We start from the raw sequence: 60,948 nt of genomic DNA, 5'->3' as shown, positions 1-60,948 counted from the left end.
TCACTTTTATGTGCTGGGACTAGACACCTTTAGTGATTCAAATTTGAAGCAACATGTTTCCATGCATGAATTATTGTATTTTCTCTAAACCAAAGACAGACTATAGTGTCTTGCTCTTTCCCTCCTGTAGCTAATAATAACTGAACTGATTTACTTCATTTGTTCATAAGACATCGGTCCCACTCTATTTTTAATTAAATATTGCCTTTTTTCAAGATCATCAATCTAGGACTTATTAATACTCTGGAATAAACATGGATTTAAATTAAACTATTTAGCAGTCATTGTGTAGTAGTGTCATAGGAACAAACAATAAACAATTTACATCCCCCAGCAAGCTTCATGCGTCATTTTATTTAATTTAGAATAAATACATGTGAATTAAATTTCAATGAACATAATTAGTATTTGTCACACAGTGATCACTCCCTGAATATTTTGCTAAATAAAGAAATGAGGGAACATGAACTCGTAGACACTCAAGGTCAACAAAAGCCTTTGGGGACCATACCGTCAAACTTTCTTTTTGCAAAAATGGAAAAATCAAAGCAGAAATTTTGGAATGACTTATCCAAGTCAAGCTCAAAGCTATTTAGACTCCATTCTGTCTCAGGTGGATCTGGACCACAGTTGTCTCTAGGACATGGCACACGCAACCTCATATGAAAGCTGGGGGCTTGCAGAGCAACAAATCTGCTGTGTTGTGTTGTGTTTGAACACATTCTTCTGAGTGTTCTGCTGAATGTTGCATTTGGGAAGCGTCTCTGTGAATGAGTCAATAAGAAACATTTTGGGAAACTTAAAAATAAATTTATTGATGCTTATGTTTGAAAGAATTATGTAAGCTAGACTTAACTAGAATAACTTGAAGGAAATCAGCAAGAGTAAGGCCTGAGTGAGGGTTAATTGAGGGCTGGGAAAAGTAGCTTAGGGGTGGTGAGCGTCAAAATGGTGTTCTAAACATAATTTTGATATTTGTTCTACCTTCACACAATTATACAAAGAATATACAAAGACTGATGGATGTCAATCAAATTTCGCCCAAGCCAAGGTATAAACCAGGGTACTTTATTCACTAATAAGGAGAAAAATCCCTACTAGATCAGGTATGATAGTTGGTCAGCCAACTTCCAGAAAATTCAATGCAGATGGTCTAATTATTACCAATGAAGTTGTTTGGTGAGCACAGAACCAGAAAAGAGGGAGTTGGTTGAGTCATTGGAATGACTCATTTCTGGGAACTGAGTACCACTTCCCTGCTGTTGGGGATGCACCAGTTTAGGAGACACAATGCTCATGTTCTTTAGGCTGGGAAATATGTTCCTCATCAATAGACAGTTCTAGGTTAATTCTTCCCTGAACGATATACTAGTTATAGGTAGCAAAGTAAATATTGTCTTCTTACTTTTAAAATCATTTCAGACAGGGGCTATAGTCCTGGGTTAATGTGTGCTTTCTAGTCACAGTGACTTAGTAGCTTCCATGGGCACCCCTCTGGTCACTGTGCTGTAACAACAAAAACACTGTAAGGAAACTATTTCAATGGTTCAGTCCTTCCAAGGTGTATGCATTGTACATAATGATGTAACTCTTCCAACCCACATTCTTCAGGCACTGCTCCTCTTTCCTGTGCTCTGAAATCAAGCCCAATCCTGAACCAAGACCACGGTAGGGTATACTACACATGTATGTATATAGCATTTCAACAGTATTTTATTTTTAAAAGTAGTTTAAAATGAATTAATTTATTTTTAACTGAATCACAGTGAGAGACATAGTTTCAAATGCAGTTCAACAGTATGAGGCCACTTTTCCCTGCTTTGATACTTGTGCTGCAAAATAGAGAAAGGGAGGGAGGCAGAAAGAGAGAAATGGATTTGGGGATAGAGACAAAAAAAAAGCTAAAGGATCTGGGAATGAGGTTAGAGCAAAAGGAATTAGTGTCTCTGATGAGTTCTGATCTGTCAGCTACTCATGTTCTTTTTTTTTTAGCCTAGTGCTGGTCTTACAAAGGACTAGGTCCAATACCTTGGATACAGATGATGTTTTGGTGGTAGAGCCAAGAAATATATGAAGCCAAGGATTTTTTGTAGGGGAGTAGAATTAGGGAATTGACACGTGGAGCAGACACATCACTCTGATGGGTAGAACAAAGAACTTCGTGGTTTTGTCAAGAACCAGACCAATAAGAACAGTTGTGGTTTTCTATCATACGGTCTACTAATGATTGCATTTCTTATTCTACTTATCCTACTATAGAAGGATTCTAGATAGACTTTTCCCTGTAAAGAGAAGAAGCAGTAGTCACAGAATGTCTGAATTCAATTCTAAAGGGATCTCAATGTCATTAGTTAGGGATCTTATCTGTTTTCTATGTCAAATATGTCTACCATAGAAATACATTCTTCTTTAAGTGAGCTTTGTTTTTTCCTTAATCCAGTTAACATACCGGGATACCTTGGTATATATACCATATTTCCCTTTCACTGCACACTCTTCACCCCAGCTAATAATTCCCGTTAAGAAATTGACACCTTCCACTTCAGTAACATGGGGTCCCCCACTATCTCCTTGGCAAGAATCTTTCCCTCCCTCATGGTAGCCAGCACAGAACATGTTATTATAGATGGTGAACTTGGTAGAGCGAAGGCATGTGGCACGTTCTACAAGAGGGACTTTAAGATACTGAAGAATGGTAGCTGATCTCCCTCTGTGGAAGACTTTTCCCCAGCCACTCACAAAGCCAGATCCAAACTTGAGGAAGATGTTTGTATACTCTTTGTCAGCAATGCAAATAGGTGTTACATAGTTGTTCAGTATTAAAGGTTTGTCCAATTCCAGAAGAGCAATGTCATTGCTGTACTTATTAAATGATGCATTGTAGTTGTGGTGAGGAATAGCTCGAATCACTTTTCGTGTTTGCTCGGTATGCTCTATCTTATCAATGTTGTGTTCACCTGTTGAAAGTAAATGTCTTTTCAAGTCACAGTTTTTCCCCATAAACACATTTTCGTTATGTCTACCCAGCCTCATCCACTTAGCTAGCTGCTTAGTTTTTGCCTATTGAAAGTAAATATCTCATTAGCTACAAATAGTATTGCACATAAAGTTAGATATTTTTCCCCAAAGATCCACTCAGAGTCACTGAAGTAATTGTCAGTCTAGTATCAAGTACCTTAATGTGATATTGTCATGAGAGGCCATGCACATTTTTTAGATCAAGAAAACATTTCAGATACATCCTGGAAATTATGGCCCTGGTCACCCGTGCTGTTAAAAATTTTATATAATGATAATGAGTCTACCTGTCATGGATGATCTAGACTTTCCTAATTTCAGGGATTTTGACTCTCTTTTGGTACACAGATAATAAACACTTTCATACAAATGTCATACAACTAGCTGATGCATACAGATAATACACTCTTTCATACCAATGTTAGCTGAGGTATTCCTGCAGATGGTGCCAGGCTCCAGAGATACAAATTATATTCATAGGACACAACGTTTGGGAACATAAAGTCTTGTGGAGAAATGAAAACATCAATGAATAATTGTACCCCACTGAGGTGAGTGCAAATAAAGGACCACCAAAAGAGCATGGGAAATTAGAGAATGGAACAAGTTGGTTTTGAAAATCTAGCCTTCCGCAGGGCCAGAGAGATAGTACAGGGGTTAAGTTGCTTTCCTTGTATCCTGTAGAGCTCACTTTGAATCTTGGCACCACTTATGGTTCCCTGAGCACTGGCAGAGGACACTCCTGAGCACCACCAGGTATGGCACAAACCCTTCCCCCCCCCCAAAGAAAAGCAAATATGGCCCTTCTGCCACTTGTCCTACTTGTTTAACAATGATTCTATAATATTCTATCGGTAAAATATGATATACTAAATATCTAGCAGATCTAGTGATGCTGCAGATCAATATTCTTTTTTTATTTACCTGCCACCACAGTAATTTTAACATCAGGTTCGATGCAATGTGCTGCAGTCACGACCCATTTTTCATTAATGATGGAACCTCCACAGAATGCAGCAACTTTACCATTCAAGAGAACCTATGGAAACAAAATTGTGAAACTTACTATATAATATACTTGATCTAGATTGAAATCAGTATGTGTGCTGTTTATAGGAATGAGCCCAAAGTTGGCTTCTAGGTGCTGTAAGAATTGGAATGTTTCTGGAAAGTGTCAGTTTTACAGATGAATTAGTGTTGCTGGAGCACAATCAAAAAAGCCATTTACGTAACTATCTTGAAAAGAAGATGCAACGAGAGCCAGAAGCTCTAGATGAGGCAAATATGAGGAGTGACTTCTTTTGGGTGATCTGGGGCCTTTGGATTTCTTTTTCAGTTGAGTCAGAGTCTACCATGGGATGAATAGTTCATGGGGAAATGGCAGTTACCTTCAGAAATATACTCACGTGACAACTTGAAAACAATAATTACTTAGTCTTAGTTTCTGCGTGCAGAAATATTGCTACAGGTTATATGAGAGAAGAAAACAAAACCTCGGATGTTTTTAAGAGATCTTTCCAAGCTCTTTTGAAACTGACAAATTATTAAATGAGACCAATCTTCTTTAAAGGTTGTACTTAGGATACTCAGTTGTTGAGTGCATTCTTTCATTTCTTGCATGCTCCTATAACTAGATTACACTCCCCCTGGCTGGGCTACCTTTGGTTTTTTTTTTTAATTTTATTGAATCACCTTTGTTTTAAAGAGTTTCACTTAGTAGGTCCTGGTTTGGGGACAAAGTGGGTAAAAATGTTTGAGTGCCACTTTGAACGTTGGCATTGAAAAACTGGCCAGTCAACGATTTCATTAATTGTTCACTGCTCACAGTGGATATAAATATTTTTACCCTTTCACGGGTCCATCAACTTGGAGAATTTCACATCTAGAAAGAGTAAGGGTCTAGAAAGAGTAAGGGTCTTGATCCCGAGCTTCAGGGAGAAAGCTGAGAAGTGCAAACGCTAGAGGGTGCAGTCATCATTTGATAAACCCTTTGTGGGAACCTACTAGAGAGATCCTTTAAAGCACACAGACCTCCAGGCTAATACCTATTCAGAAACCAGGGGAGGGTGGGGGGAAAGGTTAAAATCTTTTAAGTGTAAATGTGAGAAGTCCTTTACAGCTTATTCAAAAGAACTAGGCTGGGGTGGGGGGTGGGAAACAAGGCAACTACGTTGGAGAACTGTGGGGGAAACCCTACCCTTAACAGTATTGTAAATCAAGGTGCCTAAAATAAAAAAGGCAGTATGTTCTTTCTTTGGCATTAATTTACTGAGCACCTACTAAGTTCTAGACAGGAATGCATAGGCCTCCAATAGATCTATGGGGCTGTCTCATTGTGAGCCTTTCTATATTATTCTGTATGCCTATACCCAAAGCTTTTATTTTTCCATACACAAGCTTCTTTCATTCTGGCTGTCATTTCATTTTGAAAAGTTGTCACTGTCACTATCCTTCGGTTGTTCATTGATTTGCTCGAGCGGGCTCAGTAACGTCTCCATTGTGAGAATTGTTACTGTGTTTGGCATATCGAATAAGTTACGGGGAGCTTGTCAGGCTTTGCCTTGTGGGTGAGGTACTCTCGGTAGCTTGCCAGGCTCTGTCTCCAGAGGAATCGAACTCTGGTTGGCCAGGCCAGCCTGCGTGCAAGGCAAATAAAGATACAGTTAATATCAGTGCACTCACCACAATTTACAAAATGAGACTAAAGCATAGTTTTGGATAAACTGAGGTTTAGATATGCACATTATTTCTCCCAAGGTGATTTAGAGTTCAGAAGCAAACCCCAATCTGTCCTCTTTCAGAATTTATGTTCCTAAGCACTTCCTCTAAGTCTGGAAACAATGACAGTAGAATCATCTGAGATACTAGTAAAATGCAGATGTGGGATTTCACCCAGGCTTAATCTAAATGTTTGGTAAGGGTGGGAATGAGAAAAACAATGAAGATCTCTGGAATGTTCCTAGGACATAACCAAGTTTGAAAAATTCTGTTACAGAATCTGTAAAGCTCAGTAATCTTTATATTTTCAAAGTGCTAATTCCAGGCAGATCTGGCTATATAGTCAATGAGATTTGGTTCAAAATGAAAATGAGAGTCCTTTCTCAAAAGCTAGTTTGTGGTGGGGGTGATGGGGGAGGAGAATGGTATGCTCTTGAAGCTACTAAAATACAAAACCTTTCCTGTTCTTCGGTGGCCTCTAGCAAACTGTTGTGGTATTTTTAATTATCTTTTTAATATTTTGCTCCCTGAGACATGTGTATATTTGTGGGACGAGTATAGATTTTCACAGGTGCCCAGGACCTGCACACTACAATTTAGTACGCAAGCATTCTTCAGCTTCCAGAACCACCTCCTACCTATACTGGACAGATGTCTTTTGCCCTAGCGGCAGGGAGGATAAAGCAGTCTCTTTAGATTTGACTTCTGAGGCCATACCCAGTGGTGCTCAGGGATTACTCCTGGTGAGCTTAGGGAACCGTATGTGGTGCAGGGGACGGAAACCAACTTGGCTACATGCAAAGAAAAGACCCTACCCACTCTCCTATCACTCCGACTCCAGGTAAAGCAATCTTAACCTTCCTTTTGGTCTTCAGTTATAGTGGACAATGGAGGGGTGATTCTCAATAGACTGTCAATTGCACACCTTTCGGTGTCGGAAAAGGGTGGAGAAAGAAACCTACTTTCCCCCCCACCCTTTCGCAGTCACCCTACAAATGTGCTAGGACACATTTCTGCTCCTGAAATATTATGTGGCCTTTCTCCTCCAAGATGGCATAGACTGTGTGAACCCAGCTTCAACCATTCCTGTACTTGTACAGGAGGAGGACAGCCATGGTAGTTGGGTGGGGATGAGGAGGGAAATATACTGGGGGGAGGCAAGTTTGGAGATGGTGGTGGTGATTGGGTTGGTGAGGGGGGAAGCAGGGGGGAGTAGAGGAATGGGAGGTCAAGAACCCAGTCCTGGAGAGAGTGAGAGGTAAGATTGTACTGATTTGTGGTTCCATGAACCCCGTGCATGCTCCATTGTCTCATGAAATTGAGTTCAAAAACACAAACGCGAGATATTAAACTTCAAAAGTAAGCTACTCCTGAGTGCAGGGTCTAGTTTGAGTCAGAAGCTCATGAACCTAAGGCTCACCCACAGTGATTCCTATCATCTAGCAACGTGGGCAACATTATTCTCTCCTGATTTCTGTATGGGATGAAGAGATAGCACAGCGTGTAGGGCGTTTGCCTTGCATGCGGCCAACCCGGCTGACCCAGGTTCAATTCCTCTGCCCCTCTTGGAGAGCCCAGCAAGCTACTGAGAGTATCTCACCCGCACGGCAAAGCCTGGCAAGCTCCCCTTGACGTATTCGATATGCCAAACACAGTAACAAGTGTCACAATGGAGATGTTACTGGGCCCAATAGAGCAAATTGATGAACAACGGGAGGACAGTGACAGTGACAGTGACAGTGATTTCCATATATGCAGCTGAATGCAAGTAACAGTTTAAGGAATAACATGCAATAGATAACGATGGTTCTCTTTATATTAAAGGATGGGATTGGTGGAGGGATGGGTGTTCGATCATTGTATGACTGAAACTCAAACATGAATGCTTTGTATCTCAGAGTGATTCAGTTAAAAAAAAAAGGAGGGGATTAGACATGTCTTAACTTAATGGGCTTGTTAGGCCAGACCATATGTTTTCCACAGCCTCTTGCACAGAAACTGGGACACAGCAAGACTGCCAGCGAGTTGCTATGTGATGCTTCTACATTTTTTTTGGTTTTTGTTTTTTTGTTGGATGGCTGAAAAGCATAGTTGTGTTCTTTTAAGACTGAAACGCATTCTTTGCCAAAGCATAACTGCTTTTAGAAATTTTAGCAAACATCTTTGCCAAGAAAAAAAAACAGCCCTAAAACATATTTGCATTTAAAGGTATTACAAAGGACTCGGTTTGGGAATGTTTGCTTGGCTAGTTCAGGATCACAGCTATCTAAATATTAACTGTTTGAAGATGAGCTGTCTGCTTGGCCAAGGCTAAGTTCGTTAGTTCGTTTAAGATATCATTTTGAAGAATGATGGGGGAAATGGGAAAGCATCTGCTCTGATCAAGGCATCTGAGTTCTCATCTACCCAACATGTTCATGTTCTTCATATCCTTACAAGGGCCTGTTTTCTTTTTCCAACACACACTTGTACACGTGATGTGCAAACTACAGGTCCACATATCTGCTCAGTTATCTCTTCAGCCAGACTTAATAGCTGTTTTAATCTTTCTAATCGTATAACTTGAACATGGCCCTTTTTCTTATTTCCCCTCCCTGTCCACCTCCAACTTCAGAGCAATACTCCCCCCTCCCCCACTAAGCTTAGGTACTTGTTCTAGCTCAGATAAAAGCAAAACTATTTTTTGCTTTTTTGTGGGGGTGGGGGTGGGGGTAGGGTGAGGAGAGGGGCGTCACACCTCCTGTTGCTCAGGACATATTCCTGACTCTGCACCTAGGGAATACTCCTAGCAGGGTTTGGGGATAATTCGGGATGCCGGGCATTGAATCCAGTTGACCTCATACAAGGCAAGCCCATTCCCTGTTGTACTATGTTCCTGACCCTAAAGCAAAACAATGTCTGCATGATGTAGGGCTTTTAGGCCATTAGGTGGGATTTTCCATGCTCTTGCCCCTAATTTACTGTTTTTGAGCACAGAGGGGATGCTCATTTTTTTTTTTTGTAAAAGGGTCATTCGGCTGGTTTTGAAACAGATTGCTACTATCACCATCGAGCATCTTAGAGAATAGTAGGTTAAATGTCCTATCCAAAAAAGTCAGGTGAGATCACATATACACTGGAACTGTATCACCGGAGTTAAAAAAAATAGGGGCTAACTTTCTCCAGATGAAGATGTTTCTAAAGTCTTAGAAACTTCAAATAAAAATCCCCCATCCTCAAAAGAGTGAGTTTTGGTTTGTATATCCTAGTGGGAAGGAAAGGACTGGAACTCTGTAGGTAGCTATACAGGTCAAGGGCTCAGGTAGAGCTGAAAAATACTTAAAGATTTAAATGATTGTTTAGGTCAACACTGAATAAAGATTAACAAGCTTAAAGATCGGCCTTGAGGGGCTGGAGCAATAGCACAGGGGGTAGGGCATTTTCCTTGCACGTGGCTGACCTGGGTTTGATTTCCAGCATCCCTTATCGTCCCCCGAGCACTGCCAGGAGTAATTCCTGAGGCCAGAGCCTGAAGTAACCCCTGTGCATCACCGGGTGTAACACAAAAGAAAAAAAAAAGAAAAAAATTGAAAATTGGTCTTGAACGTGATAATGCCTAATAGAAAGAACAAGGAATGCTTACTTGCTTTCTATTTAATTCTCTCTTTTATTAATTGAGGATATGATATTTGAATAATTAAGTGTAAAACACCGAATTGATGCTCACAATAAAGAAGAAAATAGAAAGAACTCAGGTATTTCTTATTCAGTCTGATCAGATCCTAATCCAAAATGGAAAAGGTGGAAGGAGTCTCGGGGGTTATAGTGCTCATACGCAGAACGGTTGGTCCACAGGATCAAGGGGTATGTGACCCCAAACCAAATGAAAACGTTAGAGCCACACCAGGAGCCAAGCAAGAGGGATGCAAGTAGAGCATTTGCCTTGCATGCAGCTCTGAATTTGATCCCCAGCATCTCATATGGTCTCTGACACCAGCCAGGAGTGAACCCTGAGCTCAGATCCAGGAACAAGTCCTGAGCACAGCAGTCTGTGGCCCCAAACCGGCCAACTAAACAAAAATCAAAGCGAATTAAAATAAATGTATTACTCTCTGAAATCTCTTAGTTTTAAGCTGCTGATGAGGTGGTCTATTAGTATATACTTTGTGGTTTATCCCTTTTCTGCCACAGATGTTGGGAGGAGTTGAGGGATGGGGGTGGTGGCTGGAGGGAAACTGGGGTCATTGGTGGTGGGAAGTGTACACTGGTGAAAGGATGAGTGTTGGAACATTATATGACTGAAACCCAATCAGGAACACATGAACAACCTTGTAACTGTATCTCGCTGTGATTTAAAAAAAATTCTCATTCCCTTCCACCCCCGCCCCTCAGTTATGTGGAACTGGAGTTTTGCATCAGTTTCTCTGACACAGTGGGTGTATTCTGTCCCTGTATCATGCCCCTCGTGTCCCCTCTGCCCTCTTGAGGAGTTCTTGCTTCTAGTTTCCCAGTGTTCTAGGGGCTCTGGGTCCATCTCAGGCAAACTGAGGGAAAATAAAGGAGACTCTTTTCCCTGCCTGCACCATTCACAGTCCTTCCTGAAGTCACTCTTGAGAGGGGCTCAGGGCAACAGGAGGGCAAACATCCCGCTATTGCCTTTTGCCTTTGGGAGGGCTGGGAATTGGCAAGCGGAATCATAGCAACTTCTAGGAAGCATCAGTGAGCACCGAGCGAACACCAACCCAGGAATCAGGCTTGGTCCCGCTGCAGTGTGAACGAGATTTATGACAGGTAAACATCTTGCTGGAGCTCAAAACTGGACTGGAGGGCAGTGGATGTCCTACCCTGCTCCAATCTTTCATGGGTGACGTGAGTCAGGACCCCCACTCCCCCCAAGGCATCACTCTCAGGATGGGACTTTGTTCAACTTCCACTGTTGGCACTTAACAGAAAAAGCCCTTGAAGCCTACCGAGTTGCAAATAGCTGTTGGAAGGAAATTATTGCTATTACCAATTCGAAGTTGCAGGGTCTGATTGACCCATCCTTCTAGAAAGCACTTTCTTAAGCAGGGCCAGATTCTATCCACCTCATCTTCCACCCCTAAACTCCCAATGAAAAATCCTCTTTCCCTGTGGCCTTCAGCTCCACAACTCACCTAAACCACTTCAGTGGACTTGGCTTGTCGGGTTTGTACACAGTATTCTTAAGTCCAGAGGAAAATAAAACATCATGGCTTTTCCACGCCCAAGTAATCAATTTACTTGCAGATCCCTTTTTAGAAAGTATTGGCATTTCAAAGTCCTTCTTGGGGGTGGGGATTTTGGACCACACCCTGGGTGATAAGGGTTTATTTAATCTTAGCTCTGCACTAGGCTCAACTGAATGCAAGAAAAATGCTCGACCCGCTGTATGGTATCTCTGGCCCCTAAAAACACATTTGTAAAGGGGCATACATGGCTAAATAGTATTTCGTTAGCCATCAACTTAATATCTGAACTGGCTGCTGCTTGCTTTTTTCTTGATACCTTGCATGTAACAGGTGTGTCTGCAGTCAAATCATGGATTTCCCCCTGCAGATTAACTCCCTTGTGGTAGAGCTGACTCATCCCCGAATAAGAGAGAGTCACATGAAGTTTTCTTGAAGTCTAAAAGTGACTTTTGGTGTATGAGGCATCATAATTGAGAGCCTCCTGCTTTGGAAGCCTATGCACATGAGTTCAAATCCCTGGTGTCCCACATGCACTGAGCACAATCTCGGCAGTTTTCCTCTTTGAACCTGGCAAAGCCCCTTACTTTCTGGGATGCTTCCAGCACTGGAAGTGATTTCCACCTGCATTACAGTCAGGTGTGTGTGTGAGCACCGCAGCAACGGGGCTGCAATTCCACTTCCCCACACAACACCAGAGCAGCAATCAGAAAGATATGCAGGCAATATGGCCAGGAAACATGGTCCCTGACAAACATATGTGGGAGAGCTGCACTGATCCTCAGTGAGCACTACCACTATAACTCTTGTTCCCACCCTCCCACACACACACACACACTGAGTGTGTTCACAGAGCAGTATGTGGGCCAGCACAACTGAGTGCAAAGCTCAGTGAACACTGTGGCTGAGCATGTGAACACCACTAACTGATTTGTGACTGCCACCAAGCATCACAACCAGGTGTGTGTGTGTGTGTTTGGTGACCCTTTCTCACCAAAACAAACCCCCAACATCACCATCAACAGCAATAAAGGGATAGGAAAAGATTTAACTTAAAAAAATTGGAGCTTTGTAAATCTAGTGTGACTTGCAGTTTTAAACGGAAGTAGCCTTTCCTAAGACACTGGATAGAGGTGGCATGGAGAGTTTTTTGGTGAGGAAAGAAACTGTGCAGAAGTATGGCAGGGTCTAAAGTATCCTAGATAGCATCTCAGGTCTTCACCTTGAAAAACAATGAGACCTAGTGTTTTGTACTCAGGAAATCAGTCATCTTGGTTCCTGCCCATTGATTGTGAAGTGAAGGTGCACACACACACAGGCACACCTGTGCATGAGGATTTGAACATTTCAAATGATCTCAGCTACACTGGTTTGGAAAGAGATGAACTAAGTTTTCAGTGAGGAGGATATGAAAACATGAGAAATTTAAATCATTTGTATATTCTTCTGCACGGCAACCGTCCTGTATGTGTAAAAGTAAAAATAGCTGCTAGAGTTACTAGAATGTCTTTTGAGTAAAGACTTAGGCTGTTAAAACATTGGCAAGCATCTGGCTTCAAGAGGGTGGGTGGTGAACAGAGATTCTGTGACTACTACAAGGAGACTTACAACTCCTCCTCCCTTTCTAAAAGCCCTCATTTTAGTACATTTGCCATTTCAGTTCTTAATGAGAACAGGGGGCTGGAGCGATAGCACAGCGGTAGGGCCTTTGCCTTACAAGCAGCCAACATGGCCGACCCGAGTTCAATTCCTCCACCCCTGTCGGAGAGCCTGGCAAGCTACTGAGAGTATCTCGCCCGCATGGCAGAGCCTGGCAAGCTACCCGTGACGTATTTGATATGCCAAACACAGTAACAACAAGTCTCATGATGAAGACGTTACTGGGCCCGCTCGAGCAAATTGATGAACAACGGGAGGCCCGTGACTGTGACCAATGAGAAGAGAATAATGGTAAGGCCACAAGGAAACAGTATGAGCTCAAGAAGCATAGGTGCTGGGAATTAAAAAATACTGTGTTTTTTTTTAACAGAAATTATAGTAATACAAAACACACTTGGGTTCCACACAACACAATGCTCTACACCCCTCCAGCTCAAAGAAGTTAAAAATTATAAAGGAGGATTGTTAGTTCTAATGAATCTAATCCCTGAAAGTTGAAAACCTAAATGAATAAAAATGCACAAGAACACAAATAGTGTAATTAGAGAGCATTAGACATATGGATGCTAAGTAAAATGAAAGCATAGTTACAATGAGTGAGCCCTAAAAGGATTGCTCAGAAAGAGGTAGATGGAGAATGTCAACCTTAGGAGGAGTTAGTTGTGAAGGAGAGGAATGGTGTGTGGATGAGTTAAGGAAGGAGCATGATGGATAGAGGAACATACTCTGGTAGGGTACTTAAGGAAGGGTTGGGGATATGTGTATAGGAACATATGTTGTATTATGTTGGCTATAAGATTTAGTTGAACAAATAATGGTAAAAGAAAAACAAGATAAAAGAGAGGGAATATAAAACACATTCTTAGTGTAATGGTTTGCCATCACTCTTCAGGACCATTCTCCACAGTATCTGTGTCAATCCCCACTGCCTACTACTTGAGAAAATTGCAGGAAACCTGAAGAATACTGGCCAGATAAAGAACTAATCTCAGAAAATTACAGTGGTAGTTAAACTAGGGAACTCTCCCCTGATCCTGGCTTAAACTGTTACCTGATTGACAACCACATGTCTTTAAAGCTTTTGACTTCTGATGGCAAAAATGCAGACCTCCGTTGAGAAAGTATTTTAGAATAAGGTAAAGGTAAAGGTAAAGGCCCTCCCGTTGACCATCGATTTGCTCGAGCGGGCCCAGTAATATCTCCATTGGAGACTTTGTTGTTACTGTGTTTGGCATATCGAATACGTCACAGGGAGCTTGCCAGGCTCTGCTGTGCGGGCGAGATACTCTCGGTAGCTTGCCCGGCTCTCCGAGAGGGGTGGAGGAATCGAACTCGGGTCGGCCATGTTGGGTGCGTGCAAGGCAAACACCCTACCGCTGTGCTATCGCTCCAGCCCTCATTAAATAAAACCCTCATTAAATGAAACCCTCATTAAATAAAATCCTCATTAAATTACTGCAAAATCCTAAGATCATTGACACTAAGGCATTTTATGTCAAACTAAACTATTGTCAGTACTGTCCAACAGAACTTTCCGTAGTGACCGAAGTGCTCGTATAATTATGCTGTCTAGTACAATAACCACATATGGATACTAAGCATTTGAAATGTTCTGACTTAAGAAATGAATTTTTAATTTTATTTTAGTGGGATTTAATTCAAATGTCAGTACCCACATATGGCTAGTACTTACTTGAGCCTTTTTTGCTTGAATGAGCAGCCTGATTTCCTTGTGTCAGGGACCTAATTTACTCTGGTGAAGTGACACAGGCTTTAGCTACAGACTCAGTTACAGCCCAACTTTTGCTACCAATTGAACTCTTGGTTGTTATATCAACAAGGCACATAGTTTCCAACAAGGCACAACAAGGTACATGGTTTACCTACAGATTATGCCTGGAAAAATGTGGGTCTAGGTACCATGAGTCCACAATTTGGTGTTTGGAAGCAAATTCAAGTTTGATTCCTTTGGTCCAAGGGGTTTCAAATGGTAGTGCGTGTCAGAATCACTTGAAAGGCATGATATGGCATAGATTGCCCCTGCTTCCTCACATAGGAGCTTCCCATCCAAACGTCCTAAGGTACAGCATTAATATTTGCATAACAAATTCCTCCCTGATCCTGATGCTGCCACACCACTATCTCATATCCTGTTTCCTCTTACCCAGTTTGGGCTTTAAACCTTAATAATACTTTAAAAGAAATTGAATTTACACTGGAACTTGAGACTTAATTTTCACAGTTCTCCCAAGACCTGACACTGTAATAATACCTTGAGCCCCCAAATCTTTGACCCACTTCCAGACAAGCATCAGTGATTCTTGGAATCCTGCTCTATTTCCCTCATGTCAGACTCTCCTTGTCTTTGTGTAATAGCTACCCTTGAATTTCTCTCTCATCAACTGCTCGTCCACAGAAGCTTTGCCATATTTCTTACTGCTCTAACCTGCCTAAACACTTCTCTCATCCAGTTAGGTTGATCCAGTGTTCTAGCCTCAGCCTCCCATCTGGCTTGCTCCTTGTCCACTAACATCTAGTTTTGACATATCATCAATATAGAGTACCTGCCAAGGAAATTGACCTGGTATGGCGCTTTCTCCACCAACAACTCTAGTGAAGTCTTTAAATGAGTGGTTGCTTAAAGTGATGTTATCTGAAGTTTCTTCAGCTTCAGTAGAATTTTCAAATTCTATAATGGAAAAAACATCTTCAGCCCGGGTAAGCTTCATAGGAATTTGGGGAACAGAAACTCTTCCACATGGAAATGGCACTAGAAAAAATAATTTAGGAAAAAATTAGTATTCTACTATGCTCCTTGGCAAACAGAGCTTATATTACAAAAATCGAGAATGAGGTTCAATCTTGTCACTGCTGAGAAGCAGGCCCATCAATATTTTAAAAATCTAATCAATGACTATAGCCTCAAACTAAAAGGTTAATTGCATTATTTTTATGGAATGTTTTCAAACCTTCATGAAGAGAACATTTGGCTCTGGAATCCATCATCTTTACAGAAATAGAATAGGTGTTCCAGAAATTAAATTTGATAAGACTTTTATAAAGTTGAATGAATGACTTTATTTCATTTTTTAAACTAAGCAATCCTACTTCCTAGCACTGTCCCTGAATGCCAGTGTAATGATTGGTGTCATGTAACTTTAACTTTAAGTGAGAGACTTTTGTTTGTTGTTAAAAGGATTTATTTGGTAGCCTAGGATGCCTTCTATATTCCAAGGTGGACTTTAGGTATCTCTCTGGGAAATCACTGTGATTTAATTTTCTAAATATCAAGTATTAACCAAATGAATTATTAATAGGGTTATCACAGTCACAGACAACTGGGAACCCAATATTGCCTTGGGTGGTTTTATTTTCTAAAGAAATCATCTGCTGATACATTGGGAGCAACCAGAATGGAAATTTATAGTCAAGCAAAGAGACCTCACATTTCATTTTTATTTCTCACGTTCATTCTTGAAACATTCCTTATAACAGACATCTCTATAGCAACCAGCTGCAGAAAAGTATCATGAAGACAGCATGTGGTTGGGAAAACAGGAAATTAGTTCAGAATACTTATGTATAAATATAAATCACCAACAATGGCTACAGAGAAGGGACCATTACTATTGAATGGGAGAAAATCTTATTTTAGTTTGGCCTACTTTGGCTAAAGCTAAGGCTATGTTCAAATGCTTGATAGTTGGAGGTGGTTCTTTTATACTTTTTTACCTCTCAGAACATATAAGGGGCTATCTATCTATCTATCTATCTATCTATCTATCTATCTATCTATCTATCTATCTATCTATCATCTATCTATCATCTTCCCAAGATAGGCTAGCTTTGAAGTCTGTCTATAAAGAACAAGCTAGGACAGGCAGAAAGGCTCTTGAAGCACTAAAGACTCTTCACTGCAGCTGTAGAATGTGTATAGTCTTGGCTTTTGCTCCTTTTAAAAAAATTTCCTCTGCCAGATACATTGGTGAGATGGGTATTGAATCCAGTTACAGAGGAATAGCACATGATTTAATATACTCATTTAGTAAGTGGCTTTTGGGAATGCAAAAAAATTGTATTTAGTTTGTTTCAAAAAGACCCCTCATTTATCAAATATAATTGATTCTGCAAAGGCAGAAAATAAAATATAAGGTTCTACTGCTTTCATTTTCAGAGAACAAATGAGGGTGGAGTTGAAGTGATCTGGATAGTACCAGTACATCGTGGACAAGGCACCATAGTTTCCATGACTGGAAAACATTGCTTAGTTCACTGTGGTGTAGTAGGGATCTGTTAATCAGCCCACATAACTTAGACAGATGCATGTAAGAACCATTCTAACCCCAAGTATGCGAATTCAGTCAAAACCCAAGGAGAGAAAATAATTTTCTCAGGGTAAACCAGCCACACTCTGAAACTATAAGGCTTAAAATTCACCATCTTATACTTAAAGCCAGTTATTCATTCATGTATATTTTGTGGTTTAGTATCCTTATATTAATTTTACTTGGCAAGTAACAAATATGTACAGACTAGGGATAAATTAGGTAGTGGCAATTTAACTGCTTAGGTTGGGTGTGGGAGCTGAAAACTTTGCCAAGGAGGAAAATGTATTGCCTTAATAATACTTTCCCAAAATTAAAAAAAGCCCTATGTAAATCTAACAAATCAATTTCTTATAATAGAAAGGTCGGACAAAAAATTGAAAGTAGAAAAAAATTTAGACTAGACGATTACAGAATTTTTACTTAAATTGATGATACAATTTAGAAAAGTAATTTGTTTACTCTGCTAATCTTTTCTATGATTTCAAAAGGAGAAGATTGTAGGGATGAAAATTATGTAGCCATAGATTCCGGGTTGTAGTGGTGGTGATGGGAGGAAAAATGGGATTATCGTGGTTGTTCAGCTGGTGAAAGGATGGGTGTTGGAACATTGTATGACTGAAATTCAGTCATGAGCAACTTTGGAACTGTATATTTCAAGGGGATTCAATACAAATATAGCACTGTAGCACCGTAGCACTGTCCTCCTGTTCATCAATTTGCTCAAGCAGGCACCAGTAATATCTCCTTTGTGAGACTTGTTACTGAATACGCCACGGGAAGCTTGCCAGGCTCTGCTATGTAGGCAGAATACTCTTGGTAGCTTGCTGGGCTCTCCAAGAGGGATGGAAGGAATTGAACCCAGGTCAGCCCCCATGCAAGGCAAACACCCTACCCACTGTGCTATTGCTCCAGCCCCAATACAAATATAAAATAAAAATTATGTAGTTTAATAAAATATCTTAAAGTTCAAATATACATTTGAAGACTATCATTGAGCTCTAAAATAATGCAGTTAAATTTTGACCTGCTGGTTCACAGGACTTTTGGTCTTCTGCAAGTTGGTATCCTGTAGTGCAGGAGCAAACCACCTTTCTATCGGTGCCCTTTTTACAAAACTGCTTGCATTTTCCGTTCTTAATGCTGCATGTTTCATCTGAAATCAAACAAAGAACACAAACAGAATGATTTAATGTGCATCTCTGAAAAGTACAACAAACTACTGACTCAGTGATAGGTAAAACATGAGCTTGGAGTCATCATGGAGAGAAGCTTGGGAGCCTTGAGCTAAGAGTAGAATGAAAGGTAAAATAAAAGGCAAGAAATATTTTAGATTTGGCATAAAACTGAAGGTTTGAATAACCAACCTTCACTGAATCATAGATTGTTATTAAAATTTTTATCAAAGCATAAAATACTTTAAAAATACCAAAATTCTAGTATGAATTTTCACAGTGAATGCACCTTTATAAACACTAAACAGATCAACATGTATGATATTATCAACATTATAATATTCAATTCTTTTGATCACTTCTTTTTTATTAGTGAATCACCATGGGGTACAGTTACAAACTACAAACTTCCATGTTTGCATTACAGTCATACAATGATTGTTTACCCATCCCTCCACCAGTGCCCATTCTCCCCCATCAATGTTCCCAAACTTTGATTACTTCTAATTACTATATCCATCCTCCTATTGTGACTTCTAACAGTGACACAGTTCTTCTGGTTTATGAACTTTATGTAAACCGAAGCTCACAATATGCACTCTTGTGGTTTTTTTCATTTATAGCATTATTTCTTTGAGCTTCATTCATGTTGTTTTGCATAGCAGTAATATTTATATGCCATATAGTTTTTCATTCTATTACTTAAGTCCATTCCACTAATATCAGTGTTGATGTTTTATTCATTTTACCGTTGATGAATATTTGATTTGACTTTTTGGCTTCTTATGTTCAATGCAGTGATGAACAAGCCTGTACATATCTTTTGACAACATATGCATGCATATTTACTGGATGTATACCTGTGACTGTAGTTATTGGATCATATGTTAAGGTTTAGTAACTACTGCCAAGTGTTTTTATAAGACAACTGTACAGATTTACATTCCCACCATTAAGTGTATGTGAATTCTAGTTATTGGATATTTGTATTGCAGATAAATTTTTCCTCCTCTTTGAATTCTTTTGACCTTAAGTAGCATAAATTGCTGGGTGGAAGTTCATAATTCTAATATAATCCAGTTTACCCAAGCAAGCAAATTTGAAGCTGGGCAAGGCGGGCATATATCAGCGCAAAAGATTTAAGTAGGGCCCTAAAGGTAGCTAAATGCTAAAGATATTACACATTGACAGTGATAAGCATTCCAGTGGCCCCATTTTTCTTCACTATGTCAGAGTAGAGAAAAATGTGAGAGTATCTTTTTTTTTACTCAGCCTCCCTTACTGTTATATCTTTCTTTGTCTCTTGTAATATTTTCTTTGACCTTTGCATTCCATTGTGTTCAATATTAAGGTACTTTGTTGGCTCCTTTTTGTTAGCTTAACGAAAAGCATTTGCATTCCTTAATTTTAGGAGAGAGGTAAAATTCCCTTTTAAAGTTTTAGTTTAGTTACCACTATCTCTTTATTCAGCAGCGTACAATTAGACTGTGAACAGCAGACTGAAAATTGTCGGTAACCCCAATTTACTTTGACTCCTGATAATTTGATGTATTCCTGTCATTTTGTGCTCTGCGTTCTAATGACTGTGCTTCCCCATTGTTTCTCCTGTGCAATCTCAATCACAGGAAGGTTCATAGTTCAGGACTTGCTAGCTGTGATTTGACATCGAGGCACTGAATGTCCTGTGATCTTTCTGTGTGGTCCATTGTGTACCATATAGAAAAGCAGGCCAGTGAACACCTCATGGGTTGAACTTTTGACTACTGGGGACCAAATTCTAATGGGCATATTATTTCATTTTTTGTCCCCACCAGGTAGACTACCCTGAGGCTTCTGGGGAAAGAGTTGGGGGAAAAAGGAGCAGTGATGAACACTCATGCACCCTCTCATTGGCTGCTTTCCTCCCTGACTCCCTCATCCAAACTCTTCCCTCCTAGAATTGACCCCAAAAGAAATAAGATTCTTATTTTTTTTCCTGAAGAAACCCAGGCTGACAGAGTAACTGTATGATTTGTGATATACTGTGGCTTTTGGTAAGCATTGGATCTAAATCTTTGAATTCTATGTTATGTAGGCCAGCTGAGACTGATGGAAACATCAATTCATGTTTCTTAACTGGATTTTCTATAACTATGAGGAGGAGGCAAATTTGCTGTTGCCAAGTGGACACAGAAGCCAGCCGCTTTTTCTTTGCTACTAATAATCCACTAAGTGTCTGACCCAAAAATATGCCACTTGGTTCTTTTGATAGATTTATTTCTTAGCAACCTTTCTCCTCATAAGTGGTAACAACAACCCCAGATTCTCGTCATGTTACTCACTCTCATTTTGTTGTTATGGAGTCACAGTAGGGTATTCAGACAAATTAAATATGGCTTGTTGAAAGTGTTCTGGCAAGGTGAGATGGAGTTTGGTGATAGGTACAGCTTAATCTGGCCCAGACCATGCTCACCCGCACGGCAGAGCCTGGCAAGCCACCCGTGATGTATTCGATATGCCAAACACAGTAACAACAAAATCTCCAATGGAGACGTTACTGCACAAGGGTAAACAACAGTTAAAGAAGCCCTGTGGCTTTCTCAATTCTGATCCTATGTCCATGACTTAGTAACCATGCCTCAACTTCATTTTCCTCATTTGGCATTTGCTTTTTGTGGTCTAGTATGTTGTTGGTGCTGCAAGTCTCTGATCTGGTTTGTATATGCCTTGGGAGATATTGCTCCCCAAAGCAGTAGTCTTTTCTCATCAGATCAGGGTGCGAAAACTCTAGACACAGGATAAATACCACAAGGAATTCCAGCTGAGAGATCTGCGAGATCTCTTGTTTAGGTTCTAAGAACTGTCCACCTGAGACATCTACCTGTGTCATTTATGGATCAAAGCACCTAGATAGCAAGCACCATGTACCCTCTCGGTGTCCCCTATATACAACTAGCTCAGTGCCTAGAATATTTGGTGCAGAGCTCCTGAAAGCAATTGGTTGCTTCCCTCTACATTAGCACAAACATCTCTTTCTCATTCTTCTCCACCTGCAAAATTTATCACATTCCGCTTTATTTACTCTGCTTTCATTTTCCCTGATCTTGTCACTGATGTGAAAACCCAAGCACGGACAAAAATGTTCTGTTTAACAAGTTTACCACAGAGCATGCTGTTATTCAATAAAACTCAAGATGATTTCTTTCCTCCACTCCACAGAAATACACAAGAAATAATCCTGCGATGTATTAGCAAGTGAAACAAAAAGTGTTTATATGCTTGTGATTTATTTTTTTCCTTTAAGCCTCTGGGGACATGCCATATCCATTGTAGTCATCAGAAAGAATGGGGATGACAAGTTATTAACAGACCCTGGAACTCTCTGTAAAGGACTCAGGTGTGATTTGTAGCTGACGACATGCAGTGGTCTGTATTTCAGCTGAAGGATCATAGCATTTTTAAAATTAACTGTTGTTCTACAATTTAGACTATGTGCCCCGAATGCTTGCCTCTCTACTGGAGATAAGCCTGCTGATCAGGAGAAAGGTAAACAAGAGACAACAGGTTCCTAACAGTGGAAGTGTCCTTTTCCTTTCTGAGCTGAATGAGGATGGTGGCTTGGAGCCCAGATACTCCACTGCCTGTTTTATCTCCTGGCTTTTGAGGTCCATCTGTAGTTGGGTTTGCAGTAACAAGCTAACATGAGAGTTTGCAGATGCTTTTAGAAAATTCCTATATTAAGTCTGAAAAGAGATGAAGGATTTTTCTAAACCTTGAACGATGGGGGATCAATACTCCCGAGAGGCCAGGTGTCATGGTGGGTATAGAGTTTTAACCACATCAAGAGTATATCCGAATCCCAGTGTATTAGGGTGGTGCCAGTTGTTGGCACTTTTGCTAGGTGTTGTGCATTCCATAGTACCACAAACACAGCAAAACCTCTTCTAGAAGTGTGGTGCATCGATTTACATTCTGCAGGGTTACACCCTCCTTTAACATGTCTCTAGTTTTGAAGTAAAGACATTTAAGAATGTTTCCTGCTACACGTCATTTTCTATTATGCTTTACCACAAAGTGCCCTTCATTCTTCCTTAAGACTAATTGAAGTATTTGTTATCTCCACTCCAGTAGTTACTTAAACTGATAATAAGTAAATACTTCAGAGATTTCTACAGGTTTCCATAACAGCAAGATCAAATTTGTGTAGGTAAATCTGAATTTGAAATTATAACCTTTCAGATGAAAGTAGTACTTCAGAGAGCTGGAACCAGTCAACACACCCACAGGGAAGGCAATCCAGCTGCTAGCTTTTGTGCCACATGTGTTTACCTGAAGGAATGGGAGTCAAAGCAAGGCATCAAACTCTACACATTTTTCTCTTTCCTTTGAAATGGTTTTCCCTGCTACATTTTCGTTGTCTTTAATGCTATTTTGTCTTTCAGATCTCAGAGCAACACAGTCAATAAACCCACCTGAGTCCTGAAAGCATTTTTAAACATTACAGGTGACTCAACCCCAACCCCCACCCTCACACACCAATAGGTTAACTGCAGCTCTTACGTTTCACTTGTTTTATGCTATGTACGTGGCAGGGGGATTACTGTAATGCCTTGACGAAGTGCTCCTAATTTTCTGCTCTACCATTAGTCATTAGTCATCTAGCCTATGGTGTTAAATTCCTTCCCTGCGATTGCATCTTTATTCTTTTGGAGTTTCAGAATAAAAAAAGAATTTGTATTAGCACAATCTCCATGGTCACAAAATCATTTACTTTTCATGATGATGGTCCTAGTAAGCTTGCATCTTGAGGTAATAAACTGTAGGGTAAGGACTTTAGGATTTTTGTTACAATAGCCTCAACCTTTAAAAACATTACGGGCTAGGAGAAGTAGAAGATGCAGTGATCTTAGATTTGCTATCTAACTTTTTAATGTAGGCAGTTGTTCACAGTTAGGATGGGCTCTGATTTTTTGTCAGCAAATTAAACATGATATGACTTGTGTGCAGAGGAGTGCCTCTAATATGGGAATAACTTTGCCATACCCTAGCTCTGCACTTAACTGGCTTCCACAGTGGGCTTAATTTTCTCTGCATTTTGTAGGTAGTGACTAGAAGCCTGGATTTTGATCAGCAAAACAAAAGTTCAGACAGCTAGAGAGATAGTACAGCAGGTAAGGCGCTTGCTTTATATGTGGCTGATGAGGTTTGATCCTTGGCATCCCATATGGTACCCTGAGCTCCACCAGGACTGATTCGGGAGCACAGAGCCAGGAGTAATCCCTGAGCACATCTGGGTGTGCCCTCCAAGCAAAAACAAACAAAAAACAAAAGTCCAAAATCCTGGACCAGCCATTGACTACCTCTGTGATTTTCACTTATGTAAACTATAGTTTTAAAATCTGCAGAAAAATATTACGATAATGGTCACGATCACGATCACAACCATCCTGTTTTTTGTCGATCGCCTTGAGCAGACCCCAGTAACGTCTCCTTTGTCCTAGCCCTGAGATTTTTTAAAAAGTGCCATATTCAAGGCTCTTTCAGGGTTAGGAAAATGAGATCCATCATTGTTACTGGTATTTGGCATATTGGGTACGCCACGGGGAGTTTGCCAGACTCTGCCATGTGGGCAGGTTACATTCAGTAGCCTGCCAGTTTGTCCAAAGTAAAAATGAGATAATAAGATGTCGCGCGGCCGCAATGATAATGGTACTGACTGATTATGGTTCTGATGAATATTAATAAGTAAATAGAACATTATTATCACTTATTATTGCCTAAAATATATCATTACTGTTCTTTACGTAGTTATATAGCTTTTTAAAAATTTTTTCATAGTTTTAGCATCCTTTTTTATTGAGTCATCATGAGATACACAGTTACAAAGCTGTTCATGATCAGCTTTCAGGCCTGTAATGTTCCAACACCCAGCACTGCACCAGTATGCATTTCTCACCACGAATACCCCCAGTTTCCCTCCCACCACCCCACCCCCATTTCCAGCCTGCCTATATGGCTGGCATTTTATTCTCTCTCTCTCTCTCTCTCTCTCTCTCTCTCTGGGCAGTATGGTTTGCAATACAGATAATGAGAAGTTATCATGTTTGTTTCTTTACTGACTTTCATCATGCAGTTCTTATCCAGAGTGGTCGTTTCCAAGTCTCATTGCCAGAGTGATCCCTTCCCTATCCCAAATTCCTTCTCCCCCAGAACCTGAGGCAGGCTTCCAATCATGGACCAATGCTCCTGGCTCGTGTTTCTACTGTCCTTGGATATTAGTTGCATACTATGTTTTTTGTGTTCCACAAATGGGTGCAATCATTCTAGTTATATAGCTGCTTGAATTCATGTACTGGAAACTATGACTACAGATTCAGTAAATTTTTGTAGGCTGTGAAAGCATATGTTCTATGAATGGAACAGAGATAATAAAAACAAGAAAATTCTACCACTTAGATGAACCTGGAGACCATTATGTCTAGTCAAATAAGTCAGCCACAGAAGGACACATATTTCATGATTTCACGTCTATGAGGTATTTAAAACTGTCAAGTGTGTAGAATTGAATACTATAACTGTGACTTCCAGGGACTGGAGTGGGGGTAGAAATGGACAGTTTCTGTTCAATGTAGGGAGAATTTCAACATGAGTACATTCTAGAACTTTGCTGCACACATTGTGCCTATTGCCAACAATTAAGCATTGTATACTTCAAAAATTAAGAGATAGATCCCATGTTTTGTTTTCTTTATTATAATAATAAATATATGTATCTACTTTTTGGTGGTGCCAGGGGGAAAATCATGCTATTATTATTGCAGTGCTAATGATCAATCTAATTATTTGCGGCTCTGTACCTGTGCTTTATCATTGAGTCACAGCTATAGTGCCCAAAATGCATGTTTTTTTTTCTTTTTGGGTCACACCCGGCATTGCACAGGGGTAACTCCTGGCTCATGCACTCAGCAATTACTTCTGGCAGTGCTTGGGATACCAGATGTGATGCTGAGAATTGAACCCGGGTTGGCCACATGCAAGGCAAAGACCCTACCCGCTGTGCTATTGCTCCAGCCCCACAAAATGCAGGTTTTAAGAGAAAATTGTGATATGTTAATATTGCACTTTCTAATTTAATCATATTTCAAAGGAAAACTTTGAGCCATTAGTAATCCAAAAGTAGTTACTTACGTAATTCACAATTCCTTCCTTCGAATCCTTCTAGACACCAACATACATAGGAATTCACATCATCCTTACACAGGCCGCCATTTTGACATGGACTGGATTCACACTGATCTCCATCTTTGAGGTAAATAAGAATTTGAATTGGCATATGAACTGCTTAGAATTCCCAGTCATCCCTACACAGATACATAGGAGGAAGAGGTTCTTGATTTTAGGGTCAGAGCAGATCTGCTGACCTGGAAAGGAGATATTTGTGGGATATCCCTGTCTTCTTGAGTTTCTTAAGAACCCAAAGATTTTTATAATACCACCTTGCAAAGTTTCCATGAGAATACATGTATATAGTTTATGTAGCACAAAGGGAGATGTAGTGGGGAGAAGGGCAGAAAATTATAGAAATCCACTATGTCAGCATAGGTGAGAAGGATATTCAATCCATTTTAATAGAATGATAGCAGAGGCCATGCTAAATTAACACGTAGCACCCTTTCAGTTGTCTGTCATACAAAGTTTGAATAATCTAGAATGTTGAGCTTGATAAAATATGGTTATTCCACTAAAAATATCTGGTAACAGGAAGGGATAAATTGCATCACCTCCCTTATATTATTATCTCATTTTTAAGTGTAGTGTGTAGTTCACCATGCTAGAAAAGGTGCCAGTAGCATTTGATAGAGCTTGAATATATCTACTCCCTGATAGTTGTGCCCCATCTGGTCTAAGTGAATTGAGAAACAACTAATAATTGAAAAATAAAAGGTTCTAAAATGTCTGTAATTTATGTGTAATTTACCTTTGTGTCCATTATATCTTTTCTGAAATTTATATACAAGTAGTGTTCTTGAGAGCTTTTAAAGACAAGTGGTGACCTAGCATGATCAAACAATAAGGACAAGGAAAACTCTCAGGGGGAGAAGGAACCCTTAAGTTTAGTTATAAAAACTCTGTGTCAATGTTGGCTTCTAAGGAATCATCAGGAGAAATAGTTGAGCAGAAGCAGAAGGGATATTTTGCACTAAGAAACAAAAAATAGGGCCTAGATCAGGAAGACATATGTTAAATGAATGAGTAAGAGATAATGATGAGTTAAGAATGAGTTGAAGAATGATAGAAATGGGGCAATCAAAGACAAACCTCTCCTGTATTTTAGGGTGAAGCTTTCTGAGACCTAGGGTATACATCTCTGTTTTCTATGGGAGAACAGTGTTGTGTTTTTCATAGTGTCACTAGCATATATTGAGGTCCCATTGACTAATGGACTCATGTCCCCATCTCAGAAATAGTTCCTCTTTGGAATATCTGCTTGCTGTAAAAAATTAGACCATGTCCCCTTTGACCTTTGATCCAATGTGCTTTTGCCCACATACTTCAACTTGTTCCCATTCTTTGAAAACAAAATGCATTATCTCTGGTTTATGATTATTGATGCTCAGAACTGGTCTAAAACGAGCTACATTTGCACTTTATATTATGGACCAACAGATCTGAATTATTTAGGATGTTTCACTGAATGGGTCTGGGCTTGAAGCCAGTTACACAGAAACTCATTTGCTGAGACATATCTTTAAAATGAGTGTCATTTTATCCTGCGTTTAGTCCTCCTCTGGGTGCTTGTCTGTATGTACTTTGGGCTGAGGCAAAACCACAGTCACTAAGGTCAAAGACAACAAGGGATGAGACCTGGCCAAATGAGAGATTCCAGGTTAAGGCCAATAGGTTGATGTTTAATGAATAACTGCATTTAGGTTTGAAGGCTGGTTGAGGTAATAATGAAAGCAAGGACTTTAGAGAACATGGGTTCTTCTGGACTCTGTGTCTCCCTAACTGGGTGACCTTTGACAGGTCATTTAATCTCCCTAAGCCCCAGTTTCCTCATCTTTAAAATGAGGTTAATAATGCTTTTCTCCTAGGGTCAGTGTGAGGGTTAAATGTGACAGGCACTCTGTAAACAGCCAAGTGCTTGACAGATGCTAGTTAATGTGGTGGGATGGGTCTTCAAGGGGTGTTGATAGTAGAGAGTAGTATAGGAGTAAGGGACTTGAATGGCCCTTATATGTGAACATACACAGACTTAATTTACCCAAGATATAATTTCCATCACTCCTCCCACCTCAGGGGGCCCAACCTCAAAATAACAGTATTAAAGAGGTTCTGACCAGCCACAGTTCAATGTTACTGAAAGTCAAGTTGGGGAATATGAAGTGATAATTGGACTTTAAAGACAGCAAGGAATATTTCTGGGAGAAAGAGGATAAGTGAACTTTCAGAGATAGAATTATATTTTAAGAGATGAAATGAATGTAGTATATATACCAGTAGATTTCAAACACTGGTCCATAGAGCAGTTCTGGTCCACCAGCATAAAAGGTTCAAAACCATTATTATAAAAACATGTTGTTTTTAATGATGCAGTCATGAAACTGATATATTATAGTGTGATGTTACTTCAAAATATTTTTACAAAACCACTTTAAAGACAAAATATAGAGCTGGGGTTGTGAGTCAGTGGTATTGCACATACCCCAACTATATAAGTCTCTCAGTTCCTGGCACACAACATGCCCATAAATAATATGATAGACGATTGAAAGTTTGAAATATAGCAAATAGAGTCAAAGGATTTGTGGGATTAATCATAGGGGAATGCTTCAGGAGAGACCTGGCATGGTATTGATCATTCATTGTTGAGAAGGAAAGGCAGATAAAGCATTATATCAGAGTGGCTCTTTTCTCTCATGACTTAAAGGCCAAAGCAGAAAAACTATGAGTTGAAAGAATTTAAACTATTCCAGTAGCGTGTCCAGTAGAGGTACTTGGAAAGAACTTGGAAATCAAACTGAATTGTAGATTGAGTGACAGAATTCACTGGCAAGTGAGTTTCTGTCTGATGAAGTTGGCTTTAAGCAAGTCAACCTGGGGAATTTACACTGCCTCAAAATCCAGAGGTGGGCTTTTAAATTAGTTTTGAAACTTAGTTCTTAAAGGTTTGAATTTTTCTCCTTTTGATTAACCCATTCAACACTTTTTCCTTACTAACTTTATACTAGATTTTTTTCAAATACTGAGTAATACATCAGTAAACAAGAAAACTGAATATCCCTGCCAACATGCAACTTATATTCAAGTGAGGTGGGAAAAAGAAAAATACATACAGTAATTAAGAATATTATGTTGCATGGTGTTTCACTAATAAAAAATAATAAAAATTAAAAAAAGAATATTATGTTAGAGTGGATGATGAGAACTGCTAAGGAAAAATAGAGTAGGTTACAGTGTTAGGATATGAGGGTGTTGGAAATTGCAATTTTGCTAGATGATCAAGATAACTTTCATGAGGATGGTGATATTTGAGTGAACATGTGAAAGAGGTGAGGGGAGGGAGACTAGGAGAACCTGGTGAAGAACATTGAACTTAAAGAACTGTCATGTCAAAGATATTAAGATGGGAGCATTCACACACAACAGGGTGACTGGCGGGTTGTGACCCAGAAGAGAGAGATCAGAGGGGCAATCTTGGCGGGCCTTTCTCATAAGAATGAAGGTTTGAAACAGCCAATGCTTAAATCTACTAGCATTTTATGATTCTCTTTTGAGCATGACAGACTCTCATTCAATCTCTAGATACAATGATTTCTTTTACTTCTTTCCAGCTTTCTGGGGTAGAAGAATGTTCATTTTGAAAGCCTAGGGGAAAGTAAGCTTCTGGTACAAATCTGTGGTCTGCCACAATTCTACTTGAGTCAATGAGTTGCACTTGCTTTTCTTAGTCCTATTGAAGCAGCTTAATCTATTTTCTATTTACATATAAGCAATTAATACATTATTCTCAAGTGCCTCACAGAGCAGCTAGATGATGAAATGAACTGCTTACCCACATATTGCTTCCAAAATTCAGTCTATAAGGGGGGAAAAAGAACATGTTAATAGTGGTATTTAAAATGTTTTGACTTTGATTTCTTCTTTTTAATGACAATTATAATGCATGATTATATGTTCGCAAAGTTTAAAACTATAAAAATGAAGAGTTTTCTTTCATCTTTTAAGGCATTCTGTTCTTTCCTTATCATCTGAAGGATTTTATGTGGAAATACTCACAGTTTTTTCAGTGTTTTCAAAAAATTCCCGTGCCTCTTCAAAACTACACCTTTCTTCCAGACATTCTCTCTCAAGGTTACCTTGAACGAATTCTTCCAGTTTACCTGAATTGTATCTCTTTGACCGTTTCAGAATTTTGGTGGCATTTTCATGATCAAGAAAAACTGAAATTTAAGAGAACAACTTTAGTTTTATTTTTTTCTTTGCTTTTTGGGTTACACCCGGCGATGCACAGGGGTTAACTCCTGCCTCTGCACTCAGGAATTACTGCTGGCGGTGCTTGAGGGACCACAGGGGGTTGCTGGGAATTGATCCTGGGTCGTCCACGTGCAAGGCAAACGTTCACGTGCAAGGCAAATGCCCTACCCGCTGTGCTATAGCTCCAGCCCCCAACAATTTTAGTTTTAGAAGAATGAAAATATTACAAAATTTAAGTGTGCCTTTTAAGAAAATCTTTGTTTTTCCAGGCTATAGAGAAATTGGAATCTTTAAACCTCACTGATAGGAATATAAAGACACAACAACTGTGGAAAACAATTTGATACTTATCAAAACGCTGAACAGAAAATTAATCAGCGATTTCACTCCTAGGTATCTACGTAAGAGAACCGAAAATAGCATCAAATGATAGATTATGTATGAAAGCTTATATTAACATTATTCATAATAAACTAAACAGTGGAAAGCATCCAAATGTTCACCTGATGAATCTTTAATCAAATGATACAAAGGGATATTATTTAGCCAAAAGAAGAAAAAAATGTAGTTGAGAGCTACAACATATATTTATTTTGAAAAATTTTACCTAGAAAAATTCAGATGCAAAAGCCAAAGTACAGTATAATTTCACTTATATGAAATACCTAGAATCTAAGAGACAAAAAGTAAATCAAGTGTTGTTAGGCATGGGGGAGAGAATAGATAGGGAGTGACAGAAACAGGTAGCAAGTTTCTTTTTGGAGTGATAATGATAGTGTTTTGGTATTAGTAAGTGGTATTACTTGTACACGCTAGGGAATATACTAAACATTTATCCGTTTTTACATTGTACAGTAGTAAATTATAGCTCAGTAAAAAGTTTTTAAAAAGCAAGGAAAAGAAAAGTTTTGTTTTTAATACAACCGATCCCAAAGCCAATTTATCTTTGGGGCATGGAGCCAAAGTCTATGCTCTTCTCATGCTCCTGTATACATATGAAGCTTGAGCGATTAAAATTCAGTTTTGATTTTAGTCAAGAGAGCACCAGTAATAAAAGATTATAGTTTCAATTTTTGTTTTGCTTTTTGGGCCACACCTGGCAATGCACAGGGGTTATTCCTGGCTCTACACTCAGGAATTACTCCTGGCGATGCTCAGGGGACCATATGGGATCTAGGAATCAAACCCGGGTTGTCTGAGTGCAAGGCAAATGCCCTACCCGCTATGCTATCGCTCCAGACCCCCATAGTTTCAATTCTATTGGAATTTATTTTCATGAAAAATAAAGTTCTCAAATAGGCAGTCCAGATGATATTTTGTCATGATCTGAACAATGCTAAGTATGGATCCTTGCAAGGTGGTTCATTGCTTGGGCTGAGCTCTGTGCTCAGAGTGCAGTGGCCTAAATGACTTAGCAACAAATTTCTCTTGGAAGTACAGAAGTCTATTTGTGGTCCAGCTGCAATGCAACTTCAGTGTCTCTCACTAAATGTTAAAGAAAAAAGTGCTACATTAAATCATTCATCTTCAGATTCACGCACCTTCACTTGCCATGTCTTAAAGGAATTCCAGTGATGTAAATCTTTCTCTGGGACTCAGGATGTGATTTATTTTAGCTTGAATTGCCTAATTTAAGGGGACACTCTTGAACTCTGGAGGACCGAGATCTCTAACCTAATTTTCTGCCACGCTCCCTCTCCACACTCAAATCTTAATCCCCCTTCCTCTCTTTTTACCCTTCTCTTTTTTCCTTCATTTTCTCTCTCCTCTTCCTTTCTCTCATTAAGATAGCTATAAAGTGAAAACCTATATATAAATTTTGATAGCAACATTATTCATAATAGCCAAAAGGAGAAAACAACTCAAATGTTCGGCAAATTATAAATGGGTAATCAAAATGTGGAATAGCCATACAGAGGGCTGTTGTTTAATTGCAAAAGAAGTAAAATACTGATGTAGTATTATTTCCGAGACACAGAGAGAGAATGAGTACCTACTCCTATATTTTAGTAATAGGAACTCAAGAAGTTGCCTGGAGGGGCTGGAGCAATAGCACAGCGAGTAGGGCATTTGCCTTGCACGCAGCTCACCCAGGTGTGATTCCCAGCATCCCATATGGTCCCCTGAGCACTTCCAGGAGGAATTCCTGACGGCAGAGCCAGAAGTAACCCCCATGCATCACCCGGTGTGACCCCCCAAAAAATGTTGCGTGGAGTTATTTCTTTCTTTGAGATGATCTGACACTTTCTCAGTGAGACTGGGTCCTTGTAAGATGAACCATGGTATTTGGGGACTGCTTTCTCATTAACTTCAAGGGGAAGAGCAGAAAGGCCGAGGGAGTATACCATATCCACTTATTTTCATGGCATCAATTCCTTTTGTCGAACTTTCTAGTTTCTTGGAAACCCTGCTTTTCTGCTGCTCTGTAAGTCCCCTTGGGCTTCACTTTGTTGCTGAATTTAGCTCAGAATATATTTTTCAGCTCTTGGTTTGCTATCTCTTTCAATCTGCTCCATCCCTTCTTTAGTGCTAACATAGCCTGCCACCCCTATTGCTAGTCCATCTTGGTAATCTACCTTCTTTCTTTCCCTCAGGAAACAGGAAGCTGAACACTATTTGGGAAGATCACTCTGTGCATTTCCCAGCCCTCCGCTCTGCTCCCCAATTTGTCAGGTTGGCCCAGGGTATTCCTATGACAGAATCTGTGTCTGCATCCACTAACAGTGTGGTCAAATGGAAGACAGGGGTTTGGAGTTAGATCAAATACACTTGGACTGAATCATGACTCTGTCATCTGTTGACTATGTCACCTTAGGCATGTCACATACATAATCCCTGAGGCTTAATTATGTGAAATGGTATAACAGTAGAATGCTAATAATATCTGCCTCTTGGTGGTGTTGACAGCATCAGAGAGCTAAGAATGTAGGCCGATGTATGTGGTTCTTTCATTCTTTCTTTAATTCTCTGTGTAGGACCTCATTCCTTTCTAATTTTCCATTGCCTGTAGGATCTTTAATGTACTTTTCTTAAGCTCTTCTCTTTTTTAAGGACAGAGCAACCATCCCTATATTGAAATGACTGGTCAGGAGGAACAGTGATTTCCTAAAACTTAGCATTTTTAAACACTTTTATTTAATTATTTTTCTGTATTGAATCCCAGTCAGAAACAGTTACAAAATTGTTCATAAATGGGTTTCAGTTCCAACACCCATAATGTTCCAACACCCATGCCCTAAAGGAAAGAGAGAGAAGGAGAGCGGGAGGGAGGGAAAGAGAGAGAGAGAGAGAGAGAGAGAGAGAGAGAGAGAGAGAGAGAGAGAGAGAGCGTCCGAGTCCTTAGCTTTTTAAATTGTGAATTTTGGGGGTATGGTGCCGCCAGCAGGTCAATTTGTACCTGTGAGGCGAGTGCATCAGCAGCCTGATTGGCCAGACCCCAAAAACTTGGGGCAAAGTTTACCAAGAAAGTAAACTGCCAAAAGTTATGTATGTGGGAGACATACCCACAAACCACCTCTGGCTCAGCTATATAATTGGAGGCATGGCCTCTCTGGTTCCTGAATGAACTGCCTAACGGCCATGATCCCAGAGACTCAAAAACAAATCTCGAAACCCAATGACTTTTGGCAGAAATGCATCCGGTACCTTCAGTAGGTTACTGTCACCGGGCCAACCCAGGTGGGAATAGGTTCCATGCCTTGGCCTGTTCCCCCTGGCGGCCCAGTGGCCATCATCCTCCAGAGACCACTGGACAGTCAGGTTTGGGCCCACAGTGACGAGACATGTGGGGCCTCATGGGACTGGGTGGAGCTGGCCCTTTCCTCCCCATCCCAATAAGACCCCGAGTAGCCACCCATGAATGGCCTCTCTGGCTCCTGATCAAGCCATTTAATGGCCATGATCCCTGAGACTCAGAAACAAATCTCAAAAACCCTGCAGCTTTTGGCAGAAATGCGTCTGGACCACGCAGTAGGTTACTGTCGCTGGGTCACCCCAGGGGGGAAAGGGTGCTGTCCCTCTGCCTGATCCCCCTAGGCAGCTCAGTGGCTGCCATCTTCAAGAGGCCATTGGACAGTCAGGTTTGGGCCCGCAGTGATGAGACACGCGGGCCCTCATGGGATGGGGGTGGAGCCGGCCCTTTCCTCCCCACCCCAATGAGATCCCAAGTCACCACCAACAAACGGCCTCTCTGGCTCCTGATCGAGCCGCTTAATGGCCATGATCCCAGAGACTCAGAAACGAATCTCGGAACCTAATGGCTTTTGGAAGAAATGCGTCCTGTTCCTGCAGTATGTTACTGGTGCTGGGCCAATCCAGGTGGGAATAGGTTTCATGCCTTGGCCTGTTCCCCCTGGTGGCCCAGTGTCTGCCATCCTCTAGAGAACACTGGGCAGTCAGGTTTGGGCCCACAGTGACAAGACACGCAGGGCCTCATGAAATGAGGATGGAGCTGGCCCTTTTCTTCCAGTCCCAAGGAGACTCTGAGTCGTCGCCCATGAATGGCCTCTCTGGTTCCTGATCAAGCCGTTTAATGTCCATGATCCCAGAGACTCAGAAATAAATCTCTAAACCCAGCGGCTTTTGGCAGAAATGCGTCCAGACCCCACAGTAGGTTACTGTCACCGGGCCACCCTGGGGAGAAAAGGTACTGTCCTTCCACCTGCTCCCCATTGGCGGCTGGGTTGCTGCCATCCTCCAGAGGCTACTGGACAATCAGGTTTGGGCCCGCAGTGATGAGACACGTGGGCCCTCATGGGATGGGGGTGGAGCCGGCCCTTTCCTCCCCATCCCAACGAGACCTCGAGTCACCACCCATGAACAGCCTTTCTGGCTCCTTATCAAGCTGCTTAACAGCCATGAACCCAGAAACTCAGAAACAAATCTCAGAACCCAGCAGGTTTTGGCAGAAATCCCTTCAGATTTAAGGATTAAAATTTCAAAATTTCAAATTGCGCAGCCACTACTGCAGCCACCTGACATCATGTTATGATGGACAGGTTTTCTCTAAACCTCTTTCCCTTCTACTTCTAGAGGATTACCAAGTTAGATAATTTCTAATAAGCGTCATCTGAAATCCTCTTTTTTTGTACAGTTTAATTCTAGGTTCAGGGTCTCATGTCTTTGCTGAATGATTACAATGAGATCTAGACTGGTTTCTTCTAGTCTTCTCCCCCTTTCTCAAACAGTTTACTAGAATGTTCCCATATGGCACATCCTAATTCATATATTGTTATACTGCAATTCATGTATGGTTCACTGTCACTGTCACTGTCCTCCTATTGTTCATCAATTTGCTCGAGTGGACCCAGTAACATTGTGAGACTTGTTACTGTGTGCATATCGAATACGTCACAGGTAGCTTGCCAGGCTTTGCCGTGCGTGCGAGATACTATTGGTAACTTGACAGGCTCTCTGAGAGGGGCAGAGGATTCAAACTCAGGTTGGCCACATTGGCTTCATGCAAGGCAAACGCCCTACCTGCTGTGCTATCGCTCCAGCCCTATAATATACTCCATATTACCTTCTTTTGACAAAATTCCTTAGTTGAGGAAGTCCATTGTTTGTTGACACATTCTGCTAGCTATACTGACTCACTTGTCATATTCAGTATTCAAAATCTCTTGAGTTCCTGAAATACTGCATGTGTTCTGTGGATTTGGATCTTGGTACTTGAGTCAACTTCCCTGCATCAAATGTCCTAAGGCAAACATTTAAAAAGAGTCCACCTTTGCTTTCATCTGGGGAATATAGAGTAACAAATTCGGAGACTAACACCCAAAAATAGCTGACATAAGTACCAGGAGGTTCACTCCATGGCTTGGAGGCCAGCAGCACATGCTGAGGGAGAAGGAAGCTCAGATAGAGATGGGAGCACCAAATAAAGGTTGTTGGGATGACCATCGCAGGATGAGAGATGCATGCTGAAAATAGACTATAGACTGAACATGATAACCACTCAATGCCTCTTTTGCAAACCACAGCATACAAAAGGAGAGAGAAAACAAAAGGGAATGCCCTGCCACAGGGGTGGGGTGGGATGGTGGGGGTGGGGGGACTGGGAGGGATGCTGGGAGCATTGGAGGTGGGGAATGGGCACTGGTGGAGTGATGGATACTCAATCATTGTATAACTGAAACCCAAGCACTAAAATTTGTAAGGTCAACGACTGTACCACATGGAGTTTCACTAATAAAAAAATTCAAAAAACACTGTTACATATTGCCTAATGATTATTATACCTGCTTTTCAAATAAGGAAAGCAATAGTCATAAAAAAATAAAAAGACTGAACCTACTCATCTTTCAAAACCCAGCTCCAAATATTGTCTGCTATACATTTTCCATAAAGTGTTTCTCTATGCTTCTTTACTACCCAGTTTTACCATATTATATCAAAATCTCTCACGTGACTTAACGGTGCTTTAAGTCAAAGAGGGACTCTGGGTTATCTCCTACTTTCTTAACACAGTATCTGTAACCAGAGTAGTCGTTCAGTTTTGTAAAATTTTGTAGCATGTTTGACCAAAGCCTTCCTCTATTATATTCATTTTGTTTGTTTTCTGAATGGGAAAAGCAGCTTTGGTTCATAACCTTCCCCAGACTGAATTGGTTTTACAGCACAGTTTGGCTTTCAAAACTCCAACTTGATGCAATACTACCTAAGGGCACAGCCAGGAAAAAATGCACCATGTCAGTAAATCACTCATCGCAACTGTTTTCAGAGGCCAGTGACAGTTTAACCACAGAAGAGAGTGCTGTTATCAATACTGTCATCCATAGGAATGTTCCCTAGGTCCTCCTCAAGGGTCTGTTATGTCTACAATGGCTCCAGTAATCACACCAGCCTTTCTCCTCAGTATTGTCTTCCTATCAGACATTTAACCTCTCTCCAGATTGATCTCTTCTCACCATTGCTTCCCCGGTTCCCAAATCCTAGTTACTCTCTTATCCCCGCATCTCTCCCTTTCCCCATCAGCTTGGATTTTCAAGGGGGCAGAGCCCTCTTCAACTCCTCATCAATTCACCACTCATCTTGAAGAAAGAGCTAGGATCCTTTGTCCTCTGAGATCTCACACTGATGAGCTCTGTGGGAAGATTTAGCTTTATGTCCGACTTGGTGAGTTTTTTTAGCAACAGTTCGTTATTCCTTGACTATCCTCACTTGGATAGTCTGATTTAACCTTTGCTTTTTCTTATCATGATTTCTGCATTTCAGTCTGACATCATGTCTGGAGTGGAAACCACAGGCCCAGTCTACTTTCTGGGGACACTTTAGGTTGGCACCCCTGATCCTTGCATTGTAAAGCTTCTAGATTTGATTATAGTAGGCTGACAAGTCAGTGTGATAAATGCTTCCTGTGAGAACATGCTATTTGTCTAAATGTAATCATTTCTTCCCTGTGTGCCTTCCTTCGTGGAGTGCATAAAGTCACTGAAGTTGTGGAAAAACAGAATATACATTGCATCGAGTTCCAAATTTTGTGTCAGTTATTTGATTTGCACCCTTAAAGAGTGCAACGAGTATTAAATTTCCCATGTATTAACTCCCAAGATGTTTATAATTAGACATGAAATAAACACTACCTAATTTGTGGAGAACTTCTGGAATAAATAACTTAATAAAAAGTTTAATGTCTATATTTTTACAGAAACTTTAAATTTAACTTCTATCATTTTATAGATTTTTTAAAATTAGAAGCACACATCACATTATTTTAAAACTTGAAATACAAAATATGTCTTAAAATTAAATTCTGCAGTGGTTTAAACATTACATTGTGGCTTTAATATTTTCCTTTTGGCTTTCAATATTAATGAAACAGAATGACATTGGTTATATTTCTCTTTATTCTGCTATTTCCTTGTTAAACTATTTCTACCTTTTTAAAACCAGGGACATGGTTATTTTCTAAGAGAAATTATATTGTCAAATCACATTCCCAGAAGTTTCCATTAAAAATGTGCCATAAACATTGCATCAATTTAATTTTAATAATGAAGAAGAAATATCTCCCAGAGAACCAGTACTTACCAACATATGTGCCTTCTATTAGAATGATCAAACCATTGCTATCAAATCGTGTGGTCATTATTTAGTGAAGAAAACAAGACCAGACATTTCTGTATCTTAAAGGCAAGCACATTCAGTAAATCTTTAAAAAGGAAACAAACCTGTACATTCAGCACTGAGTAGATATCCTAAAAGACAAATGGTGAAGAGGCCCAGCGATTCTGCCATGATGATGTTCAGGCACTGCATAACCTTTGCCGGTGTATTGTGCAAGTAACTAGATTGGCCAATTGTTCCAAAGTACAAGCTGAGTTCTATTTACTTCTGGGAAACAATGTTCATCACCCACAGTGAGTCTTTGAGCTATTTCCAATGGCCTTTTAGGTTAAGTAGAGAGAATGCGCTGTCATTAAAACTGATATATGATTCCATGGGTTTCTGCCACCATGGCTGATTTGAGGCAAAAGAGTTACATCTTATTAGACTATGGGTGATATAAACGGTGTTAAGTAACTTACCTTAAAACAAATCCAGTGCTTGTTTACATTGAATCACCTGGTGATTACCCTTTATTATCCTTGATAATGAAGCATTGATAAAACGTCTTGTATTACTGCTTATCTTATTTTTTTACATCTTTCTTGTTATGTGTTGTCCCCGTCCTCTTTTCCTCAGGTGACTTTAGTTATACTATCAATGCCTACTGATTTGTCTTGTATTTTGTTATTGTCTTATCAAATTCTATATGCTTCTATTGCAGACAAAAGTGAAAGACATCTATCACTTGTCTTTTTCTTCTGACTTATTTTGCGGCACATAACTACCCTGAACTTCTGTTTTACTATACTTTCTTGGTTGCCAAGTAGCATTCTTTGAATAAATATATCACATCTTCTTTATCCAAACATCTGGTGATGATTTTGTTGATTGCATCCATATTTTAGTTATTGTAGATAATGAAACTTTGTTGTGTTATATGGTGATATATGTGAACCCTGTGTCACACTACATGTATGTGCTTGTGAGTTCATATGTATGCATATATATTTTCATATCATGTGTACAAACATATGTAAATGATATTACAATAGTTTGTAAATTAATTTCTATATTACCTCTTCACATATACTATTAAAAACTCATTAGTATACCAATATTTACCTACCATTGTGTTACTTTTATAATGTAATTTATTTCCACATGTTATAAACTCTGTATTACATTACTATTTTGCTTTAAGCTGTGGACAATATTTTTTTCTAGGAACTTGAAAATCTGAGGTATAATTGATATATTATACCATATAAGTTTTATGTATATACTGTGATTTAATAGTTTTTTTATGTTTTTGTTTTTGAGCCTCAAACATTTAAGATATATACTCCATCACTTAGTCACATTCCCAGCTCTCGTTGTCTATTATATTGTTCAGGATTGTTACATGTGATTTAATCAATGGTATTGAGATTTTTATTACATGGCAACAATAGCTCTCTAAATTTATTAGGCAATGCTTTCTCATTGTATATTTTCTGCAATAGTTTATCTAAAGATGACATTATATCCTTAAATTCAATCCATTCAGAGTTTTAGGATTTTCAGATTATCTGTGTCATCTTATTTGGGCTTGGATAGTTTTATATTTTAGAGGAGTTTTTCTACTTTTTCTAGGTTGTTGAATTTATGAGCATAAAGCTGTTTGTAGTATTTCCTTATTATATGTAATAGCTTCAGGGTCTGTAGTAATGGCCTCTATTTCATTTTTGATATTGGTTAAGATTTTTCTTTATTTTCTGACCATGCGGTTTATCAATTTTACTAGATTTTCTAAAAAACTACTTTTTTATTTCATTAATTATCTCTATTGTTTTGCTAATATTTCATTGGCTCAGCTATGCATTTTTCCTCTGTCTGCTTGCTTTGGGTTTATTTTTCCTTTCTTGTTCTAGTTTCTTTTTTTCTTTCTTTTTTTTTGCTTTTGGATCACACCTGGTAATGCACAGGGGTTACTTCTGGCTCTGCACTCAAGAATTACTCCTGGTGGTGCTTGGGGGACCATATGGGATGCTGGGAATCGAACCCAGGTTGGCTGTGTGCAAGGCAAAAGCCCTACCTGCTGTGCTATTGCTCCAGCCCCTTGTTATAGTTTCTTAGAATAAGAACATAGATTATTGACTTGAAATCTTTTCTTAAGAAACTCTAATTAATACTGATATAAGTTTCTTTCTTGGTACTTCATTAGTTGTATCCCACAAAATTTACATTGTATTTTAATTTTAATTCTTATTCAGTTGGATAGGTTGATTTCCATTGAGATTACTCTTTGAATATGACTTAAGTGATCATTTCTTAATTTTCCTATGGCTGTATATTTACTGCTATCTTCTTGTTACTGATTTCTAGAATTTTTATCGACAGAACCTACTTGGATTTTAATTCAAGTGTGCTGAGGTTTGTTTATGGTCAAGAATATGGTGCATATTTTTTATTGTGTCATGACTTTGAAAAATTTGTCATTGGGTAGATTGTTCTATATGTGTCAGATCTTGCTGGTTGACTGTCTTGTTCAGATCTTTTCTTTTGCTCTCCAATAGTTCTATTAGTTGCTGAAAGAGGGATGCTGAAATCAACTATTTGAATTTGCCTGTTCTCCTTTCATCTCTATCAATTTCTGCTTCATGTTATGGCAGAAATGAGAATGTTTGAATCTTCATAAATTTGATAATTTAGCTAAAGCTAGGAAAATTTCAGCTGTTATGTCTATTATATAATTTCATTATTATATGTCTATTTTTTTCTCCTCTCTAACTGGGCTAAAGATGACATCAATGTTGTATCTGTTTACTGTCCCATGAGTATCTTTTTATATACATTAGCCTACATTTTCTCTTCTTTGGGAATTAGGAATAAGTGGTTCACAGGGCTTATTCCTGGCTCTCTAATCAGGGATCACTCCTGATGGGGCTCGGGAGATCATATGTGGTATCAGGGATCAAACTTGGGTCAACTTCATGCTAGCAAGTACCTTACCAACTCCATTGTCTATTAAGCCCAACATTTTCTCTCTTATCAAAATAATGGTATGAATTCACTTTTTATTTCTATTAAACTGTCTTAAATTTCACTAGTTGTGTCCTGTGCCACACCAGTCTGTCATTGAGCCAGGTTTTATTTTAATACATATATATATATATATATATATATATATATATAGTGGGCTGGAGCGATAGCACAGCGGTAGGGCATTTGCCTTGTACGCAGCCGGCCTGGCCAAGCCAGGTTCAATTCCTCTGACCCTCTCGGAGAGCCCGGCAAGCTACCTAGAATATCTCACCCGTACGGCAAAGCCTGGAAAGCTACCCATGATGTATTTTATATGCCAAACATAGTAACAACAAGTCTCACAATGGAGACGTTACTGGGCCCGCTTGAGCAAATCGAAGAACAATGGGAGGACAGTGACAGTGACAGTGATTTATTTTTGTTGAAACACCATGAGGTATTCTCTATGGAAATCAACCTATCCAACTGAATAAGAATTAAAAATTAATTCCTCTCCCCTCCCCTCCCCTCCTCTACTCTTCTCTCCTCTCCTCTCCTGTGACTTTTCTATATCTTAGTTTATACAGTGATTTTGCTAGACATTTTGTCTGTTATGTCAGTAGAGTCTGGGTTCTTATTTAGTGAATGCCCACCTTGTTAGGCATAGCACACAGGTCCTGACATTTTCCTGGGATTTTATTTCAATTTTAATTTAATCCTCAGATCTTTTGTGGTGCTATTTTACAAACTACAGTTCCAAGTAAGTTGATAGTATGGGTATTATTTGGGTAAGCCCGATCCATACTGTTAAATCCTTTAAAAGCACAGTTTAATTCATTTGATAGCAAAAATAAAAGTCAGATTCAAAGCATATAACAAATATGGTGAAACATCAGTATCTTCATATGTAACCCCATTTAAGAGAACTCAAATGGTCTTTCAGAGCTAAGAGCCATCTTTAGCTGGCAGGTACCAAGAAATTATGGATCGCAGTACAAATACTATGATTTATAAACTTAAAAATTAATAAATATCTTTGATCACTCAGATGACCAAAGTATATTTCTTATATACAATCATGTCCTAATCTGTAGTTCCTTTCATATCCTTTTTCTTTCTTTGGCATACCTGGTGATGCTCAAGAGCTATTTCTGGCACAGAGACCAGGCATCTGTCATGCAAATTATGCACACTAGCCCTTTGAACTATCTCTATAACTTCTTCATATGACTTTCTTGTGACTCCCAGAATTTGGAATTTCTTGCATCATTAGATCAATAAAAGCATCCTTTAATTCTCAAAACTAAAATATTTTGAATTTCTTGGGTGCGAGCAATGGGAGAGTCTTCTGTCATCATACTTCATTTTGTTCACACTTTCTAATCTCAGAAATGCAGCAAATAATCTGTTTATGACAGGCAACTGAATTATGCAATCGGGGTCATGAGAATGAACCTCAATTATGTAGCCTGTTGTTGAAAAGCATAGGTAACTTTCTGGGAGTTGTTTGGAGCTTGTTGGTTGGGATATGAAATTAGGACAGTTTGGAAGACCAAGGTCTTAACCTGTGAAATCTGACATTATCTCTGGGTTATATAGCATTCTTACAACCCTGCTGGTATCTGAAAATTGCCTGTTGGTTTAGGGAAATTTAAGCTACCCTCCTTCATTAGAAATTGGTCTCAGGATAAACCAACAGTGCAGCAATCCTGTCGCTAAATGGAGTTTAATTATCACGACCTTAATGAATCTGAAAGTGGATTATTTCCCAGGGCTTTCAGATAGGAACCTTGACTTTGGCCTTGTGAGACTCTTAAGCTGAGATCTCACTTGAGGTTGCTTGTACTTCTGTTTACAGAACTGTGATATAGTGAAAGGAATATTGTTTTAAGGCACTAAGTTTGTGACAATTTGTTATGTGACAATAGAAAACTAACACCCCGTCGTAAGCATGTTGTTTGTGCTAAACATCTTTTTTTCCCTGAAGTTTTTCTTGAACTGTTGCTACCTCTGGGAGGGTAAATATACCATGTTGTGAACATTTTATATACAGATTTTCAACTTTGTATTTTATCTTTTGGTAAATGATATATCTTGAATAAATTTTGAGTCTACACTGAAGTCAGTATTTAATGCTGGTAAAGCACACACCTCACATGCATTAAGCCATATATTCCATCATCTCTAATGACAAAATACTCGAAGCTAAATTTTCGTTCTATATGAATATGTTTTCTCACACTCCTGATAAGTGACTGATGGCTCCTTTTCATATTACCTTTATACCTTTGTGAAAATCACTTGAGGGCTGGGGATCTAGCTTAGAGAACCAGTGTACATGATTTGCACAAAGGAGGTTCCATTTCAATCTGCAACAATACATGGAACCCCAGATTGCCAGAAGTGACCCCCAAGCAACATACTAGTAGTAACCCCTGAAAACTGTGCCACCCTAAAACACCAAAAACCAATCAGTTCTGGAGGCTCCACCCAGCTCTGCCCCTCACAATGGGATGTGTGACACTTGACAGGCAGTATATCTTCTGTGGCTATGGTTTCTGAGGTCAGAGAAGAAGGACTGTATGTGAGGTTGCTTTTGCTGTCCTCACAGAGAACGAACAAACAGTGGAAAGGAATACAGAGCAAACTGGCTACATCTGATGAATGTTTTATTCTTGTTGCAGGCACCTGTGAGATCTATAATAGGATGGTTTGCTGTGATATAATTGATTGCTCAGTAATGTTGCTTCCTATGAATAGGGAAGCAAAAGAACCTGGTTCTAATACATTATTTTAAATTTTTCCTTGTCTGGAAACCTGTGTTTTAGTCGAGTGTACCTTATGAGCCCATTTTCTGCTATCTGTGTACAAGGAATCTTCATGAAAGCAGCAGACTCCCTTTGTTGGTGAGAAATTCCATAGGTTCTCCTTGACAGGTTAAGCTTTTGGTCACTAGAGGAACTCAAGACTATAACTAAGAAACACATTCATAATGTATATGCCTGGCAAGCTAACCGTGATGTATTCGATATGCCAAACACAGTAACAACGAAGTCTCCAATGGAGACGTTACTGGGCCCGCTTGAGCAAATCGATGAACAACGGGAGGACAGTGATTTGACAGTGATGAAGGAGAAAATGGATGGTGGCTGTATGATGAGTGTACTAGTAGAGAACTTGCTTTTTTCCAGAGGTAAAAATGGTACTGAAATGTTAATTTCTGGATTTCTGTATGTTGCTGATCTTGAATACATGGTCCAGTATAAGAGAAACGAACATGGACGTTACAAAAAGGTTAAGGAGGTTATAATCAATATACCAAGAAGGGATTGTGATACTAATACAACGGATCACTATAAATCTGGTAAAAAGAGTTTGCCAATAGGATTCTACTTTATGTATAAGTATAAAGTGGTGCTTCCAGTCAACCTCTAGTATCTTCTTCTGTAAGGAACTTGATGTTAACCAATGGTCTGCTCACTGAGACATTATCAGAGTGCAAGTGCTTCCCTGAATGACTATTTTGGCTATCTGTAACTCATTTGAGACAGCATTGCTGAAAGGAGTCATAGAAAAGAAGCTGATCATAAATTACCATCTTCATTCAGAGTAACAATATTTAACAATTAAAACAAATGCTAGTAATGCTAGTGAGCATATATCAGCCCTTATTGTACAGCAATTATTGATACAACATCAGTTTTTAGTTCTCAGTACTAACCAGATAGTGTCTGATAGACTGGATCAACTGGGAACTGATTCATCAGTAGTGGGGCAAAGCAGTGTGTTCATCTCAGATTTAGAAAGCCTGATGCACAGTGCACAGTAATTGAAGTTCAAATGAAAGTCTTTAGCTTCATGCTCAAGGTTGAAAGGGTTATCTGTAAATTTATGCCCAAGTAACATCCCTAGTAGTGCATTTTGGGACTTAAGGTGGGAAGTCATGGGAAAGATATATCTGTAATTAAAACTCTTAGAGGTTTTGTTGAGTTCATTTCATGTATGGAGTGTTGGTGTTAATAATTGAGACCTAATAGTAATGTTGCGGTTATCTTGCAATAAGTTTGTTTTATATTTAAGAAACCTTCAGTAGTTTTACTCAGTGTGTGTGTAATATTTGTCTACTGCAATATGGTCCTCATCTGATTCTTGCATTCTCTCTTATTTTTCCACATGCATTGACATAAAAACATCACTAAAATTTGGAACATATGAGATATCCACTATCAGTATGAACAGGAAGCTAAATGTGAAAATAGATATGCACTGTTGTTTAAAAATAGATGAAAACAGGCTTAGAGTAATAGTACAGCAGATAGGCCACTGGCCATGCATGTGGCCATCTGGGTTTGCTCCCTGGTACCCCGTATCTTCTGAGCCTACCAGGAGTTATCCATGAATGCAGAGATAGGATTAAGCCCCTAGCCAGGTGTGACCCCAAAACAAAACACAAATGAATTACAACTATCTAGTAGTAGTTACTAAAATAGAAATATTATGAAAACAGTTAATATTTAGGTGTCAGAGTTTTTGCATTTAACTCACTTCATAGCCATTTGATAGAATTTGCTTTCTAGTCCTGATATAACTTAAGGATTTTCTTGAGTTTTTTCTCTTTGATTATAGAATTTGTCATTTAATAAATATGAGAGTATATAAAAATTAAATTGTTTTTGAACATGTGTGTTTATTACTCCTCTATTCCATTTAAGTCTTCATGTATTTTAATTTATACAAATTAGAGTATATAGCTCACAATGTTAAAATTGGAATCCAAGGCATCATTTTAAGATCTATTTTAATTGCTATGTACATATGTTTCTAACTGTTGTCTGGAGTACATATACCACATGTCTCCATAACATCTTTCCCAAGATTAACATCTAAATGAGTGCTTCTTTTTTTAAATTTTATTGAATAACCATGAGATAGTTACAAGCTTTCATGTTTGGGTTACAATCACACAATGATCAAACACCCATCCCTCCACCAGTGCACATTCCTCACCACCAATATCCCCGGTATCCCCCCCCCTTTCCCACCCTCCCCCTGCCTCCATGGCTGACATGATTCCCCATAATCTCTCTCTACCTTTGGGCATTATGGTTTGCAATACGGACCCTGAGAGGTTATCATGTTTGGTCCTTTATCTACTTTCTGCACACATCTCCCATCCCGACCGGTTCATCATTTTCTTAGTGATCCCTTCCCTATACCAGCTGCCTTCTCCCCTTTGCTCATGAGGCAGGCTTCCAGCTATGGAGCAATCTTCCTGTCCCGTGTATCTACTATCCTTAGGTGTCAGCCTCATGTTATGTTGTTTTATACTCCACAAATGAGTGCAGTGCTTCCATGTCTGCCCCTCTCTTTATGACTCATTTCACTTAGCATGATACTCTTCATGTCTATCCATTTATAAGCAAAGTTCATGATTTCATCTCTTCTGACAGCTGCATAGTATTCCTAAATGAGTGCTTCTTAGACTCTACTTGCAAACTATTTTATTTTAACTTTTTTTTGGTGGAAGTGGATTTTAGGCTACACTCACTGAAGCTCAGGGGATCCTCCTGGCTTTGTGCTCAGAAGTGACCACTGGATGGTCTCGGGGCACCATTTATGTTTGGGGGATCAAACAGATTGGGTGAATACAAGGGAAATGCTTTGCATTCTGTACTATGTCTTTGGTTCCTTGTATATCCCTTTTGCCCCAGCAATATAACATGGTGAAATGTTGCCAGAAAGACCTCAGATTCTTTGTGTGATTGAAATTTAATTAACTTCTGTACATAAGACATTCAGAAATCTTTCACTGTTGTCATAATTTTCATGACCCCATAAAGTCATGATATCATGTAACTGAATGATTCATGGTTTAAGAAACTAAGATGTAAATTGCTTAAAATGCCCTATTAAATGCCACAGATACTGTCACAGTGACCGCATTCTTTTTAGTAGCTTTATGAAATTATGTGATAATTTACTTGATATATATATATATATATATATATATATATATATCAGGAACAGAATAGCTGAGTCATAGGAATTATTTCATAGTCGCAATTAATCTAGATATTTCCAGTCCAGACTGTTTACTAGATTGGCTTCACCAATCTACACTCTCACCACATTGCATATAGATTTCTATACTGCACAGTCATTGACACTACCCTCGTCTGCAGTTTCTGATAGTTTAAAAGATATCAAATGTTATTTTATTTTCTCCCTTCTTTTCTCTCTTTTTTTTTTTTGCTTTTTGGGTCACACCTGGCAATGCACAGGGGTTACTCCTGGCTCTTCACTCAGGAATTACTCCTGGCGGTGCTCGGGGGACCATATGGGATGCTGGGAATCGAACCAGGGTCGGTCGCGTGCAAGGAAAATGCCCTACCCACTGTGCTATCGCTCCAGCCCTTCTGCCTTCTCTTCTTTTGTTCTTGTTGCAATGACTGGGGGTTGCATGCTTGGTGGCAGTACTCATGCACATGCTTGCAGTGCTTACACACTTTATTGTGGTGCTTACCAGAAGCCTGCAGTTGCAGTATTTCTACACTTGGTTGGGATGCTTGCCAGGGGTCACACACTAGTTTTGGTGTCTTGCACACAACATTGAATTGCTGTGTTGGATCTCACACTTTGTTGTGGCACCAAGGATTGCACTCAGCATGAGAGTTGGTTCTGGGAATCAAACTGCAGGCCTCATAATTGCAAGGAAAGTACTCTACTACAGAATTATGTCCCTGAGCTCTATATTTTGTTTTAACTGATAATTGTCTTATTACTACTCTTAGAACATGTCTTTCAATGCTTTTGTTTTTCAGATTCTTGGGTTTCTTCTTTGTAAATTGCCTGCTTGTAAGCATTGCCCGCTTTCAACTGAGATTGTAATTTGCAGGCTCTCCTTGAATATTATCAATATTAACCCATTATTAGTTTTTGAACTTTCAAATGATGTTTTTCCATCTGTAAATGTCAATTAACTTTGTGTTTTTTTTTATACCAGGCTGAGTAGAGGTCCTCAATTTAAGTGTTGACATCTTTGGCAATTTAAATTGGCATTTTTTAATAATCCTTTTGAAAGTGTTGATTAAGAAACACTCTTCTGTACCAAGGGATTAAAGATAGTCACTTACGATTTTACACTAAATTTATGAATCTGTATTTCACATATAAATTTATAATTAATACTGAATCTAAATCTAAAATTTGTGAGTAGGGTTGAAGAGAACATGAGGACAAAGTATTTGCATTTACTCTCAGGAATATAGGGCTCTGGAGCTTATTTTCACTTTATCAAAAGCCTCAAAGGCAGTTTTTGGCATAGGAATCAAAGAGATAATTATAAATGTACAAAAGAATGTTTACCTCAAAGAGTATATTTTGCAGGTGTTATTTGGCAATAAGAATAATTTAAATAAATTATGATAATAATTAGACAATGGAATATCCAGCTATTAACATGATATAGTTTGCTAGAAGCCAAAACAATGGGGAGTTGCATTCATTGAGTGTCATTAATGCAATGTAAATACATTCTTAAGAACTGCTGTGCACGATTATGCCTAATTAAAAATAAAAACATAAATACAAAGAGCATAGTTGGAGAGCTTATGCTTTGATTTTCAAATTACTACAAAGCTATTGTTATCAGGAAAAAGTAGAGGCTGGGATGGAAAGATACTATTGCAGGTAAGGCACTTCTCTTGCACACAGCTGACCCAAGTTCCATCTCCTGCACTCCATATGGTCCCTGAGCCTGACAAAAGTGACCTCTGAGTCCAGAGTCAGGAGTAAGCAGTGAGTGTCATAGGGTGTAGCCCCAATCTCAATCCCTCTCCCCCCAAATGTAGAGGCCGATGTTGTTTCGTTGTAAAGCACATGTCTTGCCTGTGTGAGACTCTGGTTCCATACCTGACACCATATAAAAATAAAAAGTACTAGCTTAATATCTATAGACTGTATGAATTTTCTATTACTGTTTGCCAACTTGGTACAAACTTGTAACTTGAACTTTTGATGAGGCCAGAGCTATAATACAATGGACAGGGCACTTGCCTTGTACATGGCCAACCTGGTTTCATCCCCAGCAACAAATATGGTCCCCACAGTCCACCAGGAGTGATCCCTGATCACAGAGCCAGGAGTAAGAACTGAGCACTGCTGGGTGTGACACAGAACTAAAAAAAAAGTTTTTATTATGGTCAAATCAGTTTCACTGGGCTAAAGTAAAGGTATTGTCAAAGTAGCATCTCTGAAAGGTCAGCACATTTTCCTGTTCTCCCACTCCCTTCCCAGTTCTCAGAAATTAACTGTATTTCTGGCTAATATACTCTTCCTTCTATTGCTTTTTTGATTCCATTGTTATATTTCTAACTAACTCTGATCCTGCTTCCATCTTTTTTTTTCTTTTTGGGTCACACCCAGAGATGTACAGGGGTTACTCCTGGCTCTGCACTCAGGAATTACCCCTTGGTGGTGCTCAGGGGACCATATGGGATCCTGGGAATTGAACCTGGGTCGGCCGTGTGCAAGGCAAATGCCCTACCTGCTGTGCTATTGCTCCAGGCCCTGCTTCCATATCTTTTAAAAGGATCCTTATAACTATCAGGATTCATTGGACAATCCTGGAAAATTCTCCCATATCAAGCTCCTTAACTTAATCACATGTGCAAAGTCCTTTTTTACCATGCACCATATTCAGAATTTTCAAGGTTAAGGAGTGGGAATAATTGAACAGGGTGATATTTAGCTCACCTTGCAGATTGTTGTTTTAGAATTAAGCACCTATAGATAAGTGCTCAAGTTAATGATGACCAGTTTTGATAAGGACATCAAGAAAATTGGATGAAGAATAGTCTTCAACAAATGATGCTTGAACAAATGGATATACAGATATCACAGGGTTAAAAGAGAGAATAATACCTTGGGATAAAACCGTAAAGCCAGAGACTGTGCTGTATTGTTCCTTTGCTTCAAACCTTTTGCTTTTTTAGAGTAAAAACACTAACCACACAATCATATCTTGAGCTTTTATTCTGTAGCTCCCTTGTAAGTGTACTTTTAACTAAAAAGTCTTCCTTTTTAAACAAAATTATTGAATCACAGTGAGATACAGTTATAAAGCTTTCATGTGTGAGTTTCATTCATACAGTGATCAAACATTCATCCCTTCACCAGTGCACATTCTCCACCACCAATATCCCCAGTATACCCCCCTTTCCAGCCCACCCCCTGCTTCCATGGAAGGCAATTGCCCTCATACTCTCTCTACTTTTGGGCATTATGGTTTGCAATACCAGATACAGAGAGGTTATCACGTTTGGTCCTTTATCTACTTTCAGCACACATCTCCCATCTCAAACGATTCCTCCAATCATCATTGTCTTAGTGATCCCTTCTCTATACTAGCTGCCTTCTCCCCCATAGTTGGAGACAAGCTTCCAACTATGGGGCAATTCCTGGCCCTTGTGTCTACTATCCTTAGGTGTCAGTATCATATTATGTTATTTTATATTCCACAAATGAGTGTACTCATTCTATGTCTGTTCCTCTCTTTCTGACTCTTTTCACTTAGTGAAAATGCCTCCTTCCACCTTCACAATTCTGTTCTTTATTAAAATTCAGTCTAAATAAACATTGACAATCACTTTGATTGAAATTGATCATTTACTTTTCCTTCTCTTCTGTTTTGGTGTATCACCATCATACTGCAATAAAGGAAGTAGAGATCAATATCAGGAAAATAAGAAGGAAGTGGGGTTGGAGTAGGAGAATAAGAGACAAGAGGTAGCTCTGATTTGTTTACATGCTGTCAATTGTGTCTAACAAGTAGCTCTTCCATCCAGCTTTCCATGCCAATACTTTTCTCTCAACTGACTCTTCTTCTTGAACAAATACTTCTAATTTATCCACCTTCTTCGTATGTTGAATGCCTCCTCTAGCCACCCCATTCTGAGAAGCCACTTCCTATTATAAAATATATGAAATCTACAAACTCTATTAGCCTCCCTAAGTGTGCACCATCCTCTCTACAAGCAGTCAAATTCAATTCCTTCCATCAAAAGTCTGATGCTCTACCTCCCTTGCTTCCCAAACCAACCTCTTCTTTATTTAAAACCCTCTCATCTGGATTTCGAATATGGCCCAATGTAGAGCTCATATATCAAATGCTTGAAGCCCTCCATTTGATCCAGGCACAATAAAGATAGCAAAGCACACCTGAATCACACTTTTCTCATGCATTTTGTTTTTCTTAGTCCTTCCAACCCTTGGATATTAATTGAGCAACTGTCCATTTCACCACGAATAAAGCAATGATCTCTTCCAGATTTCTGGACTCTTTTTTTTAAATTCAGTATTAAACTATTTAATAAGGTTTAACATTTAATATAGTTTAAAAATAAAAATAAAATAATATAGTTTAAAATAAAAATAAAATCCAGCTCCCGGACAAGAACAGTGCAGTCTTCTGCCCCCGCGCCTGGCTGTTCCTCGCCGGGGCCCATTGGAGGGGAGCGGGTTGAGCTTTCCTCCCCGCCCCACCAGGGCTCTGGCAGCCGAAGACCTCCAGGACCAGCCACCACCATGCTGAGACCACTCTCCACACACATGAAGGTACTGGCAGAGGGACAAATCCACGCGGGTTCCGGGGCCGAGATCTCCCAGCCTACTCGGATTGGAGTCGAGCATCCTCCACCCAGATCCTCCAAATTCCAGTAGGCGGGGGTTACACCCATCACCTGGCCCCCTGGAGCCGTGTAATCCCATCAACGGCCAAGACTCAGAGACTATAAAATCCAGCTCCCGGAACCGTGCGGCTGCATTTGCAGCCTCGCGACATCTTATCAGGACATCTTTTATGACATCTTATCATCTCATTCCTACTTTGGACAAACTTGCATGCTATCGAATGTAGCCTGCCCACAGGGCAGATTCTGGCAAACTCCCCGTGGCATACCAAATATGCCAAATACCAGTAACAATGATGGGTCTCATTCTCCTAAAGATCCTTGAATATAATCTCAGGGTTAGGATGAAAGAGACATTACTGGGGCCTGCTCGAGGCAATCGACGAATAACAGGATGATGAAATGAAAATGAAAAAATAGTTTAATCCGCTTTTCACTTCTAATCAAGATAGGAACTCTATTGGACTCAGTCTTTCTTTTACTACTATTTTTTATCTTTTATATTCTCCTCTGGACCACCATACATGAAAATAATATTATCTCAAAGCAAGCTTCCTCTAGGTCCGTGGTTTTCAGCCTTCTTATATCTGTGGGGGACCAGCACCAGCCTACAGAATGGGGAAAAACCACTGTGGTAAATGATATTCATGTGGCATATATAGAACATATAAAATATATAAAATTATGTATATAATAAAATATATGCACATACATGTATAAAATATAAGATGCATTATCATATCATATATAAAATACATATAGAATCACATATATACATAATGTATAGATGCATTATCATATCATATATAAAATACATATAGAATCACATATATACATAAGTTCATCACCTTGTTCACTTCTGTGTGTTAGATTTTTGCCTGTCCTCCCATTGTTCATCGATTTTATCGAGCGGGCCCAGTAACGTCTCCATCATGAGATTTTGTTGTAGTTACTGTGTTTGGCATATCGAATACGTCACGGGTAACTTGCCAGGCTCTGCCATGCGGGCGAGATACTCTAGGTACCTTTCCGGGCTCTCTGAGAGGGGCAGAGGAATCAAACTCGGGTCGGCCATGTTGGCTGCTTGCAGGGCAAGCACCCTACCTTCTATGCTATCGCTCCAGCCCGGATTTTTGCCAGTTATGTTTCAGTAAAATTCAGATAAAAAAGAAAATAGAGCTTGATGAAGAGTATGAATATGGGAAAGGACTGTCAGCAAAGCATGTAGAAGATTATATATTACAGAATGTTTTGAGAAGAGTGTTGAATATGGAAAATATAATCAAAATATTACTGGTCATCTCACGACTTAAACATAATTATTATCATTGTGGGAAAATTATCTGTAACTACAGTTATGGTTGTAAAGTACATAAAGTATGGTCATTTTGAATTATGTATAAAATACTATTTTTCTAAATTTAAAATGAATATCATAGATCAGTTATGCCTCAATGAAAGTACATTATAATTACAATTAAAAATGATGTACACTTTTAAGAAATGAAGTTGATTATCTACTTCATCCCATATACACAAATGAACTAAATTTGGAGTAGAGAGAAATACATGAACTAAAAAACCATTGGAAGTAAATATTTATGATCTTGGATTAATCAGTGGCTTCTCCAAATATAGTCAAATATAGTAACAAAAACTTAAGTTTGGTGAAGATACAGAGAATTTGGAAGCCTCATTTTTTTGCTATTGGCAATGTAATATGGTCCAGCTATTGTGGAAAATATATTTTGCTGCATAAAGTTAGTTGTCATGTGAATGAATATATATATGCATTTAAAGAGAATGGAAATTTACATCTACAAAAAGTTGCACATAAATGTTAATATGCAACACTATTTGCAATAGCTGAAATATGAAAAAACTCATGTTCATGAACAGAAAAATGAATGAGCAAACAATAAAATATAGTATAACTATGTAATGAAATATCACTCAGCATAAAAGCAAAGAGGGACTGATGCATGCTATGACATGAACCTTGAAAATGTGGCTGACAGAAGCCAGTCACAAAAGATAAAATATTATAAGGTAAAAAGGTAAAGACCCTCCCGTTGATCGTCAATTTGCTCGAGCAGGCCCAGTAACGTCTCCATTGGAGACTTTGTTGTTACTGTGTCTGGCATATCAAATACTCTCGGTAGCTTGCCGGGCTCTCGGAGAGGGGCAGAGGAATCGAACTCGGGTTGGCCATGTTGGCCGCTTGTAAGGCGAACGCCCTACCCGCTATGCTATCGCTCCAGCCCAGAGAAAGGGTGAGAGTTCAAGATTCTCTGAATCTACCTCAATCTAGCATATCGAATATCGAATACTCTCGGTAGCTTGCCGGGCTCTCCGAGATAATTCCATTATATGACTTATACTGAATGGTAAATTCATAGAGGCAAAAAAGAAGTTAGTGGTTGCTTAGGTTTTCTAGAATAGTTAAGGGGATATGGAGAGTTACTATTTATGGTCACAGAGTTTCTTTTGGGGATGATCAAATTATTTAAAACTCATTATAATGGTTATTCTACAACTCATTGAATATACTAATGGTATATTGTGTACTTTAAGATAGTATGAGACTTTTTGTCTTTTTTGGGCCACACCTGGCAGTTCTCAGAGCTTAATGCTGATTCTACATACAGGAATCACTTCTGGGAGGTGTTGGGGAACCAAATGTAGTGTTGGGCATCAAACCTGGCTTAGTCACATGCAAGATAAGTGTTGTAGCATCTGTACTAATGTTCCAGCTTAGCTGTACTCACTTTAATAGAAAATTCACCATTGATCAAATTTATAGCTGTATTTGATCAGAAATTAGTATTATCCACCTGAAGTGGTATACAAATATATTCATTTCTATTGTATAGTGTGTAAGTTATGAATATATGAAATAAAAATTGATTTTGAAAAGATTATATAATATGTAAGAAGCTATGAAATTTCCCAGTTGCTACTAATGTCTGAAAATGCAACATTCTTTCATGATTTTCCTAAACATAGGCAAAAGTATGAGTCATATTGTCTTGACATTGCTTATCTTTTAAAATCACTTTACCTCCCTCTTAATTTTAACATTTAATAAAATTAGTGATTTCTATTCTTAAAAAAAAGATAGTATGAGATATAGTTGACCACTGAACAGTGTGGATCCAAATTGAATTTTCACTTATATGTGGATTTATTTTGTCCAAGAGTTTCTTATTCATAAAATCAGCAACTGAAGTTTGTTGACTCTATGGATACACCTTACCCATGAATTTGAAGGGATAGTGATAAATTATAGGCATATTTTTGATGGAATGGGGTTAGCATGTTAAATCTCCACATTGTTCATGGGTCAATGGTAGATATTTGCTTATAAAAATAAGTGACCTAGATAGGAAATGTGGTTGATGATTGTAAATGGCAGTATTCTAGTGGCTAAATACTGTTATTGATTAAAACACTGATGGGAAAATGTTCAAAATTTCTAAGGAGCATGCTATTAAGCATGCTATTGTGTTTGCATTCCTATTTGTGTCCATACACATACAAGTGATTTCCAAATAATTTATTTTGTTTCCAGAAATCGAATCCAGGGCCTAACACATACACATGCAAAGTGTGTATGTGTATGAGTGCTCTAGTACGTAGCTATATTCCTGGACCTTATTTGTAAATGATTTTAGCACATGTATTCATGCAGTAATTAGTAAGAGTATCTCTAATTTTTCAAAGTCCCCCTTGGGGCTAACTTATAGATTTTATTTTCCCTTCTCCCTTATGTGTATATTTTCCTTAAGTAATAAATAATGGAGGACAGAGAGAAAAAATGGGGTTAATGCACTTGCCTTGCATATGACTGATCCAGGTTTGTTCTGAGAACTGCATATGGTCCTTGAGTGCATGAGTGACACTGAGCCCAGAGAAAAACTGCAAAGGAGAAAGAAATTTTACTGGGAGAGGCTGTCTTAGGAATTCAATTTAAGACACACAGATTCAACACATCCTTAAATTATGTTCTGAATATGTCTGACAAGCTTGGACTTTATAAAAGATAAAGATAAAGGTATTCACATAGATTATATAAAAATTATGGTTGTTGCTCACGAGCAAAATCTACTTTTTGTATACATGATTAGTTATTAATCTAATGTTGGCTGAGAAATCCTCCAACCCTTCATTTGCTGAGAAACAGAAGATGTTCTGGAAATCTATGGACTAATGGGTGGAAAGTACTAGTTCTATTCAGGAAGGACGAAGCATACATAAGCTTCTATCTTCTTAATGTCCTCCAGACTCAGTTTTAGCGGCCTTGACATAATCAACATTTTGATTATATGTTTCATGGGGATAATGAACATGATGTGATGTTCTTGAGGTGAACCCAGCACACCAGGTGCATCCACAATCGAATCAAAGTACCCAATGTACCAAACGTTGAATAGAAATGCATTTTTAAATGCCTGTTTTTTTTCTGATCAAATTATCACATCTTTGTTAATTTGCCCTAGTACAAAGTGACATTTTCTTTGCAAGTTGTTTCATTTGTATATATTTGGTGTCCCTGAACAATTTTCAAGGGCAAAGGCTTTTATTTCTGTTCTTGTTTTCCACGAATCCAGTAATGACTCTTTGTACATAGCAAAGATGTAGCCAATTCAATTAGAGTGGTTGTATTGGCAGAAACCAGGACAGACTTTAATAATCAACAAGCCCAGCTATTTACCAGTAGCCAAAAAGATTTTTCTGTATTTTATTCTAAAACCAAAGATTTTATTTTGGCAGCTGTTCCCTACCATTTAACTCACTCATAATTAACACACGAGCTGCTGTTTTGGAACACATTTTTTAATAGGTTTATCTTATTATATTGGGTACTAATTTTTCTCAACTAATTGTCACAGTCGTAATGACTTAAAACAATAAGCATTTGTTATTTCTGCCTTAATATGGTTCAGAAGTCTAAGCATAAATTTTCTGAATTCTCTATTTAGGGCCTTGTGTTTCTGCAGTCAAGACTTCAGCCATACTGTGTAATCATTTGGAGACTTGGCTGGAAAAATATCAGACCCCAAGATCACAGAGGTTGTCAGAATGCATTGCTTTGGGCACATGAGGTCAGAGGCTTCATGTTGACTGTTGGCTTGGAGGATGCCTTGTGTTTTGTCTATCAGCCTCCCACAGTATATTGCAATATGATTTCCCCCAAATGGCAACTTCATCAAGCCATCAAAATGAAATATTGATTTGAATGATGATAAGAGATGTTGAGCATTTTTTCATGTGCCTCCTGGCCATCTGCCTCTCTTCCTCTGAGAAGCGTATATTTATTCCTTCTCCCCATTCTTTGATAGGGTTTTTGAATTTTTTTTGTTGAACTTTGTGAGTACTTTATATATACTGGATATCAAACCTTATCTGATGTGTTGTATGCAAATATTTTTCCATTTATTTGACTATCTTTTAGTTTTAGCCTGTGCTTATTTTGTCCTGCAGAAGCTCTTTAAGAAAGGGGATTCAGAGGTCACCCTTGACCCCAATGTTTAGAAAGAGGACAGAGAAAGAAAGAAATCAAGTGGGGAAGAAGAGAATGGGAAGTAATGGGTGAACAGGCATCAGGGCTTCCTTTAAACTGGTGATATGGGTGAGTGGTATATCCAAAGCAGACTCAACAAAACTGAAAACATGAACTCTAAGCTACAAACACTGAAACTTTGTAATGTGCCTTTCAAGTTGATAGGTGGGATTGAGGCAGGGTTTGGGTGGGGAAGGAATATGGAAGGAAGTTGACCCTGGTGGTGGGATTGGTGTTGAAATGCCTAAAGCTCAACTAAGAGTAACTTCATAAATCACAGTTCTTGGGCCACACCCAGCGATGCACATGGGTTACTCCTGGCTCATATACTCAGGAATTACTCCTGGTGGTGCTCAGGGGACCATATGGGATGCTGGGAATTGAACCCGGGTCGGCTGCGTCTATTGCTCCAGCCCCAATTACAGTTCTTTAATATTTTTTAAAATAAAATCTTATACAATGTGACTGAGTCATAGAAGTAAAATCCATCACTCCAGCCATTTGTGTTGGTTAAGAATAAGTCACAGATCCAGCGTGGAGAGAAAGTATAATTTTAAGAGTGCAACCCCCATGAGCAAGGCATCATGGGAAACCGTATGATTTATTTTAAGGTGTATACCATGGGGGCATTTATATTGCTCAGTAGAGTACATGGCTCCCTCTTATGAGATTCCATATATTATCCCACCAAATAATAAAATAATAAATCATATACCAGGAATTTACATAGTCCTAGGTTATAATTTCATAACTACTTTGTTTTTAAGATAAATAGCATTAGTTTATATTATCACTGGTAAAATATATGACTCTGCTCAGCTATTTGTCCAAAAGATATAAATATTCACGTTTTAATGAATATTTCTTAGGATTTTTCAATACTAACAACCATACTCAGGAGTAGAAAACATATTTATGGAGAACTGCTAGGTATTAGATAACATACTTATTCCTACAGAAGTTAAAAAATACCACTTTCTAAGCCAGACCTTAGTAGAGCTGTCCAACTGGGTCCTGTTGCTCAATTGGTCCCTGTGGAAGTGCTTTGCTGGGGTGTGTTTTGGCCTGAAAGAGTCCTGTGTAATGTCTCATGTCAGTTCCAGGAATATGTTTGCTATTGTTTGGCTTATTTCCTGGACAAACGGTAAATAATACAAATGCTTTTCTTCCTTCAGTTTGGCCAATTTTGCGGCTTACTGTTAGCAAATGTTCCAGATTTTTTTTTGTTTTTGTTTTTGGGTCATATCTGGTTATGCTCAAAGCTTTTTCCTAGCTCTATGTTCAGAGATAACTCTTGGTATCTCTGGTGCAATCTTGGTGGCCTTTGGAGGTCCATAAGCAGTGCTGGGGATCGATCTTGCACCAGCTGTATGCAAAGCAAGTACCTTAACTCTTGCACTATCTCCCTATCAGGAGTTCATTATTTTAGTAAATATTTAATGTCCTACCCTTAATCCTGGCCCTATTTTTACATTTCTAACATTTTAAACCTTTTTCTTGAGTTGCTAACCATTTATTTGAAAGCTTTATTTAGTTATGAAATAAGCCATCTTAAATACTGTTGGCACTAATGAGTTGCATAAGTAACTGTTTGGAAACTGCAGGATTCAAAGTGAACATTATAACTGTGCCCATAGAGCCAAAGGAGTTTCTTTAAACTTCTATTTCTTAAAAAATTTAATTTTTATTTATTGTAATTCTTTTCTTAAAATGATTTAAAAAGCTGTGATATAATGATCAAATACCCATCCCTCCACCAGTGCCTATTGTATAATTGAAACCCAAGCACAAAAATTTGTAAGTCTACAACTGTACCTCATGGTGTCTCACTAATAAAAATTTTAAAAAATTAAAATTAAAATTAAAAAAGCTGTGATATACACATTATTGATAGATGAGTCTTAGTGATATAATAATCCTGCTACCAGTGTCAACCTCCCTCTACCAGAGTTCCCATACTTCCTCCTGTTCTTCCCCCCATCCTCTTGTTTGCCCCTTTGCACTTTGTACCATAATTTACAAAGTAATTGATCATGGTGTTTCAGATAAACCATGCTCTTAATTCCAATTTCACCACCAGTGACCTCAACCCTCCACCAAGAACCCTATGTTCCCTCATTCTCTAACCCTGTCTTTTTGACAGACATATTTTAAGTGTAATTATTGTAGTTTGGGTTCACTGCTTAAATAGTGTTGGTTCTAGTGGTTAAGATTCATAAAAATATAACCACTTTTAGGCCACAGATATCCCAAGACCATGAGCCTTGCCCCTATGCTACCTCCATATTTCTCTTCCTACTCCCCGCCCCTCCACTTTTCTCTTTCCCTAAATTTCTGTTTTCTTGAGTCAGCATTTTGCACACAATTGATATATTTCATTCACTTGTCATATTATTCTATGTTTCACAGATTACTCTGAATATTTGTACTTGTCCTTATGCTGCTGGCTTACTTCACTCAACATAAGAACCTCCCTTTCCATACACGTTGAAAATATTAACATATTAAATATGAAAATATTAATATTAAATATTAAATATTACATACTTGAAAATATTAACATCAATAAACTAAAACCCCCATAAAATAGGTAAGGTAAAGGTAAAGGCCCTCCCGTTGATCGTCGATTTGCTCGAGCGGGCCCAGTAACGTCTCCATTGGAGACTTTGTTGTTACTGTGTTTGGCATATCAAATACTCTCGGTAGCTTGCCGGGCTCTCCGAGAGGGGTGGAGGAATCGAACCTGGGTCGGCCATGTTGGCCACTTGTAAGGCGAACGCCCTACCGCTGTGCTATCGCTCCAGCCCCACGTTGGGCGCCCTACCGCTGTGCTATTGCTCCAGCCCACGTTGGGCGCCCCATAAAATAAAGAAAGGAAATTAATATACAATTCTCTGAAGAAGAAAGATGACATTCCAGTGACATGAAAAAGTGTTCATCATCACTATATCAGGGAAATCTAAATTAAGAAAAAAATAAGTTATCTTTTTATTTTTTGTAGGGCCACACCTAGTGTTGCTTGAGGTTAAGGGGCGAATTCTCACCCCAATGCTGAGGTGCCACCAGGGTTATATTTGGTGGTTTTCCAGGCAGGGGAAGGACAAATAGTGCAGAAGGTTGATTTTAGGGCTTCATACATGATCATGCACTCTTACTGGAACTGAATTCCCTGACCTGAGCATTATTATTTTTTTTTATTACACTCATATCTTGTTTGGAGTGATCATTTCCACTATCATTGTCATAGTGGTCCCTTCTCTGTTCTAACTGCCCCCCCTCTACTTGTGGCAAGCTTTCAACAATGGACAAGTCCTGCCAGCCCTTATTTCTACAGAGAAAAGAAAAGAAAAGTGCCTGCCATCAAAGAAGGATGGGGTAGGGGTTGGGGATAGGGGTGATGGCAGGAGGGAAACTGGGAATATTGGTGGTGGGAAATGCACTGATGAAGGGATGGGTATTGGAGCATCCTATGACTGAAACCCAATCATGGACAATTTTGTAACTGTTTATTTCACAGTGATTCAATTAAAAATTGTTAAATACTGTGAGGCGAGTTCATCAGCAGCCTGATGGTGCCTTATGACTTTTAGATACCCCAAATTGCTGCTGTGCCTTTGACCAGACCCCAACAACTTGGGGCCAAGTTTACCAAGAAAGTAAACGGCCAAAAGTTAAATATGTGGGAGACACACCCACAAACCACCTCCAGCTCAGCTATACAATTAGAAGCAAGGCCTCTCTGGTTCCTGATCAAACTGTTTAATGGTCATCATTCCAGAGACTCAGAAACAAATCTCAGAACCCAGTGGCTTTTGGCAGAAATATGTCTGGTTCCGCAGTATTCTTTTTTTAAAATGGAAAATAATTAAAAAAAATTTTATTAATGAAACACCATGTAGACTTAGAAATTTTTGTGCTTGGGTTTCAGTTATATAATGATTGAGTACACATACCTCCAACAGTGCCCATTCTCCACCAACGATGATCCCAGTATCCCTCCCATCCCCCCAACCCCCCATTCCACCCCGCCTCTGTGGCAGGGCATTCCCATTTGTTCTCTCTCTCCTTTTGGGTGCTATGGTTTGCAAAAGAGGCATTGAGTGGCAA

At 39.1% G+C, this 60,948-nt stretch overlaps 1 protein-coding gene and 1 pseudogene across 3 annotated transcripts; one reads left to right on the top strand and one right to left on the bottom strand.

The window, feature by feature from the left end:
• Positions 1-334: 334 nt before the first annotated feature.
• On the bottom strand, positions 335-37,809 carry F9 (coagulation factor IX). 3 transcript variants are annotated; one of them, XM_056130324.1, is made up of 8 exons: positions 37,710-37,809; positions 29,341-29,504; positions 29,117-29,141; positions 25,249-25,362; positions 17,934-18,062; positions 15,146-15,351; positions 3,943-4,057; positions 335-2,957 (listed from the first exon to the last, which is right to left on the bottom strand). In XM_056130324.1, exons 1-8 carry the CDS (start codon positions 37,795-37,797, stop codon positions 2,410-2,412), a joined length of 1,389 nt encoding a protein of 462 aa, XP_055986299.1. In that variant the 5' UTR covers positions 37,798-37,809; the 3' UTR covers positions 335-2,409. The 3 variants fall into 3 exon arrangements, with proteins under 3 accessions (XP_055986299.1, XP_055986301.1, XP_055986300.1); XM_056130326.1 differs by having other exon boundaries at positions 15,146-15,270; XM_056130325.1 differs by lacking the exon at positions 37,710-37,809 and adding an exon at positions 37,570-37,679.
• Positions 37,810-43,141: 5,332 nt separating this feature from the next.
• On the top strand, positions 43,142-44,419 carry LOC130038359 (E3 ubiquitin-protein ligase RNF146-like; annotated as a pseudogene).
• The last annotated feature ends 16,529 nt before the right edge of the window (positions 44,420-60,948 follow it).

Source organism: Sorex fumeus, unplaced genomic scaffold (assembly GCF_029834395.1).
Source record: "Sorex fumeus unplaced genomic scaffold, SorFum_2.1 ptg000075l, whole genome shotgun sequence".
NCBI lineage: Eukaryota > Metazoa > Chordata > Mammalia > Eulipotyphla > Soricidae > Sorex > Sorex fumeus.
The sequence above is the reverse complement of the archived record's forward strand: the minus strand, read 5'-3'. Positions and strand labels throughout refer to the sequence as shown.

Bases quoted from the DNA above. Each gene is read 5' to 3' on its own strand.
- F9 (XM_056130324.1), bottom strand. From the start codon at position 37,797: ATGCAGTGCCTGAACATCATCATGGCAGAATCGCTGGGCCTCTTCACC. The intron at 29,142-29,340 runs GTGAGTATTTCC...CCCCCCTTATAG, and splicing joins TTGAAAACACTGAAAAAACT to ACTGAATTTTGGAAGCAATA. The intron at 4,058-15,145 runs GTACTCTATATT...TTGTTTCCATAG, and splicing joins CAGGTCAATTTCCTTGGCAG to GTTCTCTTGAATGGTAAAGT.